The sequence below is a fragment of the Corapipo altera genome, unplaced genomic scaffold (genome assembly GCF_003945725.1).
Source record: "Corapipo altera isolate COAL_440 unplaced genomic scaffold, ASM394572v1 1b, whole genome shotgun sequence".
Lineage (NCBI taxonomy): Eukaryota > Metazoa > Chordata > Aves > Passeriformes > Pipridae > Corapipo > Corapipo altera.
The window spans coordinates 315,270-366,863 of NW_020884881.1; the positions used below are offsets into that span (position 1 = coordinate 315,270).

The following is a 51,594-nucleotide window of genomic DNA, read 5'->3' on the forward strand; positions in this document are numbered from 1 at the left end:
TGGGCATATAAGAAATGTGTCAGTAGAGAGCAATTAATTATCTTTTGGTATCAGCTTCACTTGATAACAATTTCTCTAATTGGAGCCTGAATGATGGAGCAAGAATTTAGATTTCAGCCAGAGGGAGGGATTCCTGGAGCAAAACCTCAGAATCAAATGCCACTGAATGTTCAGAGTGCTTTGCTCGTTAATCTGATCCTACAAAACCATGTAGGAGTGCAAAAAAAAAAAAATCCGTAAAAAAAATAGCTTTATCTACTTCCAACAGAGAACAATCTGGCTAGAAAATTTCGGATGAAACATTTTCTTGTCAGGATATGCCATTCACTGAAATCAAAATGTTCCACAAAAGAATTTCTATTTTTGACCAATTTCCAATGGAATCCAGGCAGGTGTCCAAGACAAATGAGCCTGCCATTTCTCTTCTTAACAGCCCTTCTGGCTGGTTCTAAGCGATCTTGGGCTTACAGACTGCTTTGCTTTGGGACTGACAGAGTGCTGAGAGCTGAGAAGGAAGGGACCTCCAGTTTATGGCTTCTTGGCAATCCCAATTGCCCAGACATGCGGGGGGTGAGGCTGACAGGCTTCCCCAGAGCTGAGGCAGCATACCATGAAAAGACTCAACACTCCTTGGTTTCATTCCAAATTTTGAAATATTAAAATATTCTACTGGAAAAAAAAAATGCATTTCTTCATGCTGCTCTAATGAGCCTGTATTCCAAATCAGAGCCTAATCCTGTAAGTGTGTGCATATTCATTTGTTACAAGCTGTTGTATAAAATTGAAAAAAGAATTAAGGGGTTCTGGCAGGCTGACTACACATAGGCTTGTAAATGATAAAGGTCACACCTGAACATAAGGCAGTAGTGCCCATGGTAATGTGATCACACAGCACTATTGTTGCTAATGCTTTTCTTCACAGTACTTAGTAACTGATCACTTCTATCAATATATCTTTGAAGTGATATTCCATTTTAGAGGCAAAAACCCTGCTACTTTTGACCACAAAACATATCAATATCATCAGGTTTACTATTTCACAATCTGGCATATTCTGCTAAGAGTCTTAATTAAAATAAAATATCTTCTTTTTGCCTTAGATGATTGTCCAATTCTTTCAGCCAATAAAAAAAACACCTTCCCTGCCTGTTCTTTTCCATCTTCACTTCTCACATGCTAATCTTACAGTTGAAGGACTTACAGTCCTTACAGCTCAACTCACAGAGGGAGTATGTGACCATTTCTTTTCCACTTCTGTATGATGGCATTGCCCTGTCTCAAGCTTAACCTAACATGGCAACATGACCTGTATACTGATGCTGCTTTTGCTTGGTGATCTACAGAAGAAGGACAATAGAAAACAGCTATGGAGATGGTAGTGACTTAAAAACCACACCAGATTTTTCCAAAAAAGGCTACTTGCTATTCATCTTTTTCATGGTTGTTTGGCATTCACACATTTATATGTTTGGAGAAAAGCTCTAATATCTCTTTCATGAAGCACAATGTCAAATATAGAAAAATATACCATTAGAATTACTAAAGTTGTTCACCTGGAGCAGGATAAGCCAATGCACTGAGAATTAACTGACTGAGTAGGAGCACTGGGGGGGGTCACAGTGGATGCAAAGTTGAATATGATCCACTGACATGGTGATGGGGTAGGAGTATGTGATGTACAAAGCCTGAGGGAGTTTGTTCAGCCTGAAGAGATAGCCAAGAGAATAATACAATTGCTGTCTTAAATTGTCTAATGAGGGAGGGAGGATTTAAAGATAAGACATCTATAGTTCCGCATTGAGTGGGAAGATGAACCTGTCAGCTTCTGTAAGTCCCTCCTAGTCAACATTTTTGTGATTCTGTTAAAATTATATTTTCTAAAATTTTATTTGATTAACATTAAACACAATTGTCTAGCTGAAACCAAGACCTCTGGAAGTTTCTTTATTGCAAATGAACAAGACATCATGGTGGGACATACTATGAAAAGAAAAGTTATGTTATATTCATGATTTTTCCTAACATTTTTTCTGCAAGTATGCAGTACTAGCCACAGTCAAATACAGAGCTGAAGTGACTAGTGACTTATCTACTAAGGAAAATACTAGTTCTAGATTCCTAAAGGAAATTATAATGGGTCTTCTGCATTCGTAGAATGTAAACATTTGCTGAAGGTCATAAAAACTCTGACTGTCTTCCAGTCAACAGTCACAACCCAGTATGTTCAGATACTGTCTCTGAGGCAACAGGAAATCCTGGCACTATGGAACATCCATTGAAGTTTTCATATTGATTCCAAGGGAGCCAGATTTCAGGCAGATAGTTTTAATCTGCCCACTTACAAGACTGTAAGCCAGTGGAAATTGACTACTCATTTGCCTAAAATTGATAAGTATGTGTATTTTAGAAAGTAAACTAAGCCAAAGAGTGTGCTTTTTTAAGGATAAATATGTGTTGGCAAAGATGAGGCATTGAATGGATTCATCTTTGACTACTTGCCTAATACTCCTTGCACATATTAAATGAGTTTTAAAATATCCTCACTTTTGCTGTCATGCTGAATATACTGTGATGAATATGAGGGAAATCCTGACTCCTTTGAATTAATGGCAAACTTTCTGTTGCCTATAATGGCCAACATCTTGTATGGACACAACTGTATGAAGCACATGAAACGAAATTTTGAAAAATGTGAGCAGGAGCTGCTGGTAGAGTTGCATCTAATACCAAATTATCTTTTATGTGGCGATTCAGTTTTATTTTACACTTAGTCAGACATACAGTCATGTTATGGGATAACAATTACTATGCCATAGATGGAAAACACAGTGACTGGGCAGCAGATGAAAGGCTGGTGTCTGAGTCTGTCTCAAAGCTCAAGGCTTTTCTTTCTATCTGTTACAGCATTCTTAGGCTAACCCACACTTCAGTTTCTTGCCTAAAGGATTATCTTATTCCTCAATTTTCTTTCCAAAATACTGGGGCCCCAATTTTACTCTCATTTACTTCAAAATAAGCAGATTCACTCTCTCTGTGGATACACTTTCATTTGCTGTATTGCAGTATTTGTATTTAATGGGCTATTTTAAAATAAAATTCAATTTTTTTTGGTTGAAAACCTCTATGTGGTTTTGACTCAATCTGAAATTTATGTAACTTTGGGTTCCTTTTACTATTTGGCTTGGCATGCTTTGACAGTTCTAATTCCTCTTTATGTTGCAGTGCTTGGGAACTCTACTGGTGACTATTCTTCCTCTTGGATGGGATTTTTTAGTCTTATAACCTAACACTTCTCCAGAAGACAAAAAGGAAATATTGGGTGTAAGATCAAGAGAAGGAGTTCTTTTTCCGTGGTCAATTGCTCTGCTCAATTGACTAGACAGTCAGGGAAACACAAATGAAAAGGCATTTAATAGATATGAAGTTAAGTGCAGGTCAATTTGGCACAGAACGGAGAACGCCTCCCAGAGAGGTCAGTGATGTCAGTAGAAGATTAGTTACACTATGCTCATAATTTCTGACATGGCTTTCCACTCCAATATATCCCCTCAGACTTTCTATTCACAGCTTAGCTCATACTGTCTAAATAGTTTCTGAGCTCCCTGAAATAATCTAAGAACCTAAATTTATTTGTAATGTGAATGGTCATCCCACCCCAGTTACACTGTGATCTGGCTGAACTGACTGAACTGGCATCGTGACCACAATGGAAAACTAGTCTGCAGCACAGCGTGCACACTCTTGCTTTACCAATTTTAGCAGTAGGTGGCTCCTTTTATGAATAACCTTCTGAACTACTGGGGGATTTTGCCACTTTTCAAGGATTCCTAAGTATCTCAGTGGCTGCGCATCAACAAATCCAGGACACACAGCCGCTTCTCAAGTGCTCTAGTGTATAGGCACAGCATGAGAGGTTTATAGCTTGTGGGACCCACTGTGCAACTGATTTGCGTATGAACTGGAAGTAAAACTCATTTTGAACACTGATTTTGCAGCGCATGCATCGAAGTTCCATCTGTACATACATAACAGCTCTAATGAGTCTGGGATACGTCAGGTACATATACAAACACATAGGAACTGTGTTAATCTGAAAGAAGATTGCAGGAGTAGTATGCAGGGTTGAAAGTATTATGGTCTTTCTATGACTTCATTGAGCTTACTAACTGAATGAGATGCTATCCTCATATGCCTGCAGCATCAGTGGTTTTAGACAACGTAAATCCTTCCCCAAAGGCTGCAAGATAGTTTGAAATAAGAGGGCCAGGATGCTCATCATAAGGAAAAAAAGAAGTATTCTCATCTCAGCCTCATGCCCTGGTAAACCCTATGTAAAACTTCACAATTACAAATTTAGAATTTATGGCAATGCATGAATTGTTACTTCATTAAATCCTGAGCATGACCTCCCCCTCAGCCTGTCTGACCAAGATGTACATCTGCCACACGATCAGAATAGAAAATGTCGTGTATGAAGAGGCACCACTGTGTCTATCTGCTTTACATACTTAATGGCCAGTGTGGGGAAACTTTCTCACTAGTAGAAATCTGCTCCCTATAAGGACATGGTGCTATCCTTTTATCCCAGTGCTTTGAGAGCTCTCTCATGCAGCACAAAGCAAGGAACAAAATGTAAATCTGAATATCAGGTACCAAGTCAACAAACAAAATCAAAACATTAATCTTCAATGCTGAAAGAAGACAGAGAGACTAGTGTTGCAGTAGCTGCTAAAACTAAAAGTAATTTTGTTTTCTTTATATGCAAGCAAACCACCAAACCTGCCCACAGAGCTTCCTGAGTTTGAGCAGGCTGCACACATATGAGCATGGTGCAGTATATTTCTACTGTAATAATTCCCATTGTGTAGAAAGGCTAGTTTTGAGTAAGCTGAGCAATAGTACAATCATAGAATGGTTTGGGTTGGAAGGGACTTTTAAAACTCATTGAGTTCCAACCTCCCTCCCTTGGTCAGGGCCACATCCCATTAAATCAGGTTGCTCAAAACCCCATCCACTTGACCTTGAGTACTTCCAGAAGTGGGACATCCAAGACTGTTCCAGTGCCTCACCACCCTCACATTAAAAAGGTTCTTCCTAATATCTATTCTAAACCTACTCTCTTTCAGTATAAAGCCTCTTCCCCTTGTCCTGTCACTACATATCCTTGTAAAAAGTCCATCAGAGGGTCTTATCACAAACTAATATACATACTGCTTCTTACTTCTCCCTTTTTACTGACACACACCTGTACTCGGAGATAACTTCTTCTGTTGTAAGACATAGCTGTTGCAACGCTGGTAAATACCATATTATTTTTCCCATTAGACTGACAAAGGAAACAGTGAAGCAATATCAATTCAACCCTAACTGTAGTGACTTAAGGTATTAACGTCTGTAGAGCTACAGGTTTTTCCACTTTGTCTTGCCAAAGTACTTCAGCTGAGATGTAGAGCTTGTAAGGTGTTCTGATCCCCAGCCTGGGCTGAACAGAAACTATCAGTTGATGATCATTTTTGTGATGTAAACACAGACCTGTGTGAGATAACTCTCTCAATTCTCACTTTAAACTCCAGATTAAAAAATAAATTAGTTCAAATGCTTCTGTGCCTTTTAGACCTTTGAGCTAAGGCTTTGAGGGAAAAAAGGTATCAAATTTTTTGAAATTGTTGCTTGATGAGAGGGATATTAATGTGGTGGTAGCAGGTAACAGCATTTAACACTGTAGCCTTGACATTTCTTATTAAATATTTAACTGCTGGAAACTGTGTACTTCAGAAGGACCTGTGAAAATGAAACCTGGTTTTGGGAACACAGGGTTGATACTGTAAAAATAAAGACAAGGATATGGATAAAAGAAATATTATAAAGTTGTCACATGATTTCTTATCTCCAGAACAAGATCTGTAGTTTTTTATATTTATTTGAATCCATAATATTTTTCTGTGGAGACAAAGGTCTGTAGACTCACTAGAATAAATGCATTTAATTCACAAACTGGTTTGGTTTTGCTTTTTTTTCTGGGTTGTATGTAAAAGTCTCCTTGTGTTTTTAAAGCAGACTGTTTTCAAAACATGATGGTCAAAATAAGGCAAACAAGCAAAAAGGTGGAGAACCTCACAAAGATACCAACACTGTACTCCTTTGTACATGACCTCAGTAGTATAATTTCTTTTGCCATGATAACACTAAGAAACATCTCAGTCATTTTGCTTTTGAGAGCTAAAAGATGGCGTTGATCTAAGTCTCTGTAGGAATTTTACCCTGACAAGTAGATGAAATGTGGCAAATTAAGAATTATTTCTCTGGTTCTTGCATTAAAGAGCTATTTTTTTCCACAGAAATAATATGAAACAGAAATCAAGTAAATTACCTAAGCACATACAGATCTTTTTTATTATGTATTTATTATAGACTGCACTTTGCTATCCATATTTTGCTGCATCATAAAAGAGAATTTAAATTTTGATTTTAGCAAGGCCTAGTAACACCTATTTTGAGAAAGGAATGCTCTAAGCTGCTAAGGAGTGACCCTAGCAAAGACTGCTTCTCAGAGACAGCCTGCACAAGTCCATCTCTAGTTGTTCCTGAGGACACCAGTTTGTTATTTTGTCTTCAGTGTATTTGATCACTTGAATTAGTGATCACTTGAATTTTCCTGTTAAGGGGAGAAATACCAATTTACTGGCAGATTAAATAGACTGTAGTCATCTTACATTAAATCTCAAAAGCACAAGAAGTGGATGAACAAAACACTGATCACAAATAATGACAGTATTGCATACTTGGTACCATCCTATTTAAACAATAGAATAAGATTCCTGCTTACATATTTGGATTATACTAAGCAGTTTATATTCTGTCTTATTCTTTCTTAAAAAACCATGCATGCAGAATATCAAATCTATAAAATACATCACATCAACAGGCCTGGAATTTGAAGACCTCTGTTCACCCCAGCTGAAAGTCAACCATTCCTGAAACAAGCGTCAGGAAACTGGCTTCGCGCCTAGTGACTGCAGTGGAAGTGAGAATAAGTTTTTTTATATATGCTGGTAAGTCATGGTCACCTAATTTTTTTATCCATTTGAAAGAAAATGTGAAGGAATGCTTTAGTACTTCACGAAGCATGAGGCAAACACACACATACACTGCTCAAGTAATTCAGTGATGAAAGCTGTGTAAGGACAGATAAGTGGTCATGAGATGGAGTTAGCGGGGAGCTGTGGGCTCTCAGGCACTACATACTCCCTGTTACTGCACATGTCTCATGCCTGTCCCAAATGACAACTAAATGACCAGTAAGGGTTTCAGTCTCTGTCTGCTGGCAGTACCTTCAGCTCTTCTGCTGAAAATGCCAGCACAGATGCTGGTTAGTGGCAGGAGCAGTGATGATTTATTTTGTGATGAAGATGGACTAATTTCAGCAGACTGTATTACAACGTCTTCAGTCATTATGAGGCTTACTCAATTCAGATGAGCAACAGATCAGAAAATGAAGAGGAGCTCAACCGTGCTTTGGAACTGGCATTGCCATTTCTATTCCTGTTTCTATATGTATGTTTCTGCATTTTCTTAACGCTGTTTCTGAGCCATAGTTATTTCTGACAGCTTGTTTCCTAATTTAATTCTCCAAGAAGAGACACAAAATTGGATGGCAGATGAGATGCTTTTATTAGACACACCTATGTCCGTCAATATACTGGGAAGGATCAGGCAATCGATTCTGCCTTAATCTTGACCTTCCAGCATGTTCATTGATAATGGCCACAGTCACGAAGCAACTGTGTGTGAGTCACTAGCTAATTTGTCCATCTCTCCATTGCTCTTTGGATGAGTCTGGATTGCTTTTGGATGAGTGTGTTCTCTTTGTGTTCCTCCATATACAGACACCACAGAAAGTTTTAGATTGCGGCTTGCCCTTCTTGTTTCACACCAAGGTTGATGTGAAATTCTGTGCATTGATTTACTGTAACAACAGTGTTGCCTCTTATTTCTTATTGTTTTCTTAATTACCAGAGTGGTTAAGGCTTTTGGCTTGCCAAGAGAACCATGGTAAACAACAAGCAAATCTCCAGCTGTGCAAAGGGTTTCTGTGTCATATAGTCCATAGGAGAAAAATAACATGAGGTTCAGAATAAAGAAGAACCCATTTGCACAGGAAATACCTCTGTGCTTCCATTTCTCCCCTAAAATAAAAGGAGATATTATGGTATCCAAGATGATACTGAGCAGCAATTACAAAGAAAGACTTTTTAGTGGCAACTTTTATGCACAGTAAGTTATAAACATATCATGGAGTGTCATGACTGTATTATGGAAAATATTCAAGATTTTGTATGTTATAAGTGTATGAGATAATGCATTCGTATTCTGCTCTGCTGGTAGTCCCAACCTTTTGAAATTCCTTGACTATATTTAGTATTTTGCAGGCAAATCAACAGAATGCTTATGAAATGAAGTTAAATCTTCTTTTATCAGTGGTGCATTTGGCCCTGTACAGATGGTCAGAAAGCATCAAGCCACTTTCTAAATGTTCAGTTCAATGCATGATGCTGGAGTATAGTTTAGATAACTAATCTTACACAGAGGTTTCTGTCTTTAGTTTAAAGCAAAATGTCAGTATAGAATAGCATAGTTAGTTAATCTTTTTTTACAAATTATGAACATAATATAATAATCTTTGTTTGTAATATTGCTTCAGGACAAAGAATAGGCTGTCCTATATTCCCCGAAAAGTGCTGCTATGCAAAATAATAACAAGAAGAGGTGTGGGCTGATATCTGTGGGCAGACTGAACTTACAATGCACTATCTGTGTGAATAATATGAAGTTCCATCAGCCCTATGACATCTCTGGAAATCATAAACATGTTCCAAAAAAAGCTTTGGAGCCTTAACTGAATTGCCCAACAAACCTTCTCCAATCAATAAATAGAGATAGGTACCTGCAATTGGCTTGGCTGAGTCACTCTTTAAAGATATCTCTCCCATTTGCTGTAAAATAATACCCTAAGCAACAAATTAGGCACTTCAGTTAGGAGCCTAAAATAACTGAGATGAAGTGCATGAGTAGCTGCCCAAATTTTGCAACATCCAAGAAAATATTTGCACTGTTATATTTTAAAAGAATATTTTCTTCTTCTTTTTTTTTTTCTGTATCCTTCTGTTGTTGCAGAAGGGGCACTAGCAGGGAGGCTCAATTCTGCCCTGCTAGAATGGAGCTGACCACTTTCTCAACAGATGGTAAATACTGGGGCTGTAATCATTTCACAAGCAGAGTATAAGGGGATGTCTTCTGACACCATTTCACCTTCTCAGGTACCTACAGAAAAAAAAAATCCTGATCTTGCTCTTTATTACTGCTCCTTAATCGATTTCAAAAACAAGCAGCACTGCAGACAGAGAATTTCTAAATACCACTTCCACGTCTCTAGCAGCCCGTCACTTAGCAAGCAGCATCATAGCTTACAGCAGTCACTACCTGAAGTGTGGTAATAATTACTCAGAAAATGATTTGTTTGTTTGCCTGAAAGGAAGCCCTTACTCCTGAAGTTTTCTTGATAGGAATGTCAACTAAAGCCACAGACTTCCAAGGCTAGACTGAATCCTTCTGTTTTTTTGGATTTTGGTGGGGTTTTTTTCATATCGGTAAAAACAAACTCTGCATAATTCAATTTCTAATTGAATCACTCATCTCAGACATAGCTGCTTAGCTAATTACTCTGGAAATTTTTTTTTTTACTTGACTTGCATTTAAGAATGACTACTTCTGTGATACTGCAATGTAAAAGTAATAAATTATTTGGGAAGTAAGGTGTCTTTGTGATCTAATGACTACGAGAAAAGCAAAATCTTCATGCTAGTAAAGTTTATTTTTAGTGCCATGATTTCTACATTAAGATAAATACAAGCTTGGCATATCACATTCTGAAATTTTCTAGATAGTTTATGCTAATTTATGTGATATACTGGATTAATCTGTCAACTCTCAGTCAAAATCAGGATGTCTGTCATCGGTTTTATTTACTGGAATGGAAAAATCTGACTGCATAAAGCAGAAGGACTTCATCTGAGTAAAGGAGCACTGTGGAACAGTGAAGTTCTAGGGATGATCACAGCTAGAAGCAAATGAATGGGCTTTCAGAGGTGTGCTTAGACTGAAGGAAAATTCAAAAGGAATGAATAATCTGTTTTTATTTCTTTACCTTTTCTCAGTGCAAAGATATGGACCTTGGTACATACTTAAAAATAAAGAGAACAGTAACAAAAAAACACACTGCCAACTACTTTTGCTCCTACATAACTAGCCAACAACTTCATTTTTGGCTAGCTGCTCAGGATGAGGGGAGTAGCAGCATTATATAAAAATGCTTCTTTGTCAAGTATGTTTTTACTCCAATTATGTTAGAACAACATTATGGTTTCATGAGTCAGCAGTCCCAAAGGAAGCCGAAAGCAAAGGTTTTTTGTACAAAATTTCACTACCTGTCTCCTACAGAGTGAAACTAAAAAATGTTTTTAGTGCAACATGACGGTGGGGAAGATAGATGCAAGCATATCAGCAGATCAATAATTGTGCAGATACAGGTTGGGATTCTTCCTTGCAGTATGTTGTGGGGACAGAAGCTTAACAGGACCCTGCATTCTCTACTACTATGGATCCTAACAGGCAGAGCTCCTTCAGCCTCTTGTGCCATCCCTCATGACTTCATGCATGGCTGCTGGTATTAGCTATTTAGATGATACAGCACTGTTAGTGGTCATACTGCTTTTTCAATATCTTTTTTCTAAATTTTAAATGTTCAGGGCCCCTTATGTTTGGATTTATTGAGAAACATGGCTAAATGAGGGAAGAATCTGAAACAGAAATTAATTAGAATTGTGAAAGTACCATTTGCTATGCTTGCCAAAGCTTGAATGCATTTTAAATCTGAGAATATTCTTAGCTCTGGAAGTGAAGCATGATTTTTTCTGTAATGCAGCAAAACAAAATACTATAAGTTGACTGAGAGACTTTGGCAGTGAGGACGGAATTAGGAAGATAGAAAATTAACATTCTGAATGGCAGAAAAGCATTGAAAGGATGGCAAAAGAAATTAGAAGGAAAGACACTGATAACTAACACGTATATCTTGATAACAGAAAACAACTTCCAAACTTGTGACTCTTCCTAGCATGCTTTTCCAGAAGTTCAAGTGATTAAATGAGCACCAGGAATGAAAGTTAAAATTTAAATTCAGAATTAGGGCATTAAAATTTTAAATTCACATATTTAGAACCTGTAGGATGACAGAATTCAGGATCTCTGTGCGATTTTAATTTACTCCTTCAATGCACAGACATTGTGATTGTCTTTAATAATATGAAACTGTACTTCCATTTTTCACTACTTTCCCACATCAGTTTATCTTGGATTAAAAAGAAATCTCATTTTCTTTACAGAGCTTTCAGGATTGCTGTTAATAGAAAAAGCTAAGTAATTCAAAATCATTATTATAGTTATATCCACAATGCAACTGTTACAATATATAAGCAGAGGCAGAGAAATGAAAACCTGGATTATCCATACAAAATATATGCCAATTGCTATTATAAAAAAACCTTAAATCAGGGCCCTAAATTTTCAAAGCATGAGACTCACTTATTGGCCAAGACAAAAGATTAAATATAAAAAAATGTCTAGGATCACAGAAGCAGTCTGTATCTGAGGAAGGTTCAGTCCCCCAGAAAAGCACTCAGTTATCTAGTCTTAAGGTCATCACTTGATATCCTGCTTTTCCCTGGCTTACCCAATGCATGTCTACTTATGTCTCTAAATGAAGCAGCCTACAATCTCTAACTTCACAGGTACCAGATTTGTCCCAGAGCATCACCCATTCCTTTTGTGAATTGGAATATCTTGTCGTTAGCTTAAAACTAAATGTGATATTATAACACTCACACACAAGGAAGAACAAGCTGAGATTGCATGAAGAGCCCTAACTGGAACATCTTACAGGCTTGTGAATGCTTGGCTTTACTATCTCATTTTTTTTCAGTGGTTGTGTTAGAAGATTGGAACCTAATTTGAAACAGGTTTCCAGCGAGAGCATGATCATCAGAATAGTGGAGTTGTACTGGTTCTTCAATGTTAGTAATAAAGCAGCCAACAATCCAAGTAATCTTACAGTAACTGTTGTGTACTCAGATGCTCAAATGAGGGAAAAAGAAGGAATAATTACAAATTTCAAAGCATAGTGCATTTTTTTAATTAAATGGTACGGGATAGTATACTGCAAATTCATTCTTTTGCTTGGTGTGTTAATTACCTGTTATATTTGAGATGGTCGAGTCTAATCCAGCTCACACTGAAATGTGTGAGAATCTTTTTCCCATCTTGAACAAGTGCAATGGTATCTCTGGGTGGCTCTAAGGTTTGTTGGCATTTCACCTGAACAATGCAGATCCAGCACCTGCAGTTTCATCTTACTATTGTTAGTGCTTTTCTCCTAAAAACAATGATTTCACAGAGCTAAATCATTCTTTCACTTGTCTGTTTGAAATTATGCTTTGCAGTCATTGTATCGTCATGTGTTTTTAAGCCTATGCCCTGTAGCAGCTGAACCAAAGAATAAACTCTGCAGAATTGTCAAGAGAATGTCCCTACCTAACTGCAGCTTTTCAAGGAGGTTGTTATTGTTCTCATTACAGCTGCACAAACATAAAACTAGAAAGAGATGGAAACAGCAAGGACTTATAACTAGCAAGCTTCTACAATACCCATAACTACAATGAAAGTACAACCACAAGAACAATCCCTCTGGCTGGAAAAATACCAAGTGTGATTTGGACAGAGTTCAACACTTCTGCAAACTCTGTAGTAATAAAAGTTATCACTATTGCTTGAATGAAGAACTCTGTAAGGTCCAAAAAATCACCTCTTTCTCAAACAATCCCACTCCATGCTATCAGGACCATGTGGGCTGTGTCTCATACACTCTCCTCTGAACACACAGAGGGACCATTGCATCAATGTGCAGGGACTGCATCCCAGGGCTCCTATGTCCAACTGCAAGACCCCGACCCCTATAAATTTGCCAACCCATTCTTGGTTCTCCCCAGGGAAACCTGTCCATCAGTGCTGCAGGGTGGATGCCCTAGCAGATGAGTCTGACTGCAGCTGTGAATGTAAGGAGGGGGAAGAGAGAGGCAGTGCACAGTGCTGGTGGTTCTCATGCCCATGGCTGGGGATGATACTTCACATCACCTTCTTTTCTAAATCAAATTTTATGTTTTCTTGTTTATTATTCAGTACAGACTGGCCAAGTTTAACATTTCTTGTAATAATTTGCTGTGTTTTTCTGTGCTTTTTATACTATCACCATGTTTTTCTTGGGATTGCCAGATTTCTAACAATGTGACTAGATCTTACTGCTCTGATTGAATTTCCCACTGGGCAGCTCTGAGAAATCACAGAATCATAGGATGTTTCCAGTTGGAAGGGACCTCCCTCAACCTGCTGGCCGTGCAGCCCAGGATGCGGTTGGTCTTCCGGGCTGCAAGTGCTCCTTGCCTGCTCGTACTGAGCTTCTCATTAACAAAATGAGTACTCTCTACTGCCTTGCGTGTGAAATGAGTTGGAGAATATGATTTCTGTAATACATGGAATATCAGAACTGTAGCTGACTCATTGACCTTGGCTTGGCTGTCAGACGCACCCAGCTGGCCTCCCACCTCAACACGACACAAGGAGAAAATAAGGTGAAGAAGCTCATGAATAAAGACAGGGAGATCACTTGCCAGTCATTGTCACAGGCAAAACAGTCTTGACTTGGAGAAGATTAATTTAGTTTATTGCCTATTAAAAAAAAAAAAAGAGAAGAACAGTAAGATAGTGAGAAAGAAAGACAAAATCAAAACACCTTCCCCTCCACTCCAGACCTTCGTCCCAGGTTCAATTTCAATCCCTTTCTCCCAACTCCTCTAACTGTTCTACCTCCTCCTACCCCAGGTGGGACAGGTGTTTGGAAAATGGGAGGTTGCAGTCAGTCCATTACTTCTCCTCTCTGCTCCTTCTTCCTCCTCACACTTTCCTTCTGCTCTAGTGAGAGTCCTTCCCATAGGGCACAGTCCTTTAAAAACAGACTGTTCCATCGTGGGTACCTCAGCTCTTTCCAGGAAACCTGCTCCTGCATTGACTCTCCATGAGCTGTACGTTCCTTCAAGGCTGCATCCACCAACTGTGGCATGGGGAACTCCATGGCCTTCAATGTGAATAACTGCTCCATCATATTCTATGGACTGCACCTTCTTCCTCTCCTTCATTTCTGATCTTGATGTCTCCGTTTCTCTCATATTTTCTCACTCCTCTCTCTCTCTGCTGCTCTGCAGGTTTCTAACCCCTCCTTAAATACGTTTTTGCAGAGATACCACAGCTCGGCTGACAGACCCAGCTGTGTGTCATGTGGTGGCTCAGTTTTGGAGCCATCTAGAACTGCCTAATTGCAGTGGCAGATCCTGGTTTCTTCTCACAAAGGCCACCCTTGCAGCCCCCTGCTGCCAACACCAGGGCATGGACACCCAATACATTTGCTGTAAACTCAACATTAAACCCAACTTGTCCAAAGAGTGCCAGGTTGCAGGAGATATCCAGCTCAGCTCTGCACCCAATCTGTGACTGCATCTGTCCCACCCATAGTGAGTCAGTGTGCAGGTTGGGTATAGCTGGCCATCCTCATGGCTCATTGCTTCCCAGAAGGCTGCACCTGCCCTTGCTTCCTGTACTTGCAGCTGCATAACTCTCTTACTCCAGCGTGCCTCACAGCACAATATGCTGATTCAATTTGTTAATCCAATGAAAAACTGCTCCCTTTTCACTTAGAGTTAGCTTTATGACAAGTTTGTTTCCTGACAGATGGTGACCATACAACTTAGTTCAGCCATAAGGTTTAACTGTGTGTGTGAATAACCATGATGGGCACTGTCCATGATGTACATGCGGATTTTTTATTCCCAGAAAACCCAGATGAAAATATGGGATGCTTTTTGAATGTGGAGTGGGGAGAGGTATACATGATTTAAAAGAGTTGCAAATCCCATGGTAGATTCTGTTACAAACTTAGGGCTCTGGGGAAGAAAATGAACAGGCTCACCGGATGCCCTACTTTACAGTTTATACTTCAGATGAAATTATCCCAAATTACACAAAACCAGGCAAAGAATAATAGGCAAGGAAACAAAAAATCTCCACCTGAAGGCCCAGAGAAGGATAAGAGTGCTCTAATGTATGAAAGCAAAGTATTTACTTTATAGACAAGGCTATTCAGCCAGAAGCATCCCCCAAGATACAATATGATAGATGCCTACAAAATCATGAGTATCATAGTGAAAATGAAGGCTACAAAACCCCAATCTCACACAACCATAGTATTGCAGGAAATGACCTTTTATTTACTGGAGGATGGATAAAGGATGGGAAATAAAGACTGACACTGTCCAGGGTGGAAAAATATCAGCCATGAAATTCAGTAGGGTCTTCGTCACCAGTGATCTGGAAAGGGAAATGCAGCAAAATCCTCGAGTTTGAAGATGATACCAAGCTTTTACCACAGGGAGTGAGGAACTCCAGAAGAAATTCACAAAACTGAATGGACAAAAAGATATCTAATTAGTTTCACTCTATCTAAATGAAAAGAAGTGCATCTAGAGAAAAAGAATCTGAAATGCACCTACATGCAGGATTCAAGACTGCCAGTTCCTGCTCAGGAAAGTGATCTTGGAAACATCGTGGTCAGTTTGCAGAAATCATTGACCTGGTGTTCAGTACCAGCCCCCTAAAAAGCCAGCAAAACCTCGATCATTGACAGGAAAGGTGTTGAAAATAAGACAGGGAACATAATTTTGCCACTATGTAACCCCTTCATCTTGTAAAATTAAAATTTCTGGGTCCTCAAAAAAACACAGTGGAGTTAGACAAGGTACAGAGAAAGGCAAGTAAAATGATGATGGAGATGTCACAGCAGCCTTATAAGAAAAGATTAAAAAGGTTGAAGTGATTTAAAAGGGAAATGAGAAATCTGAAAGGAAAAAGGACTGAGATTTGCAGAATTATGAAGGTGGTGAAAAAGTTCAATGCAGAAGTGAAATTTACTACATCTTGCAATGCCAGGACTAGAGAGCACTTGGTGAAGCTAATTTAAAATAGAAAAATTGGAGATACTATCACAGCCTTGAAAGGGAGTAGACAAATTCCTTAAAGTGATATATGTTACATTCTAACATATTTTAATCAGGACTTGTGAACACTAAGAATCTATAAGAAAGTGGTTTCAGATAGTGGACTTATCTCTTTTCTCCCAGGAGCATCTTGTAGTGCCACTGTAAAACTTATTACAGGCACTGATTGTTTGTCTCACTGACTTTGACAATGGGATGTTTCATGTACTCTTACCCCCAGTCTAAACAGGCTGGACTAAATGAGACATATGGAGTAACTTGTCTCCTCGCAGCTAATTTTGAGTTTTCACAGCTCTCTTCATCTCAGAAACCTACAAAAGGTTTTAATGTCCTCCCACTCTGCTCACTGCTCCTTCAGCTGACGTGTGCAAATAAAATCTGCTCTGCTTCCTTACCAACTCCTTTCCTCTCACCGGAACTGATAAAGAACAAAACTAGAGTTGCTTTCTATTGATGAGCAGGCTTGAAACTTATCTTCTCACTTCCCTCTCCCATTCACAATCATATAGAAAAGAAAGGAATACTACATTATTTCCTTCTGGTATCTATAAAACAAAGCAAGTCAAAGCTTTTGTTTCTTCCCACACTCTCCCCTCTGCCTTATCCTAGTTTACTTCCTGTCCTCCTAATAACCCCAACAAGATGGCACAGATATCTTTAATTGTTTCATTTTCTTTAGGTGTCTTTATCCTTTTCTAATCCTCACCTATTCAGGGTTCATTCATCCTCTTACCTTAGTTAAGTGGTTAGTTATGACCTCCCACGTGTATCCCCAACCTGCACCTAAGGCCTAGTTGTTCTGTTCACTTTGAGTTGCCCTTAAAGCTGTGATACTGCCTAGTGTTGCCTATTATCCACATCACCAATCCGGAATGGTGACGTGGCAATAGATTCCACAAGCACAGCCCAGGAACACCCCAGCCCTGCCACTTACACAGACATAGTGCAAGGGAGACACACGACCCTTTGTCCCCAGTGAGTATTCAGTGTTATTCATGTTGAACTGAAATGAGTAAAGGCAAGTGACTGGAAAATCATACTCCCACTGTTTCTGGGCTCAGAAGATTTAGAGCACTCCTCTGGATGTTGTTGGTTCAGTTGTCCTGTAGCAGAATGGCTATTTGAACTCAAACTATGCTCAGACACAGGAAGTGTGCTAACCAAAGGTACCTGTCAAGTGGAAGTTGATCCATCCTTGATTTCCTTGGCCCCAGCAGAATGCAGCTTCTAATATTAGGCATTCCATTTACTCTAAAACTACTCATTTATCCATTTGAATTAAAAAAACCACTCAGTATTTTAGGTTAGTTAAAGAGTACTTTTTTGAAAAGTTTCTATTCTGCCACTGAATTAAATGAGCTATTAGTCATAGAGGCTTCACATAATGGAACACTTAAACATCTAAGAGAGTCATAGCAGAATATGTCTCATCTAGAGAGACCCCATTGTTTTGGAAAGAAAGCATAATTGTGCAGTATTTTTGTAAATTAATGTTAAAATAAACTTTTTATAACAATTACAGATATTTGTTCCTAATTCTTATCATTTATTATCCTCTATATTTACTAAAAAGTTCAAATGCGTATGTGGCATGTGAGAAGATGTGACCTTTTCATTTTAAAGACTGAAACATTACAAACTTTAAGATAGAGTAGTAAGTCAGCTTAGAAGGGGGTGATGTACCCTTCTATTGAGTATTGCACTGTGTATTTCAAAAAGAATCAGTGCTCAGTAACTCATGGTGAGATGGTCACATTCCTCAGATAACTTCTGTGTTGCTGGGGCAAAAGTCTGAACAACTTCCAACACATTAGAGAGAAATCCAGCAAATCTGAAATAATTCTGTAACACCTCTGTATTGTAGTGAACACGACCCAAACAGTGTGCAGATCTTGTCCAGTAGAATCCAGAAGAGCAACCTCCTGTGTGTCTTTGAACAAAATACTCATTGCAGCAAGTGAAATGGCTACAGCAAATTTCAGCTAGTTTCTGGTAATATATCGTGATGCACAACACTGATATGAGCAGAAAATCATAATAGACCTAAATAACGGATTTTACTCTCTACCTCCTAATTTTTGAGAGTAGTCTTCAAAACTCATTTAATTTCTTCTTTTTTTGAATTGAAAAAACCACATCTTCCGGTTTCTTCCAGTTTGAGTACTATATCACAGAATCACAGAATATGCTGAGAATGATAAAAATAAGCAGAATGCTACTTCAAAAACCTGCACCATTAAAATAGCTGTGAAACTTAGGTCTTCTCTTGTAATTATGCAATGTACACCTAAAGAATGTAATGGTTTATGTATGCAAATTGAACCCCTGTGGGAGCAGAAATGCAGCTGATGTATAGTGGCATTCTTAGGAAATTGAAACACTACAGCAGAAGGCTCTTGGTCAGGGAGACTGTCTAATGGACTGAACTGATAGTATTCTAGAGACAAGAGATTAATGCTACCAAAGTTAAAAACATAGCTGAAATTTTGGTTGTCTGGGCATACAAGCATTTGACAAGTATTTATCATGTATGTTGAACAAAATATCTTCTGTGCACTTGTCAGAAAGACAAGAAATTACATGAAAGAGGGCAATAACAATTAAAAAACAAACAACTGAGTCCTGGGTATTATCATTACAGTCATGTAATAATTTCTCAGATAATCTTTGCCTGTTTTGGTTATCCAGTGCAACATCGTGTGGAACAGTGACTGCAAACACAAGAGTACAGAGAACTGCCGTTCAAAAGAAAAATAAACCCTACTTCCAGTTTTAGCCAAGTTATAAAAGAATTGATCTAGAGTGTGAGATTTTTGTCTAATAATTTGCTGCATGGTATGCAGTTACTATATACACATTTATTATTACATTGCATTAATACACTTACATATTTTATGTTTAAAATAAGAATTGGGAAGATGATTAAAAACTCAACTGACATCCCTATAAGTCTGACAAGACTCACAGTTCTCTGTTAAGTCTGTCTGACGAAGAGGGAAACACAAAGATTAGACAGATAAATATAAAAGGATTTCTCACTCTGAGACAGAATTTGTAATGAATGCATCAAACTCTGTTAAGCAACTGAAGAAGCCTTGGGTTATAACAGAGGTCTTCATAAATGTACAAGTTCTTACAGGAGCTTGGCACCTTGAAGTGGTGCTTACCACCGCCAGGTGTTAGGCAAGCTGTTCAGCACCTTGAAGAATGAGATTTTACATAGCTGCACATAAACCTCCAATTAATGTGCATTAGATTTGCAGGCTTGACAAAGAAACAGATTAATTCTCATCTGCCTGTTTAGATATTGCTAAAGATATTCTTATAATGCTGAAGAGCTCCTATCCTTTGAAAAGGAAAATTTGTAGGTTTAAGTAAAATAGATTAAATGTATGTTTTGTAATTCATAAAATCTAGAGGGAATACAGAATTTGCTTATGAATTATATTTTAAATAAAAACTGAAGCAACAGAATAAACCAGTTATTCATTTAATATGAATGATTTCCATAGAGGAAAAGATGTTTCTCAAGGTGCACAAGGCAAAGCTAAGGACAAAGTATAATCAGTTGGCAAAATCCATTCTATTTTTTTATCTGTTCTCTGAAGCCACAGTATTAATATCCACTTTCATGCAAATTTGTCCCAGGCCCATTTTCCCAGACTACCTCATTTTAGATTAATTTTTTGGAGCAGTTTAAAAATCTGGAAGATCCTTACACTGGAGGAGGAGATGCATTCTCCATGCCTCTGAGAGTCCATTTCTGGGAACCACGTGCAGTCATTTTTGCAGTAATAAAGGGTTGTATTCAAAACTGCTGGTAAGTGATGAAGACAGTAAAGAATAAAGCCGTTTGTTGGCAGTATTAATTTTGAGAGAGACTAAGCCTTATCTCGGAAGTCTGTAAAGTAGGTGTGACCACCATCCCTAAGGTTCTGGTAAATTTTATATTGGCACCTTCTGCCTAAGTTAAGAAACAAACTATAATCTATTCCTAAGATATACACCATTATATGCATATCTGGCTGAGAGAGAGAATGTGGAGTTCAAGTAGAGTCGATTTCATTTAACTCGTCTTAACTAAGTCACCCATCTTTTTGGGCTGGATTCACCATCCCTGTCCTCTATGCATTGATTATTTTCCTCAGGTCTGAAATGAATGTAAATTGACTTGTCAGCAGCTAACCTCATTGGTATCGATGGCTGCCTAGGCTGAAGTAAAAGGGTGGTTGAGATGTGCTGCATGCATCTGGGGCAGACATGACAGAGCTGCCTTCCTCTTGGTCTTGTCAGAGGGATCTCTTTGACAGTCTGTCACACTGCACTGCACAAAGCTGTTTCATTCTTTCCCAACCTCAGTGAGCAAGGTTGGCTCAGTGATCTCAGTAAAGCAGGCAAATATGGTTTTTTTCCCCATGGTTGAAAATTAAATGTATTAATTTGTCCTCATACTGGGTCATAAAAAGATCAATTTTTTGTCAGCAACAAAACTGCTCACTTAAGTTTTATCTTCCATGACTACCTGGGAGCCCTTAGGCTGAGCAAATCCCCCTCTCTGCAGAGATATCTCATGTATCTCCTCCCTCCATGCCTGGACCCAGAAAGTGCTTGCCCCTCTTTTCCCTCCCATCTCCTGTGCCAAGCCCTATTCAGGTAACACCTGCTGACCAAGGAAAGGTGAGACAAGGTAGTGCTGCCCACCACTGGATTTCCTCTTTGCTCTCATCTCTCTGCTTGAGAATCACCTTCTGCTAGTGTGGCTGCTGACCAAAAGATAGAGAGGTAGATAGAAAGCAAGGGTAGGTTTGCAGGCAGTAGCAGACAGCTGTGTGCTACGAAGGCTGTGGAGTTTGCTTCTTCTCTACCCTCTGAACCATCAGAACAAATTGAGCCATGGAAGAGGCACTTTGCCACTGTAACTGAGCCAGTGTGGATTTTTCTGTGATCATCTACTTCACCTCTTCTCAAAGCCAGTCCTACTTGTGAAAGACCTGATGTTTATTTATGTCCTTGTTGTCAAAATGTGAGCTATGGGGATTGATCATCTTCCTGGGACATCAGTGGAATTTTAGTCTGTTTTCAGTGAGAGTATGTACACAGTTCAGATGTGAAAAAGAAGCTGAGTTATGTATCTGCTGAACCAAAAGCAGCATTTGGAAAATTTCTGAGGCTCATAAACTTTTTTCCTTCCCACATTATTTGTCCAAAGTAGGCTGCATAAAAATGTTCTTCACTAAACAATGTTTATCATTGTGGTTGCTAGAGCGAGAACTGACAGGGAACAGAGGCACTGGATATTGATAATGAAAGTGGCTTGCTGAGAACTGTAAATATTGTTAAAGTTAGAATACACTGTGCTTAGACTCCATGTGTCTGTAAACCTACAGCAAATTGATCTGTTAATATTAAACGGACAGACACTATTGTAAGCAATGGACATTCCATTTCAGGTCAGCACTAACTCCACAGGGAGGTGACGGTGTGTCACATGCCTACCAGGATAAATTGCAAACAAGTTAAGACTTCTTGTATATCAGTGGTGCCAAGACAACTCTTGAGAATTTAGCTGTAGCGTATTAATAAAAACCAGAGGGCACTTTTGTGTAGTATCTACTTTTGCTATGTCTAAAGTGCTCCATGAGTCAATTCTGTAAGCTAATGGGACAGTAACGGATCAATAGCAATAGCGTGAGAAAATGTTACTCTAGCACACAGAAGCCAGCAGATAAGCTGGTTAATGCTCCATCAGTCATCTGGTATAACAGATACTCATTATGAAAGAATTCTAGTGTGTGATCTCTTTGGAAAATAAACACTTGAACCTGACTTTTGGTTTTTTTCCCATAAATGCAGGAATGTTCCTTAAAAGTATTTAGAAAGAGGCCAGATGCATTGACCACACACAGTGTATGGAAAAAATCAATTCTCCATCCATAACTGTTCTTCAGCCATAATCCTGAGACACACAGAAAGTGAGGTTTTTTTGTTCCTCATGTCCCTTTGGTGTCAATAAGACAAAAGAAACATCCTTCCAGAAATTACCTACAGAGGGATTGGTTTGATTGGATTGTTTGGATTAATTGGATTGTTTTGATTTGGGAGTGTATGAACAGGGCCATTCTGTCCCTCACTTTATGACCCAGGAGTGTGGAGGAGAACACAAGGGCATAAGGATATGAGTAATGCAATTATCTCGTGCTATTCTGAAGAAGCCTTTGGAACCCAAAACTGAGAGCAGGATTCAAAATCTCAGTAAATATATAAAAGCTGAGCGAAGCTTCACCCTGAAAGCTAAGAAACTCAAATGCTCCCCCAACCAAATTTAATGGAAAACACATTATCACTGATAAGCACTGAATGCTTTCCTAAGGGGACAGGAAAATCTTCACTACCTGAGGAAAGTTTAAGAAGAGTTGAACAGTTATCATATATGAATAGTGAATTACACAGTCCTACCAACAAGGGTTCCTTCCAACCTTGAGTTTTTCTTCCTTTTGCCCTCAGATGGCTGTCAGTAGTTAGTAAAGTTTTTTTGGGCCAAGGGCTGTTTTCCGACAGACCCATTTCCAGCTGTCTGCTTTCTGTAAAAGAGCCTTGAAGATACTCCTGGCATCTCCTCCTGGTACAGTAAGCTGCAACTGCAGTGTTGGCAGTGGCATCACAGCGTTTCTGTCTTATTGTTTACCTGTCCATGTCATATACTGCCTCTGTACTCAGTTCATTCAGTATCAAGACTCTCTCAGGTACCCCAGGAGCTCTGGGGTGGTGCTATCCCTGTTTCTGTTGCCTGTTTCTCCAGGCAATACCCAGCTGAGACAGGATGGTGCTCCGCAGCCAGGATGGTTTCTAGGCACTGAGTTCAGACAAAGGAGAGTGCAAATCCTCAGTCCAAAGCCTAGGTTTCAGCTCTGTGAGGACACTTGAAAAATGTCTGAGTGCCAGGCATATCCTTCTGCTTGAGAATACATCTCAAACCTTGCCCTAGGCTGTGTTCCTGAACTGAGAGTTTGGATAAGGCAACCTGTTCACTCAGGTGTTTTAAAGACTCACCATTTTCTTTTCTTTTTCCACTGGCCACTCTCACTTCCTGGAAACTGTTGCTGCCTCTATTTCTTACCACCAAGAGCAGTACCAGCTGCACCCTGTGCCTGTCTTGGGGAGATCTGCTGTTGCTGTAGGGAGTGGGGGAAAACTGGGTGAAGGAAGTGATGGCTAGAAGGTCTTTCTCTGTCTCCTGCCTTCACCTTCCAGATGGAGCAGTAGCAGTGCTGTAGCAGCTCGTTCATAGCCTCTGGAATAGGCATCTGTCTCTTCAAGTGTCATTCATACTTGAATGACTACTGCACCTCCTTCAGGGAAGAGACCAGATGGAAGTGTTCTGTATGCCAGATTTGACTACAAGTTGTCAGTCGGACCACACTGAGTCAGACATGGGGACTCACTAGTTTTCAGCAGAAATTCAAAGGATTTCTAGCCAAACCTCATTCTGCTTGGCCTGAAATCATGCAGAAGATGCCTGTTCCATTCCCTCCTGCGTATCCTCTGTAGATGGCATCAGAGCTCTCTCCATCTGTGAGCTGCAGCCTTCAGGATTAATGATGCTTTTGTCATTTTCAGTCTCGGGTAATTCTCATGTGTGGCATTTTTACAATTACTACAAACCTGCTCTTTGTTCCAGTGGAACCAGTTGATTCACACAGCAATAAACAGATGCCCTTACAGAGTCTAGATGCTGCAAGGGAGACCTGTGGCATGAGGCACATTGTCTGCTGCGAAACACCAAAGTTAATCACACAGGTAATGCCTACAAAAATATGAAGTGCAAGAAGATGCTGTGAACTAATTTAGGCTTAAGCATGATGTAAAATTATGCTCTTGGAATCAAAAGTTACCAGCTGATTTCAGTGTGCCTTTGGGTGTTCTCACTGCAGAAGAACATGACAAATTAGTATCTTATTAACTCATTCTTGGTTTTATAAAAGTTATTTCCTCTTTGAAATATCCCTCAAGGATTTGACCCACCAAACAACATTCTCTCATGCAGCCTGAAGTATTATCTGTACAATAACAATTCTGTCATTAGAATGCAAGACACCACATTATTTTTAGCAGCTTAGTATCCAAAATCATTCGACCACAACACAAAGGATCCCTTCTGAGAAAACTCATGAGCTTGATCATCCATTTATTACCTGCTAAAATGTTCTCATTTGCCTTCACTGTGCAGAATTTGTCTCTCAGTACTCAAAATCAATTTCAGAAAAGATATTTTCACAGTAATAAATCTCTGCATTGTGTTAAATGGGGTGAGTTAGAGTGGAATATGAGGCTGTATACAGAGAAATCTGGCTCTACGGCAGACTGATAGGCTCGATTACCTGTCTGATCAAGGCAAGATTGTGGCAAAAAGAGAGCAAAATGAGCCCACTCTTTTAATGTATTGTAAACTCATTTAACCAGCTAATAGTGACTGGAGGTCTCAGTCAGTCTTTCCTGGGCAGAGAGCAAAGGGAGCTATGTGAAGTGCCTGGCTGAAAAGACCTTTTGAAGGTCTGAACATTTGCCCTCTCAGTGCATTTGCGTGAGGGGCTGTGTGAAAGCAAGGAGGCATCTTTCAAAATACTTTTCTTCTAAGATGGAATGAGCAGTAGTCTCTGTCAGCTGCCATGAGACTGGCGTGACAAAATTGTGAGCTAATCTATTTGGCTTTTTACGGTGGCACTCTCCAGACAAAGCATCTCTGTGTCTTGTAGGCATAGACTTGGGAATGTCGCTGCCTTGCAAGGAGGAAGAGCTGAGTGTGGCATCATCTTTTTTGTCTCTTCCCAGGGAAGGATGCTGGCTGATGCATTTTCCAGAAGGAACACACTGACTGCTCCAAACATTGCTTAGGGCAAAGCCATGTCCTGATGATGCAAATCAGGCCAGATTTGTTTTGGAAACCTGCTTTTCCAGAGTGGTCTGGCTGCCATGCTAATTTTTCCCTACTCTTGGCAATTTCTTACTCTGACTGAATGTCCTTTTGAAAGCATTTGACAAGATCTACACATCACCCATCAGAGCCTGGCCTGCACACGGCCTGATCTACATACACAAAGTATTATTTGCTGAGGTTCACAATGTGCAAGTGGGAGCTGGACAAAAATCTTACTACAAAGACGGAAAAGGAATAATTGTATTTGGCACCACTGCAGGTACCAGGGTGAAATTGATATCACAGATCATACACAGAGAGGCAGCCCCCCCAAATCCTCAGGTATTTTATTTGCAAATGTTACCCTGACATTCTGTCATTTTAGGCAGTGCAACCTTAGTGAGCTCTCTTGGTTATTGTCAAGAGATATTGTTTTCTGGATTTGTTTAAGTCAAATGTTGTAGTACTTGATGTCTTCCCCTTTTCATTAGAAAACTTTCTTAGGCTGCTACTGGTTTTGCTGTCCGCAGTCTGAATTAAAAATAAATCTCTATGCAAGGAAATGCAGATGCAGCTGTACTGCCAATATATTCAGTGGCAATGCAGAAACCCTGGGAGAAGCTGAGGCTTTGAAATGGAAGGCAAGTGTCTTCACAGGACTGTTCTTTCCTTGTTTCTGTGGCTGTTTTTCTGCTTATTTCTGTATCTGAGACATCTGTTTGAGCTATTTTCCTTTTAGTGAGTTTTCCACACAATATTAGCCCTGAATAGAGATTTTTTTTAAAGTGTGTGTTTAAATTCAGATTACATTTCGGTGTTTCATCTGCTTCTTCATGCTTCTAGTTTCAGGATGGCTCTGAAATCGATTGCAGGACATTTATCTTCATTTGCTTGTAAGTGCTAATGATATACATCCTCAGTACAATATTATTCAATAAGGAAGAGGAAAAAGATGAATGGAGCAAGGTAGGGGCTAGTAATCATGTTAATTTTTTCCTTAAGAGAATGGAGTTCTAGCAACTGCTGATTTTAATCTGCTCCTGGCAATTTAGATTACATTGTTCATCAGTTAGAACCCAAGCATGGAATGAAGCAGATTGTTGTCAGAAAGCTTTGGACGAATGATTATTGAACTTTGCAGTAAAACTCTACTTTAAAAAAATCTCCATCACAGAGCAAAACATCACCTCCAATGGTAGAAAATCCCCCAAATTGAGAAAAATATTGATTGAACAAGGGAGGTTGACAAAGTGTATCTGATGGACTTCTTGGCCTCCTGCCTAGTCATGGCTGTGTAATGTCCTGAGGTTCACCACAGGATGCAGCCTGCTTGCACTTCCCTCTCTCATACCAGGTATTGCTATGCCGCATGAGGGCACTTCAAAATTGGCCTTCAGTTGTAAGGCTGAAATTCCTCAACATGCTCAACATTCCTCAAATCTTCCCAATCCTCTCCTGCCTACATAGGAAAATTTCTGTAGATTTATATAGGAGAAAGACGGAGCCATTATTTCTCACTCACTGTAGTGTTTGCCCCTGGTTTCTTAGGTACTTATAGCATGCTCCAAACTAGTTTCTTTCACTTTCTAGAAATCAAAGCTAAGTGTGGGGGAGACTGAAGACCTTTTTCATCCTCGTTGACTAGTTCAGTGTGAGAATGTTTGTGAACCAAGATAATGTGCTCACAGCAGCTGAGAAGAAAGAGCATGCATGGAGAATCACACACATTCCACTTCAGCTCCTCAGCAGTGCAAGTACACTGAATTTTGCCACACCAAATGAATTAGGCATTTCTTCCACAAATATGGTATGGAATGTCAGAGGGTGGCATGGAGAGCTGAAGTAAGAACCCAGGGAAGTGGGGCTTGCAGCCTCTGCAACATCTATGGGGTATGGAGGGACAGACGGGTGATTATATCATGTGTCAGAGCCACTTGTCCTGCACAGCAAAGTCCTGCAAAGCTCAGGACACCCTGTGCTCCCACTCACAGCAGCAAGACCAGTAGGTGACCTGGCTTTCATGACTCTTTCCTGGGCAAGGTGGCTCCCAGGCTATGATAATCCTTCCTTCTTCCTTTCCTCCCCCAGATTCCTGCACCCTATCCAGCTGCCTGTTCACCTCTGTCTCAAAGCATCCTGAAATATGGCGCAGCAGAGGTGACCTACCTGTGCCAACCCAACGGTAGACTTATTTCCTGAAAAAAGCACAATTAAAAAATAGAAAAAATGTAAATTCTTGCAATACTTTATAGTAGATGCAGTTAATGCAGAAAAAAATAACATTAGCAATGTCCACTAGGAATGAACCCATTTAGTACACAGAAAGCTTTTCTTGAGCACTGGCAGTATAATTTCCTATCCTGCAAGGAAAGCTTTGCACATACTTCTCTGTTTTGAAGAGCTCACTCATTAATATTTCTTCCTCATCTATAAAGTGAACTCATGACTTGGCATAATCACTCTCTCTCCTGTATGAGACAGAATCAAGCCAGCATTGCACATAACATTACTCTTGAAGGGCAGCTTCCAGAGCTGCATTTTAATTAGTGATAGGTTGTTTTTTCTCTAACGCTTCAGGCAGACTAGTGGGTTTCTGAACCTTAATAAGTTACTACATGTCAGCCAAGGCAGGTGACTGCCAAGGTGTTTGCTTCTTCCCTAGTATTTGTCAAGGAAAACAGTTTTTCTCCTATTAACCTAGATTGGAGCCTTAGCTGACACATTTTAGATCACATTTGCAGTAAGAACCTCCAATCAATTACCAGTAGCTTGTTAAACTGCAGGTGAAATAATCTTATCTCTTCCTCCAGAGTGCTTAGGCACAGCTGTGACACAGCCCATTACATCTCCCTCAGGGGAGCTTGGTTAATGGGAAAGAGCAAAGTCCATCTTATCTGCCTTCTATTTCTTAAAAATGCATGAAAAATGAACCCCAGGTTAATTACATAGGTTTGCTGTCTGCAGGAGGAAAGATAGTTCTGTATGTTAATGATGAATCCACAGACAGGTAATTTCATACATTCTGATTATAAAATAGCATTGGGATTTTCTGATATTGACCCTTTCTTCCAGTGAAGCAGATGCTGCAGTAATTTGGGATTGAAGCTTTCTTGTGTTACCTGGTGTCATTTAACCTTGCTTGAGCTTGTTTATATATACAGAAAGTGGGGAAAGTAATGCTTGTCTTTCTCACAAGGCTGTGAGGAAGCTTTTGTTGAATAATGGCTGTAAAAAGTCCTGGGAATCTTGGCTAGGAGAAATAATATAAACTGTCCGTGTGCTCACATTAATTGGGGATTTATCTTCTACTGTTATTCCACTAGAGTAGAACTTCTAAGATCATTTAGTCTTTCCAAGGAGACATCCAACATTATAGTTGGAAATCTTGAATGTATTTCTCTTCTAGTAAAGTAAACCAGAAGGTATTTTGAGTTTCTTACGCTTAAATGCTAGAAACACAGATGATGTCCTGTTCAGGTGTTGACTCACTGCATGACTCACTTCTGAAGCTGTGGTTGTTGCTTGAAATGGCTGCCAAGTGTACACGCTTTATCTGCACACTTTGGAGACATGTCCGCAGAGCAGTCATGTCCGCTCCGCAACTCAGAGCAGTGTTTCTGCGTGTGCTTGGAAGCCTATATTTAGGCTGCAAAGATAAAATCCGGAGAATCCATCAGGATTACAAGGTAGACGCACAACAAACATAGATGCCAGACAGGCTTTACAAGTACAGAAGGATAGGCTGTCTCAATTGCTTACTTTCAAATGTTCATTGTAGGTAGACACCCAAAATCCAGCTCTTAAAGAACTTGCCATCTAACCTTCAAGATGCTTTAAGTTCACAGATATTCATGTTTGCCATGTAAAGTATTCCTCAGGTATTTGAAGTTTTTTCCTTGTAAGTTTTGGCATCTACAAAAGCTCAGCAACTGTTTCATGCTAGGCCATAGTGATTTGTACAGTGGTATTTCTCACATGGGGACTCAGCCCAGTAGGCATCTACATTTTAATGACTATACACATCTCTCCCAAACACATGGCTGGAGCACGTGCTGGCAGTGCTATTTTCCTTCTTTTTGTGGAGATTTTAAAGGATTAGAATTCAAGAGGAAAGAATTTGGGTGTTTCTTCTTCTTCTGCTGGTGAGGGTTGGAAACTGCAAGCCTAAACTCTTGGGAGAGCATCCACACTCTGGTTGCATGTTTTGCTGGAGATGGTGGGTTCATCAAAGCAGTGGGATGACAGATGAGGATTGTGAGGACAAGTCATTAATCTGATGATTCAGGCACCTGGAGAAGACCTGGTCTCTGGTGTGTGCTCTAACCTGCACACAAAGCATTGATGAGAGCAGAGACTGTTCTACTTACATGTAAAGGTCTGATGACACCACAGGATTTAAACCCAGGCTTTTTACTGCTAGGTAGATGCTTTATCTGGCATCACGGTGCTGCCAGAAGACCCAGGTTTCTCTTGGGTGAGCAAGGCTCAGAGGCTTAGAGGAAAACCTAAGACTGATACTCACTTTAGCCTAGTGAGCAATGATTTCTGTGCAAAGTGGGACTCTTTATGTTATATGATTTAAGGCTAATCTCCAAAAACATGAAAGAATAGAGGAGCAATGCAAGGCAAAGCAACCCAACATAGTGCCAGCCAAGCACACTTGTTTTCTGGGCTACCAGCCCCACTGTCAGTGAGGCTTTCCAGACTGGGAGGACTGGGAGTGTGGGGGGATTCCTGCATCCAAGGTTGTGGGATACATCATGGAATGCTGGCAAGAGCATTTTCAGCATGTAAGAGACTTATTGTGGGATATTTAGTAGAGGAACCAAAGATGGGGCAAAGGGAAACATCAAGGTCATTTGAGGAGAAACAATTGTGGAATAAGAGAGGGGAAAGGGGATAAAATGTGTAAACAGGCTGTTGTGTCTAGTAGTGCCCTGTGCCTCATTTCCACCATAGGTGAGTATATTGGTGTTGGGGGAGGGGTTGGGGGAGTGCATGTGTGTGTGCAGGTAAAAGTACCAACACCTAGACTGTGGTGATAGCTTGGGGGTGCCTATGTCCTAGTGACAGCAGCAAAGGAGACTGGGATCCAGAGACAGCTACTGGTCACATGCATATATATTGACATGTTTTCCACTAATGGGCTTTCATCCTGATCAGACAGAGGGGGGAACGGGATCAGGCCTTTTGTGCTCTTCTTGCTTCAGTGATGGGTTTTCTGTCTGTCCAGCAATGCACGTGTAGATACATCTGTGTATATATGCAGATCTGTGTGGGTGCTTTGTGCACATGTGTATGTGCCTGTTGGAGACACGTGCTCACCCTCGCTACTGGCTGGACCTGGGGCCAGGAAGTTGTGGCCTCACCTCGAATGGGCTACTGGATCTGGCAGTTTCTAACAGGTACAATCCCAACCATGAACTTGAGGACCCACGGGGGAGTATGAATCCCCTCACAGAGAACAATAATGAAGACACCAGCATGTCCTTTCCAGTCGTGACTCTAGAAGAAGGCTGTGAAGCTAGGACATGTTGAAGCTCTTCAGTGGCACTCTGATTAAGGTACCTAAACTTCAGAAGGAAGGTTTTGGTTTACTTTTTTTGTAAAGATTAGCCTAGATGGCTACCTGTTCACTGAACTTATTCTCCAAACTGCGTTGAGGTGATTGATTCAGCATGAAGGAAGGTCTTACTGCTTGGCTCACATAACAATAGGCAGTGTTATTATATTCTTTCTAAATGCCTCTATTATGAAAATTTCAGACTTGTTTAGTCATGTAAAAAGAAGAGAGAAAGAGAGGAATATATATGCTGCTCATTTTTTGAGTGGAAGAACTGAATTATACAGAAGCAGAAACTACTGTTTCTCAGGACTGTGAATAACATTCCAGCTCTACAACTGTCTAAATACAAGTATATGATTGGATAAAAAATATGAAGAAAACTCAATATCAACAAAAAAAAGAAACAGATGCCTATGTTTATTGGCTGCTGCCATGTATGAAGGTCTGGTCCTGGGGAAAATGCCTACTATTTACAAAATAAACAAATATGTGCTAATACTCTGTCCCCAGGCAACTCACATGGAATTATATCACTTTACTGAAACAATGAATTCACCAAAATTTTTGTTAAAATATGCAGGAAAACAAAATATACTGAAGAGTATCTTGGTCTGACTGAAGGTAGTGAGAAAATTTCCACCAAATTGTACCAGAGAAAGATTTCTTAATAAACAGAACAAGGCTTAGTTATAGAAAAGTACAAATGAAATACTATTGGGATTAGCTGCTAGTCCTTAGTATGGATATAGTGATATAGTGTTTGGTTCAGTAAAAAAATGAAGTACAGTCACAAATAGCACAGGAGTGCTTGGGATTAACTGAACCAAATATGGAGACTGGGAGTAGGAACCCATGGAGAAGGAGAAATTTCTGAAAGTTTCATTAGCTGATATCTGATTGTAATGGTACAGTCTTCCAAAATGCACTGATCAGGCTTTGTCTGTGTGTGAAATATTTGTGGCTGGTAATAAGAATTACAAGATTCAAACAAGCATTTTTTATCCTTTTCCTGACAAAAGCAGGAGATTCCATCTCTGAAGGTAAGAGTACAATATTTCTAGGAAAAGCTATGAGAAGAATTTAAGAACTATACAAGGAGAAGAGAAGCAGAATCACTATTTCATAGCATCTGGGAATACGTTTTTGTATCATGTCTGATTTGCGTCTGTGGTGCTTTTTGGTTATTAATATAAGCTCACTAATAGAACTTACTTTGAATGTTTGCACTAAAGCGTAATTATGGGAGAGAAAGTCTGTCAGGGAAAAATTTTCCCAAAAGAAACCTCAAGATTCAAGATTTTCATATGATTGTACATGTAATTTTCTTTTAATTCAGGCAGTTTAAATGGCTTCCATAATGTGCTTTAACTTGGGGTTGGTGCTGCAAGTCCGGTTCAAAAATTGCCCAATGCACATTCCAAACTGATTACATCCACTTACATTTTTTCTAATTGCATCCACTTTCAGTGATAAGATCTAGATACAATGGAAGGCAATATTTCCCTTCAGAGATTGCAATCACTGGTGATTTTGTCTATTCATATGGAGTATCAGGCTCAGCAAGGTGCTGTCTGAAACATGCCAAGCACTTCAGAAGGCCAATTTTTTTCAGCTGCTGCAGAAACCAGCATTGTGTAGCTGGCAGGTGTTTGGCATGGTACAGGGTAAGTAGTGAAATAACATTTTAGAACTTTTGCTTGTAATTACTTTGTCTCATGGGAACTCTAAATTTTCTTTTTTCTTTTTCCTCTTGTAGAGGTTACAGCCATGTGAGGGCTGAGTGTAAACAAGACATTTACGAATGCCATGCTTGTCATGCTTGTCACCAATAATGTGATACTTGCAATTATGTACATGGTTGTGTATGTAGTAGGTATTGTGGCTCTACTTACCTTGAAATTAATTTAAACTTAAAGGGCTTCTTTGTAGTCCTCTCTGCAGGAAAGATACAACAGAGAAAGAGCTGATTAATTTATCCTCTATGGGGAAAGTGTCCTTTATCCAAAGCGATGAGAATTATCTCCTTGCACTCCCCACTCTTCATGATTCAGAGACTAAAAGCTTCACACACCCTGTCAGATTCACAGCTTAGTGTGAGGCTTGCTGTAGTAGGTCTATAGTATTCATCAGCACCTTCCAGCACAAAGTCACATTCTCCTTTGAATAATGATAATTACTGAACTCTGTGACTATGGAGAGATTCAGATGGAAGTGTTCAAGGTCGCTTCATTTCCTTTGGATTTTGATCGGAGTCCCCTCCCTGGGCCCTTGGCAGCTGGCACACTCAGTACAGGGATAGATTTGAAAGATGCCATTTACGTCTGTCCTCAGCATTTTCTTTACTTCTGTTTAAATTTGATCCCATGTTACTACATACAACAATTATTAATCAAGCTTATAATCAAAGAATCCAAGGAACGTGCTTAAAAACTGGAGCCAGCTTTCAATAAGTGCAAGGATGATACATACATCCTTTCAGCACATGAATTATTTTTTTCTGCAGTGAAATTTGAGAAAATTAGAAATCAGTATACGTCAGAAGTGGACATATGACATGTTATGATAAATACATGTTCAAAACTTGTTTGATTTTGGTAAGAAATAGTATAAATCTTAATGAAACATCGATAAAATGAAGCTTAAGTCATTGGTTTAATAACTGCATCTTGTGACCAAGAGTTTTTGGGGCTTTTAGTGCCATCTAGTGAAATTTTGGCGGAATTGAAATGTAGCTATTTTCACAGTATTGCATGCATGTATGAATACATCCTACAATAAAAAACTCTTCTAGATTAGCAAAGTTATACTTTAAAAAATATAAATAGCTCTTTAAATTCTGTTACAAATTATTAATAGCAAAAATCACATATGTATTGATCAGATTTGCTTCTAGACTGCAGCATATCGAATTCTGAAATGCAGACACTTCTGAAGGGAAAACAAGTCAGTAATTATAGCATTCTTTCTAAAGCACAAAAAAAGAGAGGTGGGTACAATTTAAAGTAACTGCAAAACTCAGTTACTGAACATGTCATATTTGAACTATCTAAAATTTAAGCTAGTGCTATATATGTTTAGTGACCTCATCTGTTCTCATGAGACCCCACCCAGAGTACTACAAACAGTTCTTGTGCCCCCAACATAAGAAGGACATGGAGCTGTTGGAGCAAGTCCAGAGGAGGGCCACGAAATTGATAAGAGGACTGGAGCACCTCCCTATGAAGACAGGCTGAGAAAGCTGGGGCTGTTCAGCTAGAAGAGAAGGTTGTGTGGAGACCTCATAGTGACCTTCCAGTATCTGAAGAGGGCCTACAGGGAAGCCTGAGAGGGACTCTTCATCAGGAACTGTAGAGGTAGGACCAGGAGTAATGGATTAAAACTGAAAGAGGGGAAATTTAGGCTACATATTAGGAAGATACTTTTTACTGTGAGGGTGATGAGGCACTGGGACAAGTTACCTGGAGCTGTGGCTGCCCAATCCCTGGCAGTGTTCAAGGACAGGTTGGATGGGGCGTTAACCAACCTGGTCTAGTGAAAGGTGTCCCTGCCCATGGTAGAGGGGTTGGAATCAGATCATCTTTAAGGCATCAGGTTCCTTCCAACTTGAACTATTTGATGATTCTATGATAAAGCAGGAGAGAGCAGCCATCTGCTAACTTTGTGCCCTACAGTTCTGGCCCTGCATCTTTCCGGGCTCCCTGGTTTTTCTCCCACCTCCTTTCCTACCCTGTAACATCTATGCATTGCTTTGTCTTTATTGAAAAAGTTAGTTTGATTAAAAAAAATAACTGAAGAAAAAATTCATCAGAGAAACTTCTCAGATCCAAACCACAGGTAAGGAATTTATCTTCCACACTGAACCCCAGAATCACCCTCAGATTACAACCCTTATTTGATGACATTCACATGATGTGTTCAAGGTCTATCTTTAAAACATATAATAGCTGGTTTTGCTGTATACTTATATCTCTTCCTCTGGATTTCCCTGTGAATTGCTGAAAAACCTTAATTTTAGCATGTGAAAAATATTTTTCTTTTCTTAGGATGTGAAGGTTTTTTATTGATCAATTCAGTCTGTAATGTTACAGTGTCTGAATTTAAACCAGACAATTTTTGAAACATTAGTAGTATTATAGTCTTATCTTCAGACCCCAGTTAGATTTAAATAGTTCTTTACCAACTGAGAATAAAGAATACATGAAATGTGAATTCCGGTCTTGGCAGTGTACACAGTCCAAATCCAGATTGCAACTAAGCAAATCAAAAAACTGGTTTTTGGAAAGCTGTTAAAAAATTCTGAAAGTGTGTCTGTCTGGATAGCGGGTGCAGGTTTGCTCTGCCAGTGCTCAGAACTGATGGAGCTCTTGCCTGAGTGCCTGGGGACTGAGCTGAACTAACCTACCTCAGCACTGCTGCCTTAGAGTTTTTGATTTTTTAATTTTTATAGACTTTAGAAGTAGTTATGTAGTGAATGTAGATTTTAAACGTAGCTGTATTATGTTTCTCACAGTGTTATATTTTTTACCAGTATTTTCCAGTAGAAGTAATGGCAGTAGCCTAACGGTTGCACATACCAAACTCCTTCCCATGTAAATCCCTCAAAAGTCCATTAGCTGTTCAGTCTTCTTTTTAATGTGGAATTGCAGAAAGCACCTTAATACCTGCACCTCAGGAGATGTAAACACAGGCAAAGTGACCTTCAAACCCAGGACTTTGGAGGAACTCTAAGGACTGTACATGCTGTGATGAAAAGGAAGATGATGAAAGAGGGGTCCCAAACTCCCTCATACTCAGTTCCCAAAGGGTTGTACCGAGGGGCGGAACAGGGCAGAATTGGGGGGGGGTGAATGAGTGGGGATTGAATGGACATCATTACTGGATTGGAAGGTGTGCACTATGGTTTGTATTCCCGGGGCCTGGAGGCTCATTAAAGCTTCTGCTTTCTTCTGCATTATCTCCTACCTAATTTGGCCTGGAATCTTTTTCATCCTTGATCTTTTAGGCAACAGCACCATTCTCTACCTGCTGGAGCATCTGACTTCTGCAGGGCATGAGTGTTATTTGGTGGTGCCTGAACCCCTTTGTATAGAGACACCCTCTATAAAATCTGTGTAAACTATATTTCCCCACAGAACATCTAAACCTTACTGATGGGCCAGGGTTACAGCACTGAAGAAGGCAAACTAAGAGCAGAAAGTATTTACCAGGTGTTTTTGCATCTGCCAGATGAACTGATGAGAGAAGCAGAACCGCAGCCTGAGTCAATACCAAACATTAACATGAAGCAAGTTGTATCGAGGGAGTTTTTTTGTAAAAAATTGCACAACATCATCACTCCCATTTTGCCTTTGGAAACTGCTTTTAACATGTGTTTTATGATTTACAATAATTATTCATGTTGAAGATCTAAATTCCATCCACAGCATCACATGTTCAGACTAGCTGAGTATTAGTTAAATTGGGGCTCAGAGTCCCAAAGTATATAAGAGAAGAATTTCAGATCGTTTGGCAAATCTCCCCTATGACAACAGGACAAAAAAAACCACTGATGACTTTCTAGCTTCAGAGACAACAACCATGACTAAAAAGAACTTCTTTTATCTCTGATGTGAAGGGATTTTATTCCTTCCTCTCTGATGTGGTCCTTTGCATTCCAACATGTGAGAAATTATTGCAATTACCTGCTGATCTTGAAGACCAAATGGAAACGAAAATAAAAGTTAGTGCCTGAATTGCACAGCCTCAAGACAGTGCCGCCCAGGAGCAGTATTGACATCAGATGGATCCAGCCCTGTATCAGTGTTAAAAAGGGTCTGTCCCGACCTTTAAAGCTAGAAAAAATCTAGGTCAGGCTTTCAGAAAGGTTGATTTTTCCTTCTTGACCTCTGAAGCAACTTCAATATCTCTGGTTTGGGAGAAGAGGGAAAGTATGGGGGAGGAGTCTATTTCAGCTTCTTCCCTAAAACATGATCAGTGGCAAAACATACCTGCAGCTGTGACAGGCAGTATCAGCAAGCTCTGTCATAGCACATGATATCAAAGAGGATCATGCTTACAGCCAAGTACCACACAACTGTTTAAGTTTATGGAGCTAGGACCCAGTGGGATTTCTGGAGGCTGTGGATGGGGAGATCTGCTAGCCTCCCTGGTCCTGCAAGCTCCTTGTGGGGAACTTCATCTCCTGATGCAGAAGAAGGTGTTGGGACCTCCTGCGGTAAGGGAGGCTCTCCGCCCTTCTCAACTCACTTCCACCCAAGGTACTCTGCCCTCATTTATGGCAACACTTCCCTTCTGAACAGAGAAGTCTGCCAAAAAGAGCAGAATAGATTGTGCAAACCATGGCACAGGGCTAGTTATAGGGACCATGATACTGTGTGCCTTCTGTTCCCAGGTTCCCTGGTATTGTCTGGTGGTGGTTTAGCAATGTGTTAGTACAGCAGCATCTCTGTGTTGCCTTTCTATGACTTCAGGGTCACAGCTTCAGGGTGTACCTTCTGCAGTGTGACATGGGGATCAGCCTTATCCCAGTACATCACACCAGTCAGAAAGGCAGATGCGGCTCATTCTCCTGTTAGACGTGATGGTTTACATGGTGAATGGGAACAAGCACTGAGGGCAACCCCATTTAACCTGCAGTGCTCCTGAACACTTGTGAGCACCTGAGACCACTGCTTGAAGCAAGATTTTTAAATATAGACAGTTCTGAGTGTGGTGGAGTATAAATGTGCTTTCATTTGCATGACTTGGTTGTAGACTAGATTTACACATCAATGTTTCATCAAGATTAACAACTGATGAAATGCAGACATTTATCAAATCCAGTTAAGCTTTCTAATTAACTTTCAACCTGTCACAGCCAATCACAGCAACCAAGATAAGCCTTGTATCACTTGCATGATGCAGATTTATTTCAAAGGTTCATGAAGAAGTCAACATTTCAGAAGTGATTTCAGCAGGAAACTCATTAAACTTAATTCTATTGAGTTTATTGCTTTCTGAAATGATCAGCATGTCAGCTAAGCAAACCTTTCATGAGTCTGTTGTTTGTGATTATTTCAATTTCATTTGTCCGGCACTTTTTCTGAAATCCATGGTAAATATCTATTATGTTCATATTCAGAAGATAATAGTTTCTCTGTTGGACTGGACTAAAGGTTCCTATAAATCCAGTATCCTGTTGCTGATATTGGCAAAAAAGTGGATACCCAGGAAAGACTGTAAGAGTGGGAGGAGCTATGCAATGTGTTTCTCAAGCACCCTCTGATCTCTAACCAGACTCAGATACCACCTAAGCAACACTCTCTATATCCTTTTTAACACATTTCTGCAGAAATCCATCAAGCCTTCCCTTGAATCAATACAAACTTTTAACATCCACATCCTTAAGCAAGGGGGTTTACAGCTTAACTACACCACATGAGAAAAAAAAAAATCTTCTTTTATTTGTTTTGAGCTTACCTCTTCACAGTTTACTTGTTATCACCTAACTGCTGTAATGGAAGACAGAGAAAAATCAATCTGTAGTCCTCTTTTTATGCCATTCATCACTGAACAGACCATGGGCAACCATGATCAAAACTTTTATTCTCTGTATTTCCATCACCTCTGAGTCTTGCCTGCATTCACTCCCTGCTCTTCACATCAGTCTTCCTATGTCTCCTTGATGTAGAGGCTTTCATAGCCTGACTGTATCTCTCTGTCTCAGAGGCCCCATTGGTGCTTTTTTGCTCCTTTTCCTGACATGAATTTCTCATTGACGGACCTCCTTTGACTTCAAGGGACAGAAAGAGATCGTCCTACTGCTGTCACGTTGCATCTGTCAGTCTACTGTTGCCCATGTCATGTTTGCCCTCTTAGCAGTTAGCATCTGTTACACAGGATACATGTCAGTCATACAGAATGGCTGATTTTCAGTTTTCACTGGGCCCACTAGTAAAGCATGAGACACTTCCAGCTTGCAATGTCTTAAGTCAAGGAGGACAGATACAACATAAGGACAGAAATGGTTGCTCTGATTAGAGCAAATTGTTTCAATTATGTTAAGTTCCGGATAATGTAATCAAATTTTCCTGAAAAAAGCAAAACCACTCCATGCCATTTTTCTTTTGCAGCAGAAAATCTAGCAGACAGAACACCTAATGGGATCCTCACCTAAAGTTTCTAGTAGTTAAATAATAAGAAACCCCATGATTATAGCCATGCATTGAGTCAGACAGGGAATATTTAATTTATTCTTTTTGACAGCACTGAAGGTGGCTGCCACTTCTGTACACAAAATTTAATGCAGAATAGGGCTCTTGCAGGTGGTCTCAAGAAAACAAACAAAAGTCAGATGTCTTTGAAAGGCGTCTATCTTGATAAATCTTTGCTGAGGCATTGAGAGTATTTTGGACTGTAAGTCACAGGAAAAGCTAAAGCAGGTGTTCTGACAAATCTTGCCACTACTCAGAGTAGAAAAGAGGCTAGTACTGTTTCAGCTAAATCTATGTCTCCTGCGTTTGATTTAATAACTTTTTGCCTGGCAAGCTGCCTGCTGTACAGTGGTTCACTTAACATTTTAATAAAAAATAACTCAAGACAGAAAATTGAGTAGTGGATGGTAATATAATGTAGGGAGTTTTGATGACCTGCTAATACAGTGAATTCAACTTAAGTGGTTTGTGAATGACAGAAAACTCCTTATATTAAATTAGAGTAAGGCACATGTTTTCAATCATACACTCTTTGCTGTAATTTATAGCAAGAAAAGAAAATCCAAAACACAAATACTACAGTAAGACATGGATTCCTCTGCATTAGGACAAACCACTTGTTTTGGGATGTTAATAACAGAGAAACCTAGCTCTGGTTCTTTAAAATGAAAACAAACATGTATGCACCTTGATCTGTTTTGCTTGGAGCTACTCCAAGTGATAAAAAAGAAATGTGGGCTGAAGAGTTAACCTGTCCCACAACTCTGGGGAGTTTCTTTGTGTTAGAGATGGAGCAGGTGGGGGAAGGCAATTGTGTCCTAGCAGCAGCAGCAGCAGCAGCAGCACAGCTGCATTTTGGTATCTGATGTAGAAGTAGGATTATATTTGATAGAGAGAAAGAAGGATTACAGTGCATCTGACAGTAGAAGGGGCTTGCAGGAAAATTGTTTCCCATGGATTATAAGACATAATCTTTTAATGTCCCCAGTAAATGTTGATTTTGGAGGAAAGATAGATCAAGTACATATTAGTCTTTATGGGGAGAGGGATTGTGTATTTAAGTTTCCACAACCTAATATGATTTTAATTTCTTATTATTGAGAAGGGTGTTGCATTTTACAATGGTTTACATAGACTGTGATAAATATCACAGCTGTAAATAACAGGCATGGAAACAATAAATAATGCTGCATTTCTTTAGCCAATTTATTATTGGTGTAAACTTCCTATTAGGACGACATGTTTTGAAGTCATTCTGTATTGTCTATCAAGAAAAAAAATCATGCTTAGCATTTTTCCCTTGTTTTTAAATTGAAATCATAAAATAAATATAATATTTGATGAGTATGTGAATAATCTGGTAGTGTTTCATATTCCCTAGTCTTTAAGGAAAATTGAGCAGAAGTACATTTAAATAACCAGTATTGTTACTCTCCTTCACTTCTGAGAACTCATTTATCCTCTAAAGCTTGTGTGAACAAGTTTTTATTGTGGGGATACAAAGTATTTGATATCAAATCCAGTAAAAGAAGGTGCATATCCCATTGAAAATCCTTCAATTTACCTCTTGCCTCTACTTTCTCAAGTTTTCTTCCTTAAGCACCTACTGACAAGGAAGTCTGGCAGCCCTGATGTGCAGTCTGAGTACCTACAGGATTGCTGAATGTCCCTTGGGTCTCACAGCTGAAGAGCACAACTTGGCTTACCTTTGGTTATTACTTGATGCTGATGAAGATAGAAAGTAGTATACATATTGGGGTGTTAAAAGCATATCTAAGAAGCTCAGGTCTCAGGCTGTTTGAATTTGTCTTTCTGTCAATAAAGGCAATTGACCTAATTCTTGCTAATGACATCCGTGGGACCAGGATTTTGCTCTGGAATTCTCTATTACAATGTAATTATACACAAGAGGATTGCAGGAAAAGTGTTTGAGGCTTAGCTAGGAACTTCAGAACAAATAAATAAATAAATACAGAACAAAGCAGTCAGTAAAACCATAGCACCTACCCCAGGAATTTAATTAATGCCTCCCAGGCACAATCTACTTATCTATATTTGGTATTCAGAAACTTGGGAATCACATTACCCTATACCCTGGCTTTGTTATTTTCTTTTTAGCAGAACGGTCCTCCTCATGAAGATAGGAACAAATAGCACTGAGCACATAGTGACAGAGGGTCGCAATAACCCCACGCAAGGTCCCACTAGAGGCTGTCCCCGTCTGAGCTGCAGTACTTCTACCGTTCAAGCAAAACAATTTTATGGTGAAAAAAAATAACCTTTGTGGAACTGTGAGGGACCAGCAAAATCTTCAGAGACCAGACTGGATGAAGGGTTGGATAATTCCTCAAGACACATGCACTGTGTCATTATGCCCCATCCAGGGACTTCATTTACTGACAAAAGTTGAGGACAAGTCGTTGAGGATCAAACCTTACTTAAGAGCAAGTACTGCTCTACTCAGGCTCTTGTTTATTGCCACTGAAACCAACAGCAAACCTTGAGCTGACTTTTAGAAGAAAAGGATTAGAATTACCTCATTTTGAAGACTATGGATATATTTAATGTTAGTTTTGAGTAATGGAGATTGTTAGGAAAAGCAGCTGAAACACATATGTGGCTGACTGCCAATGTGCAAGTTTTCATTTGAAATATTTTACTTATCATCTTGCAATAGATTTCTGCATGTAATTAATCTAAAAATCCTAAAAAATCTTTAAGTATATACACATCATTCTCCAATAATCTTCTATGGTTATCCAAAATTTATAAAAAAAAAATTATGCTGACTACATGTGATTAAGGCGACATTTTACTATTCAGGAAATTTTTACTACAATAGCTAGATTATGACTAAAACTCACTGGCAGGGCTAAGTGGATTCCCCTTAAACAATCATAACATAAATGGCATTGATTGTCACAGTGTTTTATATGGCAGTACAAGTATGACTGAAATTAATACATAAACTAGAACACTGATTCACTTTTCCTCTGGCAAAACATGACTTTATGCTATTGCATAAGAGGTCATGATGATCTGCATCTTGAGCAAATGTGATCTTCAGAACGGAAAAAAATTCTTTTTAATATAATAAAAAATGTAGACTCACAAGCTATCTGTTTTCATTGACCACATTGCATTTCTGGCATGTGAAGAACATCCTGCATGCTTGATAGGAATTAGCCATTTTTGTATACCTGAAAAAACTATTGCTCTTGTTATAGAACTAATAGAAATAATTTTTAAATAGAAACTCAAATTAAAATTTATAATGTAGCATTAAATTCTAGTAGTTCCTCATTCTAGTACGGCAGTAACAGGCCACTAGTACAGTAAACATTCAAAGAATTGTAACATCTAAACTATATTATAAATTCATAACTGAACATGTATAACATGCTTTCTTTAGAAATTAAACGAAGGTATGAAGTCTGTCTGGAATTAGCTCAAGTATGAGTTAACAACATTAAAAACAATTGCAATGGAGATTGCTTCCTGTATCCCACCCAAAGGACACCTGACCACACAGGCATTTTCCATAACAATGCAGTGATCACTTAAAATTTGAAAAAACCCCATATATATTTCTTATATACTGTCCAAAGACTGAGAATGTTTATTTCCAACAACTAAGAAATATTTTGCAGTTTGTATTGTGAAGTGCAGCAGGTGATATGCAAATGAAGAATTGTAATGCAGAAAAATACAGAAGGCATGTGGTTCTGTGTAAACACACACATGGAATTCCTCTTGGCTTTTGAAGGAGCTGAGCCATTCTGCTCTTAGGAAAAGAGTTTAGGTGTTAGAAACTAGACTTTAGGAGTTAAGGATGAGCAAGGTGCTAAAACATTTCTTTCAAAGCTAATGGAGAGAAGCAGGCGCTTTTGTAAAGCAACTTACTCTCTTCCTGCAATGGGCAGGTCAATCTTATTCTGTGTGCCATAAACTTCCTGGGTTTTGGAAAAATGCAATGGATTGAGGATCATATTTGTTCTGGGCAGACACAAGGAGCTCATTGAAAATATAGAGAATTTGTGGGATTTCTCCAATCCTAGTTTTTCCTAGTGTGTCAATGAGTTACCACCAACTTAAAAAAAAAGGTATGCTATTATTTTACAAATTAATTATAAAAAATAAGCCAAAAAGTAATTTCCTGAAAATGCTGTTGGGTGCCATGAGAATATTAGATTAATTTTCCACATGAGATAATAACTAGATCCAGGATTCATAGTATTACTATATATGAAATATCCATTTTCCTTATCATACCTTTAAACATTAAATTGGTCCTTGAATTAATTAGTGAATAGAAGAGCTACCAGATTATTACAGAAGTAAAAGAAGAAGTTCAATATGTAAGATAAGATAATAGAATTTAGCATTAATACAAATACCGATCCAGAAGGAAAAATGGAAAAAACCCCAGAAATATCATGAACATGTATCCAGTTGTGGACTGGAAGATTACCTATAGAAATTAATTTCTCCAGGGACTCAATAACTGCAGTATTTAGTTAGCAGACTAGATAAGGTGCTAAAGTGTCTGCATGGAATAGGACATCTCACAGCTTTGGATTAGTCTGCAATAAAGTTTTTAGTGAAATTTGTTTTCTTGAAAAAGACAGAACTTCTGATAGTTCAGCTGAACTATGAAATTCACTTATATTTACTCTAGGGGTAACTGCTTGCAAACCACATTATCCTGGTTTGTGAACCTGTCATGGTCAAATCAAGACTGCACCAACACCTGCCACCAGTGAGGCCCTACTGTTCCTCAAGGCATCCATCAAGGACTTTCCTGAACTTCGGTACAAAAAAATTTAGTCAGTCCAGCATGTGATTTACTTATAGCTTGGTATTAAGGGATATATGCTGTGAGAATTTCAATAGAGTGTGGTGTTTCTTTCCTTCTCTAATTACCTTTTTGTATGGATTGTGGGTCATGATCTTGTAGGATAAGAAATTGTGCAGTTCTGGGTAGGACCTTAGAAATAATTTCTAATTTTTCTCTTCCTGAAGATAGAAGACTAGGTGAGAGACACCCTAAGAGTGTGCAGAGCAGTATTATGGATGCCATAATATCAGTCAGAATCCTGAAGCTATGGAAAAGATCAGATTTGCCTGCCTCAGCAGGGCAGGAGAAAACATGACTGCCACAACGTCTCTTGCAATAGCAGCTTCAGGTGAATTTGGTCACAAAAGTGACCATGGCATCATTTGGCAGCAACACCTGAATTCATACCACCTTTGTTAGCAATAGAAAAGCAACACGTGGGGTTTGATCTCCGTAGGGAGACCTGCTGTCGTGTATCTCTTCTGATGCACTGTAGCATGTCCCCAGGTCAGAGGGCAGGGGGACAACTTGGGCTCTTGACCACCCTGGTGTCACTGTGAGGGTGGGAGCCAGCAGTGTGGTTGGTAGGAGAAACCATTGCTGGAGTTCTCTGGGGGTCGCAGGGCTATCTCCATTCTCCATTTCAATGTCACAGGGTCTCTGTTGAGAGAATTTCATCTGCAAAACTATTTCCATGACTTTTAAATGTTTACGACTCATTAGAGAGCTCCCAAGCAGCCAGTTAAATCAAAATGCTCATGGAAAATGACACCAGAAGATAAGCCTAAAGCAGTGGGATCTGAAATGAGAGCAACATTAAAACATAAAGAATGAAAAGAGAAACAAACGCAGGCATTTGAAGACAGAAAAATCATAGAGAAAGTGAAATGAACCTGCTGGATTAGACTTGTATGTTGAGCTCTAGGCGAAGGCAAGATTAACTTTTTTGAGGTCAATAAATAAACCTCCCCTTCAGAAGCAAATTACTTAATTTAGCTCTGTGGTGAGACGGAGCCATCTGCAATGCCCACCCATCGCCAGAGCGGTTCTATAAATAACTACCACTGTTGCACTAAAGCAGAAGAGGATTAAAGCTCTCTTTTAGCTCCCTTGCAGAGACAAAATATAAAGGTTTTACTGCATGTGAGCAGTGTAAGTGGTTGCTTAATGCTAGGCGAATGATGGCCATCACAAAAACCTCCCCAGGACACAGTGAGACACGCACGTTTTCCCCTTTTGGAGCTAATATTTTCAGAACAGTAATTTAAAGAGAAAGCCTTCCCCTCAAAAAAATAAAAAAAAATAGTAGGAGCTAAGTACAATTGAAAACCAAATAATTGGATAGGTTGAAATCTGAGTTACTAAAACAGTTTCAGACACATACAATAACTGTCTTAAGGACCCTTTTATATTTCTTCATTTTTCTTGAACACTTATTTTGATTTTATGGGTCCCCTGTCAAATTCAAATGAAGAACACACTGCAAATAAGTTCTGTTTGAAAAATACTAACCAATTCAGTGGCAGTTTAATGTTAGTAACCGGAATAGGTTCTGCTTTTTTTTTAATTATTGTCTCTAATTGAAATCTTACTATGAATGGCAAAGGGAACTAGACAGAATGTAGTATGTTATACTGGGTTGAGATCCATAAAGGATAGAAATAGAGATATAAAGATGGAGGAAAGAGTATCAATGGCCAGATGAATCAATATGTTAGGCGTACACTCCTATTTGTCATTGTCCACATAGCTCCCTACAATCTGTGTGGATATAAGGTTCTCATAAGGATTATAAACTCCTGAAAAGAAGACATTTTCAACACCATTTTGGGAGAAAATTTTAAAGAAAATTTTGGAGCAATTCTTTTTTGGGGAGAAAATTAGCCTTCAACTTTGGTAGTTGTGAGTAAAAGTAATGGAAATGGGGAGACACCTTATCCACTTATCCTTGGGATGTCTCTACAGTTATTATTTTTATCCATGCATGTTGCATTGTTTGCTGCCTGAAATTCTGCAAGTCATTTGCAGTATCAGCTGATACTACACTGGAAGGGGTTTTCTAGAGATCTACATCAGCAAATATTCAAAGGCCTTGATCAGGTATTATTGCAAAAGTTTGAAGACATCTCTCCAGCAGCTATTCACTATGATCTAGACATGTAGTCCTCTTTGGGATAGTAGACCAGGTGTAGGAAAACTTTTTTAATTTGGCATCATGGTTTTCTACCTCCAAATAGACCCGCATTCTTCTTTATGAGCATGCAATTTTTGTTGTTAATAAAATCCAAGAATTTCAAGTCACCTTGCATATATTTGAGGAAGGTCTATAGGGTCACTGAAGGTTTAAATTGAGATCACTGGTTTTATCCCGATGCAGATGAAGCACCAACATTTATCTGTCTCTACTGGTTAACTTCCAACAAGGAAAATAACCTTCACAAGGAAAATGGGTATGGAAACAAGTAGGTGCATCTGAGAGAGCAAGTGATAATAGTAGTCATTTTCTTAAGAAATATGTGTTCGATTTAGACATGACAAATTTAGACAAAGACGTGCCACCTCAGATACCTGGTAAGATATGAGTTTCTGTCTCAGTCTGAGGAGACTGGAATGTTTGCTAAAGAGGATGAGTTATAAGATAGACCGAACTCCTTTCTCTCAGCAATTGTAAAATCAAAATTAAGGAGGCTTTAATCGAGGAAGTGTGGAAAAAACAGAAGAAATAACAATCCTTTATTAAAAGATATATGTATGTTGGCAAAAACAGTAACAGAACACAAAAAAACTAGACAGTAACCCTAAAAAAAAAAAAAGTCTGAATGAATACTTCTCTGTCCTTTAGCGCAGTCCTAACCGTGGCCTGCAGGGGGCGCTGTTGGATCACTGGTGGTCACCACGCAGGGAGAAGGGTCTGAGGGGTTGGTCTCGGGTCATGGGAGGAGCCAAAAAGAAGATGGGGGACCCTTCCGTCAATGGAAGGAAGGGGTAAGGAAAAGCAGTTCACCCCCAACAGGACTCACTGTTCCCAGATGACGGTGTTCCAAGGCTCTCCCCTCTTCTCCCAGCAAGCACAGACCTTTCCGATGAAAAGGAGAAACACAACCAGTAGGTCCTGGCTGGAGTCACGAGGCAGTGGTGGCGCAGGGCCGGTGGTCAGGCCTCACCAGGATGAAAGAACCAGAAAAAAAACCTGGCTCCCAGGCTTTTCCTCCAGAAAATGCTTGGATACAGTCCCTGTCTCTGTCCTGGTGAGAGAACTCCGTGGTCTGACCTGTCCTCTGTCTGGGAGGCCAGCTCTCCCAGCCTCTGATGGGCCATCAGCTAGGAATGTAGTTCCACTGGCTACATCCTTTGTAAAGCTCATGACCTCCCCTTCCCCCCTCCCATTCCAACTCTGGTTTTTTTCTTACAGTGAAGCAGGGAAAGGAAAAATTCACCTCTCAGATTTATAATCTGTAACAGTTTCCCAGAAGCATGTATGTCCAACCTGTTTTCTCATCTTTCCTGTGAGCTAAAAGGAAAATCTTTCTTACCTAGGCTTGTAACAGGATAAATGTAAGAGCAGCAGATATGAGATAGGCAAGGCAGTGACTTCTCTAGGCGTTCTTTTTTTTAATCTAGTGCTTTGCTTGAGAAATCAGACCAGATAGAGAAGCTTTCTAAGGGAAGGAGGAAATGCAGGTGTCAATGTCTAGTTGACATAGCATTAAACAGATGGTGCCCACTGTTTAAGAGTAGACATTGCAGAGTTTCTTCTGCCTATGTCAAAACCGATAAATGAAAGGGGCAGGGGCTGCTGGCTCTACTAGTACAGATGCTTCCACGAAGGCCAAAAAGAACCAGAGATGTAGTGAACTTTTAAATCTATTGGTTGGCTGGCACCTTTTTGTTAAGTGGAAAATTGTTCCAATCCTTTTCATATTAAAGTGTGTATAAGAATTTTCTTTCCTGTATCTTTACAGTAGGATTTAAGGAGCTGTAAGAAGGATTTTGCAGTAGGAAATAAGCATGAAAATACAAAGGAAAGCCAATGCAATAAAAGCAGAGGACTTCAGGCCTTCATCTTTCTTAAATATTTATTCCTCTCCACACCCATCTCTGACACTACATTAGTCTTTTTTCATTCTCTTTCATGTCTCCATCTCTTTATTCCTCACTCTTCTTTCTCTCATTCTTATCAGTAAAAATGTTTTAATTTCTTTTTTAATCCCCTTACTACCATGAATCCTCCCACCTATTGCCCTCTGGCTCTTCAACCTACAGTTTCTCTCTCTGTTAAAGAATATTTCTCCCAGTTATGTGTTATGAGTAATTGACATAAAACATTTCTGTCCAATAATAAAAATTTGGCAAAATAGGGGATCAAGAATTTGTACATGTGTTTCAAAACTGCTGCCAGGAAACCTTGAGATATGCTATCAGGCAGGCTAAAATTAGTACATTTAAACAACTTCAGAAAGCAACAAGACCCTGATGAAAGCATAAGTGGAAAATACAATAGAATACCTATGTATGTTCTGATTTAGACAGTTTCAACTCTCTGCTTCACAGTTGTTGCAATTTAACTATCTGACTAAAATGAGGATTTCTTCAAGCTCCTTATCCCTTATACCTTGCTCTTGGTCTCGTTAAACTGCATGAGATTCCCAGGTGCCAGCTTCTCAAGCTTGTCCAGGTCCCTCTGGATGGCATCTTATCCTTCAGATGTGTCAACCGCACCACTCAGCTTGGTGTCATCTGCAAATTTACTGAGAGTGCACTTGATCCCTTTGTCTATATCATTAGTGAAGATATTAAATAATGCTGGTCCCAATACAGACCCCCAAGGGACACCACTTGTCACAGAATTCTTTGTGATAAGTGATTTGTTGAATTTATATCAACACAGTCTGTTTGTCCAAAATGCACTTTGATCACCACCCACATGGCAATAAAGAAAATTGAAAATTATATATTTTTATTCACAAATAAATCTGTTTAAATTATGTTAAAGTGAGAATTGTTTGTTAAAAAAAAATAGAACATGGAAATTCATCAAGCCTGTGAATCCAAGTTGCAGTTCTAGGGAACTGGGAACCATTCTTTGACTCCAAAAGCAATTTGTGACTCCTGCTTGAATTCACGCAACTAAACATTGTACCCTTTCCTTCCATAGCCAATGTGGTCTCATTCACACTTCTCTTTCAGAAAAGTCCCTGACCCATCCTAGTAATGTGCACAGCACCTAAAATGGATCACAGTTGTTCCCAGGAACACCAAGTAACAAAACAATATAGACAATCATAAATAGAGCTGTTTGCTTTAATATCTTATTCAGAAATGAGTTATTTGGAAATTCATTCCTTGAGTCAACTGTCTCTAAGTCTTGACCATTATAATATTAAAAGTATTTTATTTGATTTAATACAAATATTAATAATACTTGCTAGTATTATTAATTGGCAATATTAATAAGGCAATTGTCCCCTTAATTCAGAGAGATATCAGATAATATTTTTTTTCTCTTTTTCATTAATAGTTATTTGTGTCTTTCGTAGGACTGTTAAGTGCTTACTAGTTTCTGATCAATGTTTTTATGGTGATAAAAAATGAAGCTTTTTTACTTCTGTTTTAAGTTGTTTCCATCATCCTTTTCCCTCTGCAACTTGTTCCTGTCCATCAGCTAGAACAGGACCATTTGGATTGGAACAGTTGAGAGGGTAGAGATTTCTGGAACTGAAGTAGTGTAGAAAAGGGAGGGGAAATCCTATCAGTAACTCTGAGGTCCCCAAGATGTGCAGATAAATGTCAAATCAACTGGCTACTTGGCTGCCTTTCAGTCTCTGGTGAGTGAGTAGTCAATAGGAAAAAGAGGTTTTTAATCTCTTTTTATTCTGTATCATTTTGCAGCTGAATTCTGTGGGCAAAGTGAATAGTCAACATTTCAAATCACAGATGGAATTGTTGCTCTGAAGCCTTGGCTTATGTAGAGAACAGTTTTAATACCAAATTGGTAAAGCTGTTTTTGGGAGCAAGATCGGGGTTGGCATCCTGCCTGGATCACACCATCGTCAGCAGAAAAGTTTCCATTCGTACTGGTTCCACTAAAGCTCCCCACAGAATTCTTAAAATTTCTTGGTCCAAGAAAGGACTTCAGAGTTTACTCAGCTATCAAGCAGAAGAGCATGTAGGAGCTAAGTGAGACTTTAAGGCTCTAGGGCTATGATTTTTTACCACTAAAATACCAATAAAAATGTCATTGATAAGTAAAAGTGGTAAAGTAATCTTACTTCTCAGGAAATTGATGCAGACAGGAGTGTTACTTTAATTGATGATAATCTTTAGCAATTCTTCACTGTGCAATTTAAATACAGCAAATGTATCTCAGTTTTATGCTAATATTTGAATGTCATCAACAGCATTGTGCTAAAGCATGCTGTCAGCCACTCTTTTGGTTCACCCCATTGTCTCATCTCATAGCAGACACCTACTACAGACCAAAACTACTTCAGAGTCCAGAACTGGGTGGACATGTCCTACTGGCCATGCAACTCCTGCAGACCTGAGGTACAGCAGTTAAGTGCTAGCAAGTCCATGCTGATACTAGTTTGCTTATTGCCATGCTAACTAGGGGCATTACTGTTCCCATAAATGACCAAGATGTATATTGCCATTCACTGCTCCTCAGATAAATGTTTTTATTGTAACTGTAAGAGAGATTATCTATCACATCCCAGGATCACACAAACTGCCCACAAATATGAGGTGAGATTAGTCATGTCCATGCTGTATCCCCGGACAGGTGCTCTCAGCCTATCCACCTGTGCTCCTGGTGAGACATTTCCAGCATTTCCACTCCTACTGACTTTCTGAAGCTTCTATACCCTGTTACTTTACTGTGCTATTGCTTTCAAGGGTTTTTATGCAGCACTGCAGCTCAGTGCCTACCACAATTTCTCTGTGCCACTGTAACATGCTCTGATTTATGGTACTGAGGACATTATGAGGGAAAAAAAAAATTTATTTTGAGAGCAAAAATATTCTATTTCCAGAAAAAAAATTAAGATAATGGTTTCTTATTAGTAGATGATGGAAGGAGGGAGCTAAAAACAATTTCAAACTTTTCTATGAAGCTATGTCATAAACCAAGAAACTTTTCTGATCCATTGAATGTAAGACAGCCACTGTTTACACATAGCTATGTACACAGCTACATGCACTTATTTCTAAACATTCTAGAGTCCATCAACTCTAGAACTTCTGTAATAGAATTACATAAAATGTCTGAATGAGGGAAAAGAAAAGGCCTCCAATCTGTACTAAACAAACAAAGATGTGTAATAGTCTTTTCAGGATATTTTAGATGAAGCACGAGAAAATTATCCATTGCCATGAAAGACATATTTGAAATACAAATGCCTTATTATGTTATAAATAAATTCTGAGAAGTGTTGAGTAATAGCTGGCCATCACACATCAGGATTTGGGCAGGATAAAGCCTCCCACAGTGATGTCAAGTTAGATGAACCTTCTTTAACATGTTGTTTAAGTAAACGCTGGCAAATTGACAGTATTACACTATGTGGAACAACTGAAGAAACATACCCTAGTGCAAGTGAAAGAAGCAAATGGGTAGCTGGGAAAACATACTTGGGCTAACTGCTGAATTTCAGTCATTCTACAAGCATAATAGGTTTGGACATCATGGGCAATAATTCCTTTCTTTTTCATTTTTTTTTCTGAACCAGAATATAGATTAATTTGACACAGATGCAGAAAGATTTTTTACAATGCAGTTTCATTTTAGTTTGCAGTGGAACGCAGTATCTGCTGAAATATCAGTAACTAGTTGTTGGCACAGAGAAAGCTGAAATAAGTTATTCATAACAATT

The 51,594-nt window shown here is 39.2% G+C and overlaps 2 long non-coding RNA genes across 2 annotated transcripts; both read left to right on the top strand.

Annotated features, from left to right (window-relative positions):
• The first annotated feature begins 4,220 nt into the window (after nt 1-4,220).
• On the top strand, nt 4,221-7,713 carry LOC113945439. Its single transcript, XR_003527087.1, has 3 exons — nt 4,221-4,320; nt 6,926-7,052; nt 7,609-7,713. It is a non-coding gene; the product is annotated as an uncharacterized LOC113945439 (long non-coding RNA).
• A 1,270-nt stretch (nt 7,714-8,983) lies between these two features.
• Nucleotides 8,984-12,846, top strand: LOC113945440. The gene is made up of 3 exons (XR_003527088.1): nt 8,984-9,060; nt 9,175-9,317; nt 12,690-12,846. It is a non-coding gene; the product is annotated as an uncharacterized LOC113945440 (long non-coding RNA).
• The last annotated feature ends 38,748 nt before the right edge of the window (nt 12,847-51,594 follow it).